At 32.0% G+C, this 66365-nt stretch overlaps 1 pseudogene; it reads left to right on the top strand.

Moving 5' to 3' along the window:
* Positions 1 to 23536: 23536 nt before the first annotated feature.
* LOC141551113 (heterogeneous nuclear ribonucleoprotein K pseudogene) lies at positions 23537 to 24267 on the top strand (annotated as a pseudogene).
* Positions 24268 to 66365: the final 42098 nt, after the last annotated feature.

Below are 66365 nucleotides of genomic sequence, written 5' to 3'. Positions count from 1 at the left end.
TAGCTTTTCTAAATTAAATTGTTTTGGGACAGCTAGATGGTATAGTAGATAGAACACTAGCCCTGGAATCAGGAGAATCTGAGTTTAAATGTGGCTTCAGACACTTCACACTGTCTAGCTGTGCAATCTTAAGCAAGTCACTTAAAGTTAACCCTATAAACCTCATAGTAAATGACTAAATAAATAAATAAATATTTTCCTCAGGGCTCAGTTTATCCAAATCAGTGGATCTTCAGTGCCTATTCAGTGCCTAAGGATTGGGTAAGAATTGAGACAAAAAGTCTATTTTGCCATTAGAAAAAATAGATTCCCTTCAATTTTGAAGGGAAGACTTTGAAAGCTTCTGTTCAGAACATGATAACAGAGCCCTTTCTATGAAACACTGCCTGTAGACATGCTACACTACCTCTATTGGTATAACTACAGATAATGAAAACATGTGACATTAATAACAAACTGCTCTACAATTTGGCTTTCCTTCATAGTTCTTGAATATAATAATGTTCTGTAGAGTCCTTTGGTAGTTTCTATACATAACCAAATAAGAAAGCAGTCCTTAGCTTCTCCTTGTTCTCTAACTTAGTTACTATTACAGATCCTAGCTCCTCATTATAACTCAGATTTGATGTATATAAGATATCACATTTAGCTGCTTTTCACATGACATATATTTTGTAAAAGAGAATTTGACACAATTGTGAAGTTTTAAAATTAAAAATTAAAAATTCTTTTTTTTTTTGTTAATAATGAAAGACTCAATTGAGCTGAAGAAAGATCTTGCATGAATCAGTCAATTTAAAATAATTCTTTTTTTTTTTTCCTGAGACAATTGAGATTAAGTGACTTGCCCAGGGTCACATAGTAAGGAAGTGTTAAGTGTCTGAGGCCAGATTTAAACTCAAGTCCTCCTGACTTCAGGGCTGATGCTATATCCACTACACCATCTAGTTGCTCCAAAATATTTTATTCTTGGTAAAATTAACACTTGCCTTCCTAAACTCAAATTCTACTTTGAGTAATCTAAAATTAGAAAAATTATAGTGAGACTAGGAAAACACTTTTATTGACAATTAGGATCTAAATAAAGTATTGAGTGTACTTCAAACCTCAAGATTTATTTTGAGTTGTAAAAGCCAATAATCTCTAAAATACAAAAACAAAATATAAAAAAAAAAATCTAATAAAAAAATGTATGTCCTTTTTGTTTTACTATGACTTCTCTTTATTACTGCCAGATTCTTTTCAATTCAACATTTATTGAGTGCCTGCTTTGTAAAGGTGCTGGGCTAGGGCACTAATGACAAAAGAAAACCATAAATAAAAAAGCATGATATAGGGGAGAATAGCACTAAACTAAGTGGGATGAAACCTAAGTTTGAATTCCAAGTCTGCTACTTTTTACCTATGTGACACCGGGAAAACCACATTCTAAATCTATGACCTTATAAACATTCTGCCATGAAGAAAACTAAGACCTACATCATGTTGTAAGTTTTGGAGGCCAGGGCCTAGTCTGATTACAATCATCCATTACAACCATCTATAGTAGGCACTTAACCAAATGCTTACTGAATGACATAAAATGATCATGGTCATAAACCCTTCACTTTCCATTATACCTGCATAGTTCTTTCATGGTTATATGTGCATTCATAGCACTATATATATATATATATATATATATATATATATATATACATATATATATATATATATATATATATATATATATATATATGTATTACACTTTTTTGCTTTGCAGCAATTCTATGAGAAGAGAAAAATATGAATTTTTATTTACCTTTTATAGCTCAGAAACTGAGGCAGAGATCTTATCTGAGTCATTTTGGATCACATATTTGGCAGTTGTCAGGTCTAGAATGTGAACTTGAATATTCTGATACCATATCTTTATGCACCACCAAATTGATTCCATATACAAATATTAAAAATCTCAAGATTAACATATTTTTTTCTTTCAAACAATGTATTGAAAGGGACCTTTTTTACAACTATATCAGTACCTTCCCATCTGATCCAATTTTGGGGTAGATAAATGTTTTTAGTTTGCTCAGCTCAGACAGTATATGGAATCTTAATAAGGTCTTCATCTATGCCATATTTAGCTCTGAGTTGACTGAGAAACTGAAGACTGTCAAATGATTCTCCCACATTCATTAAACAAGTCAACAACTTATCTTACATTTCAAGCCTAGGATCTGCTCTTCCTTCATTTTTCCCTTTTCACCTCTAGTCTTTGTGAAGGAATAGATAAAATTCATTACATTTTCTTCTCATATCTATTACAGTTCTGATACCAACATGTCGGGATTTTAATATCATCTGCATTAATGACATTTAATTTTATCTAGTGATTATTTTTCTTTAAAAAACGTCACCCACAAACTACTTTTTTATTATACAATAGCTTTTAATTTTTTTTTTTTTATATATAGGAAGTATTATTTCTCTAAATTTTTCAAATGGCTGGCAGTCTTTGAAATTTTATCTGTTTCTTCAATGTATTGTTCAATATATACATTATCTTCTTCTTTTTTTTTTTTTATAATAGTTTTTATTTACCAGATATATGCATGGATAATTTTACAACATTGACAATTACCAAAACTTTTGTTCTCATTTTTCCTCTCCTTCCCCCACCCTCCCCAGATGGCAGGTTGACCAATACATGTTAAATATATTAAAATATAAATAAAATACAATATATATGTCCAAACAGTTGTTTTGCTCTACAAAAAGAATTGGACTTTGAAATACTGTACCATTAGCCTGTGAAGGAAATAAAAATGTAGACAGACAAAGGTAGAAGGACTGGGAATTCTATGTAGTGGTTCATAGTCATCTCCCAGAGTTCTTTCATTGGGTGTAGCTGGTTTAGTTCATTACTGCTCTATTGGAGCTGATTTGGTTCATCTCATTGTTAAAGATGGCCACATCCATCAGAATTGATCATCATATAGTATTGTTGTTGAAGTATATAATGATCTCCTGGTCCTGCTCATTTCACTCAGCAGCAGTTCATGTAAGTCTCTCCAGGCCATTCTGAAATCATCCTGTTGGTCATTTCTTACAGAACAATAACATTCCATAGCATTCATATACTACAATTTATTCAGCCATTCTCCAATTGATGGGCATCCACTCAGTTTCCAGTTTTTGGCCACTACAAAGAGGGCTGCCACAAACATTCTTGTACATACAAGTCCCTTAACCTTCTTTAAGATCTCTTTAGGATAGTAGCCCAGCAGCAAGACCGCCAGGTCAAAGGGTATACACAGTTTGACAACTTTTTGAGCATAGTTCCAAATTGTGCTCCAGAATGGCTGGATGTATCATTGTCCCTGTTTTCCCACATTCCCTCCAACATTATCTTTCCCTGTCATTCTAGCCAATCTGACAGGTGTGTAGTGTTATCTCAGAGTTTTCTTAATTTGCATTCTCTGATTAATAATGACTTGGAGCATCTTTTCATATGGCTAGAAATAATTTCAATTTCGTCATCTGTGAATTGTCATATCCTTTGACCATTAATCAATTGGAGAATGGCTTTATTTCTTATAAATTAGAGTCCATTCTCTATATATTTTAGAAATGAGGCCTTTATCGGAACCTTTGACTATAAACATTATTTTCATTTTTTTTTTTAAATTTTTTATTTTATTTTATAATTATAACATTTTTTGACAGTACATATGCATGGGTAATTTTTTACAACATTATCCCTTGCACTTACTTCTATTCAGATTTTTTCCCTTCCTCCCCCAACCCCCTCCCCCAGATGGCAAGCAGTCTTATATATGTTAAATATATTACAGTATAATTTAGATACAATATATGTGTGTAGAACCTAATTTTTTGTTGCACAGGAAGAATTGGATTCAGAAGGTAAAAATAACAGTTTACATTCATTTCCCAGTGTTCCTTTTCTGGATGTAGCTGGTTCTGTCCATCATTAATCAATTGGAATTGGATTTGTTCTTCTCTATGTTGAAGAAATCCACTTCCATCAGCATACATCCTCGTACAGTATCATTGTTGAAGTGTATAATGATCTTCTGGTTCTGCTCGTTTCACTCAGCATCAGTTGATGTAAGTCTCTCCAAGCCTCTCTGTATTTCTCCTGTTGGTCATTTCTTATAGAACAATAATATTCCATAACATTCATATACCATAGTTTACCCAACCATTCTCCAATTGATGGACATCCATTCATCTTCCAGCTTCTAGCCACTATGAAAAGGGCTGCCACAAACATTTTGGCACATACAGAACCCTTTCCCTTCTCTAGTAGTTCCTTGGGGTATAAGCCCAGTAGTAGTATGGCTGGGTCAAAGGGTATGCACATTTTGATAACTTTTTGGGCATAATTCCAGATTGCTCTCCAGAATGGTTGGATTCTTTCACAACTCCACCAACAATGCATCAGTGTCCCAGTTTTCCCACAGCCCCTCCAACATTCATCGTTATTTGTTCCTGTCATCTTAGCCAATCTGACAGGTGTGTAATGATACCTCAGAGTTGTCTTAATTTGCATTTCTCTGATCAATAGTGATTTGGAACACTCTTTCATATGAGTGGAAATATAAACATTATTTTCATAAGAAATTGTTATGGGGCAGTACTTGAAACAAGGTACTAAGTCACTAGAATTGAAAGATGCAATGCTTATGTACTTACAATCCTATATTCCTGGTATAAATCCTACTTGGTCATAGTATATTATGCTGCTGATAAGTTGCTACAATCTCCATGCTAACATTTCATTTAAAATTTTTGCATCAGTGTTCATTAGGAAGATTAGTTTGTAACTTTCTTTCTCTGTGTTGGCTCTTCCTGGTTTAGGTTTAGTGCTGTATTTGTCAGTACTTCTTTACCTATTTTTCCAAATAATTTACATAGTATTAGAATTAATTGTTCTTTAAAGTATGGCAAAATTCACTTGTGAATCCATCTGGCCTTGGACGTTTTTTCTTAGGGAGTTCATGAATGGATTGTTCAATTTATTTTTATAAAATTAACTTTTTATGTATTTTATTTCCTCTTCTATTAATCTGGGCAATTAATATTTTGCAAATATTCATCCATTCTGATTAGATTGTCAGACTTGCTGTTGTAGAGTTTGGCAAAAACTCTCCTAACTAATTACTGCTCTCATTTTTTTTCATTGGTAGTAGGTTCACCCCTTTCATTTTTGATGTTGATTTTTTTCTTTCCTTTTTGTGATCAAATTAACCAAAGATATATATATATATATATATATATATATATATATATATATATATATACATATATATATATATATATATATATATATTTACTTTTTCATAAAACCAACTGTTAGTTTTATTTATTAACTCAATAGTTTTATTAATTTCTATTTTGTTTACCTCTCCTTTGAGTTTCACAATTACAGATTTGGTATTTAATTGTTTTTAATTTGTTCTTCTAGCTTTTTTAGTTGCAGGACTAATTCATTGATTTCCTCATTCTCTATTTTATTTATGTAGCTATTTAGAGATATAAAATTTTGATTTGTTATTTGGCCCACTCACTCAATAGTATTACATTATTTAATTTCCAACTGATTTTTAGTCTCTTTCCTTGGTCCTTTATTGAAATGTTTTATTGCATTGTAGTCTAAAAAGGAAGCATTTACTACTTTTTCCTTTTTGCATTCAATGGTGATGCTTTTATGCCCTAATACAGGGTCAGTTTTTGTGTAGGTGCCATGTACTGCCAAGAAAAAGGTATATTCTTTCTGTCCCTATTCAGTTTTTTCCAGAGGTCTATCACATCTAGATTTTCTAGGATCTTATTAACTTCCTTAAAAAGCTTACTTAGAAGTGTGAAAATAGCATCCTTGTGCTGACTTGATGATGGAAAAAAATTCACAAAAGAAAAAGAAAAAATACTTGTTTGCTTTTTCTTCTTTTTTATTATTAAGTAATTGGAATTTAATGCTTTGCTTAAATTCAATTCAAAACAATAAATATGTTACATTTTTAAAAGTATGTGCTTTCCTCAAGGAGCTACACTAGATTTTGGAGACATAGCAAAAATTAAACAATCCTTATCTCCAGGAATCTTACACACAACAAGTTTCCAATTTATTGACCAACATTATTTAGACTTCAAAAGAATCTTAGATGGTAAGTAGCTTTATTCTTTAATTTTGTGGTTGGGGACATTAAAATCCAGAGAGATTATGACCTTCCTGGAATTCCACAGTTAAGTGAATAGCAAAATCTACATTCAAATATTCTGAACTAAATCAAATATTCTGTTATTTTTATTCTTTTATGACTTTAATTCTTTCAATTTATTTTTGAAAAATTTCAATAGTACTTTATTTTCAAATTAGATAGTTTTCAATGTTCATTTTTTAAAAGAATTTATGTTCCTAATTGTTTTCCCTTCATCCTTTATCTTCCTTTCCCTGAGACAACAAGTAATCTCTTATAGATTAAATATGTGCAATTCTTTTAAACATATTTCCATATTTGGCATGTTATACAATTCTTTCAATTTATTAAGGATTTAAACTAAATGTATGGGATTGCCTGTCATCTAGGGGAGGAAGTAGAAGGAGGGAGGGGATAATTTGGAAAAATGAATACAAGGGATAATGTTATTTTAAAAAAATTACTCATGCATATATACTGTCAAAAAATGTATATATATACAAAAAGGATTTAAACTAGAAGAATATTGTATGAGGTGCTAGGAAAGACAAAACATTTAGATAAGATATAATCCCCATTCTAACGAAGGTATAAGACACATACACAGATAGTCATACAAAATTAGATACTCTGTGGATTAGAATTAAATAACCAAATCAAGAATGTCAGGATATATAAACATACACTAGTGATAAAGAAAGCATCATTGTTTAAACTATTAAAAAGATTCTTTCAAAAAATTAAATACATTATAAAAAAAGAGGGTTGTTGATATATTGTTGGTGGAATTGTGAATACATCCAGCTATTCTGGAGAGCAATTTGGAACTATGCTCAAAAAGTTATCAAATTGTGCACACCTTTTGATTCCAGCAGTATTACTACTGGGCTTATATCCCAAAGAGATCTTAAAGAAGAAAAAGGGACCCACATGTGCAAAAATGTTTGTGCCAGCCCTCTTTGTAGTGGCCAGAAACTGGAAATTGAATGGATGCTCATTAATTGGAGAATGGCTGAATAAATTGTAGTATATGAATGTTATGGAATGTTATAGTTCTGTAAGAAATGACCAGCAGGAAGATTTCAGGAAGGCCTGGAGAGACTTACATGAACTGCTGCTGAGTGAAATGAGCAGGACCAGGAGATCATTATATACTTCAACAGCAATACTATATAGTAATCAATTCTGATGAACATCGCTTTCTTCAACAATGAAATGAACCAAATCAGTTCTATTTGTTCAATAATGAATAGAACCAGCTACACCCAATGAAAGAACTCTGGGAAATGAGTGTGAACCATTAGATAGCATTTTTAATCCCTCTGCCTTTATCTGCTTGCAGTTTTTATTTCCTTCTCAGGTTAATTTTACCTTTTTTTTTCAAAGTCTTATTCTTCTTGTGCATCAAAATAATTGTATATATACATATATATATATATACATATATATACATATATATATATATGTATATATATGTATATATATATATATATATATACATATATATATATATATGTATATATATATATATATATGTTGATATATATGTTAGGATTACTAGGTGAGAACTCAGGTTGTCTGGATAGTGACAAGGTGAGAATTCAGGTTGGACAATTACAAGGTGAGAACTCAGGTTGACTTGATAGAAGGAGCAAGCTCATTGGCTGAAGTGGTTCTTCCCAGAAGCCCTTGCATTATCCCACGCCCATTCTCTGGGAGAATAAAAGAGAGGACACCCAGAGATAGAAGAAGACTCTGCATTGCATCAGGCTTGACGGGGCTCTCTGCAGGAAGGGAAGTCACTTCTCTGGACAAGAGTTAACAGCAACTGCCTGGAGACAATGGTTCGTTACAGGAAGAAGAATCTGTCGGAGAGATTTGAGTAGAAGACACAGCAGATCTCTTCCCAGAGAGTGATCCGGCAGCTTCTAGAGACGACAGCTCGCTACAATATTTGTTAAAGTATATGTTAAATACAATATATGTGTATATATATTGTATTTAACATATACTTTAACATATTTAACATGTATTTGTCTACCTGCCATCTAGGAGAGGGGGGAAGGAGGAGAAAAATTGGAACAGAAGGCTTTGCAAGAATCAATGCTGAAAAATACCCATGTATATGTCTTGTAAATAAAAAGCTATAATAAAAAAAGAGGGTTGTTCTTTCAGTACTTTAGTTGCACACTTATAATAATACAAAGTTATAGATTCCTACATACCATAAGAAATTAATTTAAGCATTAAAGTACAAGTTAATCTACCCCTGTGCATATCTTCATAGTATTTCTTTAAAATAGAAAACTTACTGTTATCTAAAAGTTCTGAGATAAACAGTAATCAACATGGCATTAGATTATAAAGAAAGCAAATTGGTTTTGCATTTTAAAAAAAGTAGAGGTGTTTATTGAATTTTGAAAATTGAGCTTGTTGTTTTCAAGCTTACAGGGAGACATCTCAATTATCACCCATATTCACGTTTTAATTTTTAATTGACAGCACACAAAGTCTCAATTTATTCTTCTATTTTGTAGTAGCAGTACTAAAGGGAAAATAAACCTAGCAAACTGTCAAAATGAAGACAAACTATTGTTTAAAGATCAGTCATTCCTCAGTGAAATATAGAATCATAGGAAAGAATCTTAGGGATTATTAAGTAGAAATCCATCATTTCACAGGTGAGACAACTAAAGATGAGAGTGTACATAATTTACCCAAATTTACTTAACTGTTCAGTGACAGAGTCAGACCTAGAAACTTGGTTTCCTCATGTTCAGCCCTATCCTGTTGTGGTATTTCTATGATCTGAGCTAACCTCATAATTACCTATGTCATCTGATGAGATGAGATCAGAAGAGCTCTTGTATAAAGATGAAAATAAATAAACAAACAAACAAACAAACAAAAAAAGATTTACTTAAGCAAAGTAGGGGAAGAACAAGGGAAATGATGTTTCTGGAATCTTGAATGGATTTAGCCAAGAACAAGTTTCCTTTATTTATATTGGTCCTGCTGCTAGCTAGTCTGCTACCAGTAGCCTGAGAGAAGAACTTAAGTCTTTTGCTGCCTGGATATATTTATTCTCAGAAACAACTAAATCTCCAGCTTAATTTTTAGAAATTTTTAGGAAATTTTTTTTTTTTTAGGAATTTTTAGGAAAAATTATTGATATAAATTAAAAAATAGGTGATCATTATATAATCATTGTTAACATTGATCTTAGATCAATTCTAACTGCCAATTAGACACATCAAATTTGATACCCTATTACTATACTATCTTAAATAATATCTTAAACTCAGTATGTACACAAATAAACTCACTGTCTTCTATCCAATCAAATCTTAACCCATTCTTAACCTTCTCTATTGTGGTACTGAGCATTTATATACTCCTAGGTATTCAGTTTGGAAAATAGGCATTATCTTCACCTTCTCATTTTCATCCCTCATATACAATCCGTAGTCAAATCCTGTGGATAGTCTGGCTTTTCTTATCTGCAAAATGGAACAGTGATTCTGGACTCTCTTTTTATACATCCAAAATATTTTTGTGTGTGTGTAAGGTAACATTGGAATCACAGCAATTAATTCTAAACTTAGTCTTTATATAGATTAGTTATTACCAATAGTGCTGTTATCTCTCCATTTTTCCCTACCTAATATAAAGCATTCAGATCAATAGACAATAGTTTTGGATAATGTCATTTAAAGATTTCCTTAATCTTGCTCCCACTTGCTTTTTTTAGATTTATTTTGTATTATTCTCCTTCAAGTACCCTTTATTCCAGGCAAATTCTACCCAACCTCTTCCTGCTGCCCCCAGATGTTTCCTTTATATAGTATTCAATATTCTGCATCATACTTTTGCATTGATGGCACCCTACATCTGGAACAGACTGCCAATTCATGTTTGCCTTGTACAATCTCTATTTTTTTTCAAAGTACTGCTGAGGTGTTACCTCCTACATTAGATCATTCTTTATCTCTCACTTATTTCTCTTTTTTTGCTCTTAAATTTGTTTTGAATACTAGCATGCATGGACACACACACATATATGATACATATCTTCTTTGTCATTTACTGTGCATATCTTATATGTTCCCCATAGAACATGAGCTACTCAAGGGTAAGCTACTCAGGATGGATAAACCCATTTCCTCATACAGGATCCCCCCATAAAGGAACTTTATGAGTGCTAAATTGAATTGAAATTAATTAAAATGGTTAATATTTCCCCAAATGAAATTTCAAATCAGTCACATGACCCTGTTATTTCAAAACTATCACTCCTTCCTAAATTAAATTGTATTGAAAAGTAAGCATTTATAATGTTTTTAAATGAAAATTTATTACAATGAAATTTTTTATAATTGCCCAACCAAAATATTCAATACTAATACTTCTACCCATAATCAAGGATGACTAATTAATGTGGATGATATCATAATTAACCAAATTATTTGTTGAGAAGTTAGGTGAATTTTCTTTTTGTCAACTTATTTGTCTCCCAGTGTTTCATGGGTTTCTGAAAATCTGTTTGGGGATTTATTAAGCAAAGGCTACATCAAATAATATGTTTTCAAAGACAAGCCTGGACATATAGTTTCTTTTTATTCATTTTGAAGTGTTATTTCCCCAAAATAAGTTAAGAAATGTTTAGGGTGGACCATACAGCCATTAAATAGGTGTGTATGAATATGAATATAAACAGTGTGTATTTGTGTTCTGGAACTAACAGCTTAAAACTCCCACAGAATATTAAGAGTAGAGTAGAAGGATTAGGACAGATGAATAACAACAAGAAGAATGACTGACATTTTTAGACTTTTCTAAAATTTACAAAGTACATTTCTTATCTCACTCGAATGTCATAGCAACCTTGTATGGCATAACAGAACTTGCTATTCTCACATAATGTATGTAAACTAGGTTCATAGAAATGACTTACCTGTGGTCAGACAGTGAGAGAGGTGAGACTTAAATCTGGGCTTATTCCGGTTGAAAGTTCAGTGCTCTTTCCACTGCATTTGTTGAAATGAGATAAATTCTGTTTTATACTACTGTCAGCATCCTAAGTAGTCATCTAACTATTTACATACCTTCTCTCAAATGCATCATCCAGACATAACTACTAAAATAGCCTACCTAATATACAAATCTGTGTCAATTTCCCACTCAGTAGAATTTTACCTACTGTAATTATCCAGAAGTACAAACTCCTGAGCCTACATGCCCTTTAAGGCCTTCTATAATCTTACTTGAACTGAATTTTTTTAGCTTTATTTCACCAGAGTCATATTCACACTGTAACACAGTCAGGTAGGTGGTACAGTGAATCGAGTCAGTGCAAGCCCAGTGTCAGAAATACCTGAGTTCAAAGCTGGCCTAAGATGTTTCCTAGCTATGTAAACCTTGGTTTGCCTCAGTTTTCTAATCTATAAAATTATCTGGAGAAGGTAATGTCAAAAGATCCCTCTCTATTTTTGCCAAGAAAATCCCAAAGTGTCATAAAAAGTCAGCCACAGTTGAAATGATTGAGCAACAAACAAAAATCTAATCACCTCAAACTATTGCATCTATGAAGTGTTTATCCTTCCCTCTTCCACTTCCATTTATTCACACAGACTATTCTTCAGCCCTTAAAATATAATCTCTTCACAAATCTGTCAAAATAGATTTTGTTTTTTCTCCCTTTCCAGGGCTTATTTAGGAGCAATTTCTTCCATTGAGGCATTCATGATTCCCTCAGTTTAACTTGTTCTCATGTTTACTTAAAATATTTTTATTCTCTCCTCTGTTCTTATGTCATTCTATCTCTTATCATGCCATCTCTCTTATTTACCATATATACAATACCAGAAGCAAGATTCTTTGAGAGCAAAGACTTTTCTGTTGCTATTATTGTTATTTATTTCTACCCTCATTAAATGGCACAGTGCTTGAACATTGTATTTTTAAAAATTCTGTATCAAATAGAATATAAAGGAGAACATTACTTATATTCACTTTTAAGAGTTACATTTTTTTTTCATGGCATCACTATTGAAAGTAGTATCCAGATACAAAAATTTAAATCAATTGGGTAGCTTTTTTTCAAAGGTTTTGAAATGTTTGCACATGAATCCTCATTATTCTCATTCTTAGAAAATTTCATATTCTAAAAGTGTAAGAGAAGTCTAAAAAACAAATATATGCCAAATTAATAAAAAGGTATTTTGTTACATTTGTACTAGAACACATCGGAAATTGAATTTCTACTACTGATACAGCAATCTTTCTATTATCACTCAATCTTATCCTTTTTTCTTTTCTTTTGAAAATATTTTGTATACACACACACACATTCTTGTTTATATATTTATGTAAGCACACACAATTGACACATACTCTATTCCACATCTTGAAAGGTAAAACGTAAAACATAGAACAATGCAGACTGATTTGATAATTGTTTAACTAAATTTCAGAAAAGCTTGGGATATGTTTAGAATTGTATATGGCAATCTTATTTTGAAGAGATATTTTATATTATCTAGAGAGTTCAAAGTTTCTGCTTAATAATGCAAGAATAACATTTAGACATCAAGATAAAAGAATATACAATTATCATCTATGTAAAGATGAACAGAGTAATGCTTTGCTATTATTCAAAAGAAGTGATTAATATTCAGTAAAACTGAAAATAACAGTACTTTATTTTCTAGAAATCAATTAACTTTTTCTCATTGGGTAAATATTAATTATTTAAACAGCTGATCATTTAATAAAATAAATTCCTAAAATCATTGTAATAAAATAAAATAAATAAATTCCATTATTAAATAAATTTGATAAGAGAAAATGAAAACTATAATATGGGATATTAATATTTTTTTTCTTGATTAGGCACCTGGGAAACAAACTTTATTTAAAAAATATTCAGGCAGCAACCTTGTGAACTCTGCATGGGTCAAAAGTTCTGGGAGCTCAGAAAGATAGTAGTTGCCATGCCCTAAAAATGGCACTGACTGATGGCAGAAAAACAAAACAAAACAAAACAAAACGAACAACAACAACAACAAAAAACAACAACAACAACTGAGCATCAAGACAGTTACACTGCAGACAGATAAACAAGGGAAGGGAAGGGAAGGAAATGTATCAGATGTAGTACTAAACACTTTACAATTATTATCTATTTAAACATAATAAACAGTGTCCCCTATATAGTACCTTATTAACACTGTTCTCTAAATTTGAACCTTCTCTTCCTCTGGATTTGTGTATATTTGTAGGAAAGTTTGCCCAAGGCTTTTGACATTCAAACAACATGGTCAGCACATCAGAGTTACACTCTGTTATAGAGTTTGAATGCTTGGCAGTTCAGCTTGAGAAAGGACCAAAATATCGAGCATTTTGCCAAGTGATCTTCAGAGACTTCTAAGATAATTCAGATGGAAGGGAGTAAGTTTCCTAACATGGCACAAGCATGCTGTCCAGGCATATAATAACACAGTCAACACATTAGGATTGTAAACCTTCATCGTAGTAGACAATTTAACATCACTTCTCTCCTACACTTTCCTTTAGAGCCTCCAAAATACTGTGGAATTGCTGACAATGGGTCTGTGAATTTGTTTAATTCCTTTATTTTAAATACATTTATGTAGACTAAGTAATTAGTTCTCAAAAGTGACATGTTGTTAAAAGATACAAAAAGTAGAGTCATGAATCAAACCCAAGTTAATCACTATCCTTTATTTTAAGCCATGCTCTCTTATAAAATAAATCACATAAGCTTTCTTTACAGAGAATTCATGTAAGCATATACTTCCATGGAGGTCAGAAGTGATACAGGACACTCTTAAATCTCTCTGAAGAGCTTTGGAATCAATTGTGAGACATGGGAGACATTGGCACAGAATTGTCCAGCATGGCATGCTTTCATGAAAGGAGGTTCTGTGCTCTATGAAAATAGCAGAATTACAGTATTTTTTTATTATTTATATATCATAGTGTTTTAATTTTTCCCAAATATGTTGTAACAACATTTTTAACATTCATTTTAACAATATTTTGAGTTCCGCTTGTTTCTCCCTTCTTCCCTCTTCTGAAGAAAACAATCTAATCTAGTTTTACATGATGCATCATGTAAAATATATTTCCATATAAGTCACAGTTGTAAAAGAAGAAATAGATCAAATATACACAGCAACAACAAGACTATATGGCATTCAATTCTGATGGACTTGGCTCTCTTCAACAATGAGATGATTCATATCATTCCCAATTGTTCGGTGATGAAGAAAGCCATATACACCCAGAGAGAGGACTGTGGGAATTGAGTGTGGATCACAACATGCTTTCTTTTGATATTTGCTTGAATTTTGTTTTCTTTCTCAGGTTTATTTTTGTTTTTGCTTTCTGGAGGGGTTATTTTGCAGATCCAATTTTTCTTGTGCAGCAAAATAACTGTATAAATATGTATACATATATTGGATTTAACATATGTTTTAACATATTTAACACATATTGGACTACCTGCCATCTAGGGTGGGTTGGGGGAAAGGAGAGAAAAAAAATTAGAACAGAAAGTTTTGCAAGAGTCAATTACCTATGTATATGTTTTGTAAATTAAAAAAAAAAAAACTTTAATAAAAATAAAAAAGAAGAAATACATTAAAATCAAAACTAACACATGAGAAAAAATAACATAAGTGAAAAAAATTGACTTGATCTACATTCAGAGTCCATCAGTTCTTTATCCAGGTGAAGATAAATATTTTCATCATAAGTTCTTCAGATCTGTCCTGGATAATTTTATTGCTGAGAATTGTTATGCCATTTACTTAAACATTGTATAAAATTGTTGTTACCATGTACTCAGTACATTTCACTTTACATCAGATCATAGAAGTCTTTCAGGCTTTCTGAAATCATCCTATTTATCATTTCCCAAAGCATGATTGCATCCCATAGCAAATATTTATTTAGCCATATACCAGCTGATTGAAATCCTCTCAATGTCCAGTTCTATTTCCCCCAAAAGAAACTGGTATATTTCTTTTAACATATATGCTCTTTTCCTCTTCATTATTTTAATTATATAGTATTTATTTTATTTTGTTTCTTAGGCCCTTTTGGGATACAGACCCAGCAGTGGTATTGATAAGTTTTATTGCTATTTGGGAATAGTTCTACATTGCACTGCAAAATGGTTGTCAGTTCACAACTCCCCCAGAAGTGCATTAATATCTCATTTTTCTAGGATCCCCTACAATATTTGTCACTTTTCTTTTCTTTCTATTAGCCAACATAACAAATATGTGGTAGTACTTCAGAATTTTTTTCAATTTGGATTTCTCCCATCAATAGTGAATTAGTGTAATATTCTTCTCTAAAATATAATGTTCTCTGGGAGCAGGTTTCTTGGAGGGCTTCTGGAGGCAGCCTTCCTTTCAGTTCAATAATTCCCCCAAATGCAGCCAGGAGTTAAAGTCCAAATCCTTTATTGTCTCTTTCCAAGTCTTGTCTCCTTCCTTGGGCCCAGTTAGCTTTCTTAAAGGTCTATCTCTTTCCTTAGTTCCAAGAGCTCCTGCTGCTAGTTCTTTACCTCTGTCAGCTTCAGCCTCACCTAGCACAAAGATGGAAGATGGAATGAATTTGTCTCAGCCTCAGAAAGCTTCTAGTGCGCCTGTCCTCTCTGGCTCTGAAAGTTTCTCCTTATATGTTCCACACTGAGTATACACCAGTCATTATATCACTAGGAAACCATTATTTGTTGTAGGATTAAATCAATACTAAACTAGATTTAACCACTGTCTCCTCAATTCCAATTACTTAGCACCTTGTTTCAAGTTCTGGCCCATAACAAATTAGGCCATATTTTTTTTTTTTCTTATGGCTATGATTAATTCATCTGAAAATTGTTCTTTTAATCATTTATAAATTGGGGAATGACTCATTTTTATAAATTTGAATCAGTTGTATTTAAGTTTGAGAATTGAGGCCTTTGTTAGAGAAAATTGCTTCCTTTTTTTCCTGAATTACATAGTCCACCCTATTTTCTCTATCCCCTCTCCTTTCAACTTGTCCCTCCTCAAAAGTGTTTTACTTCTGACTACCCCTCCTCCAATCAGACTCTGTTCTATCAACCCCTTGCTATACCTTTCTTCTTCTACTATCCTATAAGACAAGATAGATTTCTGTATGCAATTGAGTGTGCATATTATTTTCTCTTTTAACCAATTCTGATGAGAGTAAAACTTATTCACTTCTTTCATTTAATTTTCCTCCCTTCTTCTTCACTGCAATTTTTTTCCTTGTCTTTTTTATGTGAGATAACTTACCCCATTCTACATATCCCTTTCTCTTACTCCAAGTACATTCCCCTTTATCCACTTAATTTTACTTTTTTAGGAATCATCATTTCATATTTAACTAATTGTTGCGCCCTCTGTTCATGTATATTCCTTTTTAAAAGTCATAATAATGAAAAAGTTCATATAAGTTACAAGTATCATCTTCCCATGTAGAAATGTCAATAGTTTAACCTTCTTAAGTACCTTATGATTTTCTTTCCTATTTACCTCTTTATGCTTCTCTAGAATCTTGTATTTGAAAGTCAAATTTGCTATTCAGCTCTTGTCTTTTCATCAAGAATGGTTGAAAATTCTCTATTTCATTGAATATTCATTCTTCCCCGCCAAAGGAGTATACTTAATTTTCTGGGTAGTTGATTCTTGCTTGTAATTATTATTTCTTTACCTTCTGAGATACCCTATGCCAAACACTCCCATGTTTAATGAAGCTGCTGCTAAATTTTTCATTATCCTATTAGTGACTACACAGTACTTGAATTGTTTCTTTCTGGTTTTTTGCAATGTTTTCTCCTTAACTTGTGAGTTCTGAAATTTGGCTAATATATTTTTGGAACATTTTGGGATCTCTTTCAGGAGGTGATCAATGGATTCTTTCAATTTCTATTTTACCATTTTTCTTGACAATTTCTTGAAAGAAAGATGACTCATTTTTTGATCATGATTTTCAGGTAGTCCAATAATTTTTAAATTATTTTTCTTGGATCTATTTTCCAAGTCAGTTTTTTTTTCCCATGGAGATATTTTATATTGTCTTCAATTTTTTCATTCTTTTGGTTTTGTTTTATTGTTTCTTGATTTATTATAAAGTCATTAGCTTCCATTTACTCAATTCTAATTTTTAAAGAATTGTTTTCCTCAATGAGCTTCTCCTATTTTATTGTCCAATTCAACTTTTAAAGGAATTTTCTGTAGCAGATTTCTTTCAATTTGGCCATTTCTGCTTTTTAAAGCATTCTCCTTATCACTGGCTTTTTGTATTTTTCTTACCATTTTTACTAGTCTGTTTTTTAAGATGTTATTTGCTTGAATATTATTGATGTATTCTTTACAAAATTGTTTTTTGTTCCCTTTTAATAGCATTTTATTTATCCAAATACATTGAAAGAGAATTTTCAACATTGACCTTTTCAAAACATTTGTGTTTCAAAATTTTCTCGCTCTCTTCCCCTTCCCCTTTCCCGAAGACAGGAAGCAATCTGATATAGTTAAATATGTGAGGTTATTCTAAACATATTTCCTTTTTCATCATGCTGCACAAGAAAAATCAGGTCAAAAGAGGGGCAAAATATGAGAACGAAGGAAAAAAATAAACAAGCATACAAGTAACTACAACAAAAGGTGAAAATTCTATGCTTCAATGCATATTCAGTCTCCATAGTTCTCTCTCTGAATGTAGATGATGCTTTCCATCACATATTAACTTGCTTTTTCCTGATTTTCTTCCATCACTTTCATTTCTTTTCCCAATTTTTCCTCTATCTCTCTTACTTGATTTTCAAAATCTTTTTTTTTTTTTTTCATTTTTTCCATGTCTTGAGTTCACTTCAATTCATATTGAGACTATTTCTAGACTTGGGATGTGCGAGCTTAATCTTTGTTATGTTCATCTGATTATAGTTTTCTTGGTCAGAACATTGTTGTTGTTTGCTCATTTTCCTTTACTTTTTACTCTTTTTTAAAGTAGGGCTCAGTTTCTAAGGTGGAGAATACACTGCTCCAGGGCTTTTGAGCAGCTGTTTTCAGAAACACTTCTATAGATCTGTAAGTTTTCAATTCTTACAAAATGTTATCATCTGAGGATAAGTGTGTTTTTCTCTTGACCTCTTGACTCATAGACCTGGTCTATGAGTGACTATAAACATTTTTTTCTGCCCTGAAACTGTAAGGAAGATCCCTGATCTATTGTGGTCACAAACTCTGATGTATTAATGCTTTTTTTCACCCTAAAATTACCATCCAGGTCTTCCACCCAGATTAGAACATGGAAAAATTAATAGAGTCCTTCCTCAGTGCTAGCAAAGAAACCCTTTGTAATCAACTTTGTGATCAGTTATCCAACTCCCTTATCATCTGTGGATTGAGAGTTTAGGAATTCAGCTGGTAATCTTATTGATTGGCTCCCAAGATATGTTTTTGGTTTGATGAGGCTTAGGGCTGGTCTGCACTCCACTCATACACTGGTATGACAGACCTATCCTGCAGACCTTCTAAATTGCTTTTGATGTCCATGGACTAAGAAGTCACAAAACTGCCATTGCTTCCTCTGATTCAGTCACCCTGAAGGCTGTTCCTAGCTCTGGGGTCTGGGGTATGCAAGTATAGCCTGTACTGATTGTGCTGCATTCTCACTCAGGTATAACAGACCTTTTTTGATGACCTGCTAAGTTGTACTGACTGAGCTAGAAAATTTTTTCACTCCATCTTTTTGTGAGTTCTGACATACTACCATTTCTTTAGAGTCATTTTAAAAGTAATTGGAGGGATTTGCTGTGTTTAGGTGAGTTCCTGCCTTTACTCAGCCATCTTGTGGCTGCCAGTATTTCTAGTTCAAAGGAAATTTGAAATGCAAAAATCTAGAGACTTCTCCAATTCAAAGGTTTATATGAACTATTTGTGCACAATCTGTACCGCTTTCTGGATTCATATTGTTCTGATCAGTCATAATCAATACTTGATTGCAACATAGCCATATCATTCTGGTCCTCTTCAAGAATGAAGAACAACAACCAATCATATTTAAATGACTTATTTGAATCATATAGTATTGAAATTAAATGTAAAAAGCCTAAGAGTAAATGCCATAAATTGTTTTTTTTTTTTTTTTTTCTGATTACATTTAAGTGTCAGTCTTCTAAGAGACTGTAACAATTGTTATAAATGCAGTCATACATACACTTATAAGTGTTTATTTTAGTCTGCATTCGGGAGAATTTTTTTTTAATGTTAGTAATTCTTTTGTGTGTAGAAAGTACCTGTCCCTGTAACTGATTTTAATTATTAATTGAATCTTTTTCTCCCTTCCCCCATATAGGGAAAAACTTAGAAATTAATATAAACTTAAATTTTAAGTAATTTGCCCTGTGTCATTTGGGCTGGAATTTAATAGACCTAAGAGCATGATAAAAGGAAGTCTAACTCTTCTCTGATTAGCATTTATATTCCTCTAGAACTTACTTGTTTCAGACTGCATGATTAGGATCTTGAGCAAAAAAAAAAAAAAAAAAAAAAAAAACTCTTTAGGGAGAACAAATGGGTTCAATGCTATAACCCTTATAGGCCAGTAATTGTCCCTTCAGTGTTGAACAAGTATGGAAGAATTTTATTTACTTGTCAATGGAGGATAAAGCTTGTCACAGAAAACATATCAGGAGAGTCAGAAATAAGACTACTGGAGTTCAGAAGACCAGTGTTGAAATATTTTCATAGGCATTATTGACCTTAGGCAAATCATGATATCTCTTGGCTTCATTATCCTCATCTATCAGTCAGGCAATAAATGGCTGTTTAAGAAGGAAGACACACACACACACACACACACACACACACACACACAGAGAGAGAGAGAGAGAGAGAGAGAGAGAGAGAGAGAGAGAGAGAGAGAGGGAGAGAGAGACGACAGAGACAGAAAGAAAGAAAGAAAGAAAGAAAGAAAGAAAGAAAGAAAGAAAGAAAGAAAGAAAGAAAGAAAGAAACAAACAAAGAAACAAAGAAGAAAGAAAGAAAGAAAGAAAGAAAGAAAGGAAGGAAGAAAGAAAGAAAGAAAGAAAGAAAGAAAGAAAGAAAGAAAGAAAGAAAGAAAGAAAGAAAGAAAGAAAGAAAGAAAGAAAGAAAGAAAGAAAGAAAAAGAGATTCTACTTTTAAGGGTTCACAATCTAATGGGGAACACAATAAGCAAACAAATAGGTACAAACAAGCCACAGGCAGAAAAAAGAAAGAAAATCATTGAAAGAGGGAAAGTACTACAAGCAAAAGGGATTGTGAAACACTTCTATAAGAGATGATTTTAGTTATACTGAAGGCAGCCAGAGAAGCTAGAAGGTATAGATGAAGAAAGAAAGCATTTCCATGCATCAGGGTCAGCCAGAGAAAAATCAAGATGGAGATTCTTGTTTAAGGAAGAGTCTAGAAACCACTGTCACTGGATCTGCAGCAGTGGAAGTAGAGTGCCAAGATAAGTGAGGAAAGTGATGCTGCCTTCCATATTATGGGAAAGTTTGTAGGAAATATGGTGGAGAGGGGTGAGAGAGGAGAAGAAATGAGTCCCACTTTGAACATGTTAAAATTAGGATGTCTACTAAAGAAGCAGAGGAAGATGACTAAAATGCAATTGGAGGTGCAAGATGAGAGGTCATCATAGAAGTACAGAAATATAAATATACTTGAAAATATTCATCATAGCAATGGTAATTAAATCCATGGGATTGATGATATCAACAAACAAGTATAAGTATAAGGGAAGCAAAAACGAGGGCCCAAGACAGAACCCTATAGGATAAGGATAGTCTCAATGTCTGACCATGGGGAGGATGCAGCAAAGGAGCCTGAGAAGAGATGGTCTGAGAAGTAGGAGAGTTAAGAAAGAGTGGTGTCCCAAAATCCTAAAGTGGAGAGTATCAAGGAAGAGGGTAATAAACCATGTCAAAGACAAAGAGAGATCAAGAATAAAGATTGAAAAATGGCTATTGGATTTGATGATTAAGAGATAATTGGTAACTTTGAAAGGTGCCATTTTGCTCGAATGATGAGATCAGAAGCCACTTTGTAAGAAGTCCAGCGGTGATGAAGAACTGAAGTAGTTACCTTTGAAAAATGTTCTATAAAGAACTCCACTTCAGCTCTTCCTCACTTAACTTCTTACAATTTGGCTTAAACACAAATGGTAGAAGAGATATAGAATATCAGAGAAGGAAGGATGAAATAAGGATTTTTTTTTTAGAATGGGAGAGTTATGGTTATATTTGTAGAGCAGTAGAGAAAGACCAAATAGATAGGGAGAGAGTGAAGATATGTGAAAGAGGTGAATGACAGAGGGAACAATCTGTTGAAAGAGATGAGATAGAATGGGATTGCTTGTGAAGGTAGAGGGATGGTCTTGTTAAGTATTAATGCCACCTATGCATGAGATGGGATGAAGGAGGAAATAGTGAGAAAAGGCATCTGAATGATAGAAGTTGAGGAAGAAAGGAAAATAAGGACCTCAATGGTTTCTATAAAATATGAGACAAGATTCTTAGCTGAGAGAGCAATAGGAGGAGCAATCTTGAGAAGTTTGAGAAGTTAGAAAAAAAGCTTATAAGAGTTGCTATAGAAAATGGGGAAAGAGTTGATAAGGGAGCTGTAGAAGGATGCCAGTTCTAGTAAGAACTCATTTGACATAAATTTGCAAATGACCCAGTCAGAATATATTCAACATTTTCTCCTCCTTTGTTCACAATTTTATAGAAGTGAAAGCAGTTAATGGGGATAATCACTGGAAACAGGGTTGACAGAGTTCAAGCAATGATATGATAAGGGAGCCTTTGCAGACTTAAATGTGCTGCATAAAAGCTAGTTATTATTAAGAAATTAGTGGAAACATTTCCTTCCAATCATGATTTTGAAGTATGTGTACTCTGTGGATACAAAGCAGAAAAATCTGATTGACTGCTTTCAGGAGCATGACTTTATTTTTTAAATTTGCAAAAGTGAATTCACAAACATTTTTGATTGAATCAAAATCCTAGGTGGTTAACAGACTAAATTTTAGTTGGAATTGAAGGATATTGAAGCTAAATAGCTTTTCAATTTAAATTGTAATGTGACTAGATAACACTCTCTTAAATTTTTAAATGTCATACTTTAATGGAAAGTCATCATGGTTTGTCTCTAATCCTCAGGAAATTAGACAGGCAACCTTGATTAAATACACTTGTGGTTTTCTAGCCCAGCTATTAGTTTTATAGCCAAATACTTGAAAAATAAACCCTCTACCACTGAGATATAATATACATCTGCCCTAAATGAACATGGTAAGTTATATGTTCATGAAGCTTTCCAAATGAATTGCTTGAATTTTTACTTCCTTATATTTAAAAGTGAATCCAGTGAAAAAATAGTCTTTTGCAATTGCATTATTTTATGATTTTGAAATCCCTTTGTGATGCAAAGTAATCTCTCAATCAACCCTCTAAACATAAAGTGTCAGTAGCTTCAAATGCTAAGGAATTTTTTTCTTTACTAGAGAGTAAAGCTAATCCTTTTGAAGAAGGCTCTTAATACAAGAGGAGAAACACAGGCAGTTGAGTTTTTGGTTCCATAAATGCTCCAGTGACTTCCAATTGAGGTCATTTCTCAGCATCGCAAAAATATTGTACCTTTATAAAACTGTAGTATTTCAGATTTGTAAGGGACCTTTGAGGATATTTAGCCCAATCTGTACCTGAACAGGAATTCCCTCTCTATATATTAAATACGAGACTTTTCCTTGAAGACTTCAAGTCGGGAAGAAATCTGTATCTCCTGAGATATTTTATTTCACTTTTGGAAATCTCTAAATATTCTGAAATATTTTCTTGCTTAGAACTTTATATAACTTGCACATATTGCTCCTACTTTTGCCAGCTCTGAGGAAATGGGATTTTTCATGTTATTGCACTATGGAGGGGTAAAATAATATTCACTTCTCTAGGCCCCTACTTCTTCAAGAGATCTTCACATAAAAATATGTCTTAGAAATGGTTAATAAAGGGTAGATGAAGAATACATTATGAATTTAGATGTCTTGTTAAGTATTAATTTAGATAATGAATATAATAAAGTAAATCAGGATTTGTAGTATTTGCCCATTTCTAGGGTATAAGTTTTCACATTAAAATTTTTCAAATTGGGAGGGTAGTGGGGGTCTGCACTTGCTCTCTGTTTAGCTTGGACTACTGGGGCAGCTACTTAGAAGAGAAGATGGCCTCATGGCATTGTTTACCCATTTAATTTGAGCAATCTGAAAAAACCTTCCTCAGTACTGAAACTAAAGGTGAATCTGGTAAACACCTTGCTGAAGATATAAAGGAGGAGCAGGCCTTTATAAGATCTAGAAACACTTAAGAGATGGCTGAACTGCATGCTTTTCTTCAAAGCAAGAATGCTGGAGCAGTGATTGGAAAAGGAGGCAAAAAGATCAAAGCACTTCAGACAGACACAATTCCAGTGTTTCAGTCTCAGAGAACAGTGGCCCTGAGTGCATATTGAGTATCAGTGTAGATATTGAAACAAGGAATTCTGAAGAAAATCACCCATACCTTGGAAGAGGGCCTGAAGTTGCCATCACCCACTGCAACTATGCAGCTCCTGATCAAATCTGATGCTGTGGAATGTTTAAATTATCAACACTGTAAAGGACGTGATTTTGACTGCTAGTTGAGACTGTTGATTCGTCAGAGTCTGGAAGGAAGAATTATTGGGGATCAAAGGTGCTAAAATCAAACTATCACGCAGAAAACTATGAAGCTTTTCAAGGAATGCTGTCCTCATTCCAGTGATAGAGTTATTCTTATCAGTGAGAAGCTTGATAGATTGTGGAGTGCATAAAGAGCATACTGGATCTTATATCTGAGCCTCCCATCAAAGGACGTGCACAATCCTAGGATCCCAATTTCTATGATAAAACCTGTGACTATGGTGGTTCCACAGTGATGTTGATGATTGAAGAGAACACCCTATAAGATTTTCCATTATTCTTATGCAGGGGGCTGTGGCTCATACAATGTTCTTGGTGGACCCATTATTATAATACAAGTAACTATTCCCAAAAATTCGGCTGGATCTATTATTGGCAAAAGTGGTCAGCGGATCAAAAAAGTACTTCATAAATCTGGAGCATCATTCAAAATGGGAAGGATAGAGTTATCACCATTATTGGAACACAGGACCAGATACAGAATGCACAGCATTTACTACAAAACAGTGTGAAGCAATATGCAGATGTTGAAGGATTCTAATGCAATTTTTTTTCCTTTTATATAGTGTGAGGCAGTGTTCTGGAAAGTTTTTCTAAAACTAGTGAAGAACTGAAGGAGTCCTGCATCTTTTTTTTTTTTTTTTTTTTTAATCTGCTTCTGTTTAAAAAGTCAACATTCCTCTGCTTCATAGGTGTATTGCATTTGATGTGTAGTGAAATCTTTGCTGTTCACCAGATGTAATGTTTTAGTTTCTTACAAACAGGGTGTGGGAGAGAAGGGCAAGCAAAACTAACATTGAAATTTTGACAGCATCAGAGAGAGTAAATTTTATTTTTGTTCATTGTTGTTGGTAAATAATAATTAATAATAATAATAACAATAACAATAACAATAATAATGATAATGATAATTTTCCCCTCCTGTAACTATTGTGAACATCTTGCTTTGTGGTCACTGTAATTTCTTTTGGGGGGTGGGACAGGGGAGAAAGGGTATCAATAGTCCATGTGTCCCTGGCATCCATTCAGAGGAGTGTACAAAATGTGTACACTTTTGTAAGAAATATTTTATTTTTAAAATAAAGTTAATGAACCTAAAAAAAAAAAAAAAAGCAAGAAAAATTTCAAATTGACTTTCACCCTGTATCCAGCATACCATGACTTGTATGATACAAGACAGAAATCTTTCACAATCTTTTTCACATTTTCTACAGCTTTTCTACAACTTTCCAAAAATATGGTTTGAAAATGAACTCCTTCCATCCCTTGTTAAACATTTCTAAGACATACTTGTACATGAAAATCAGTTAAAGAGGATGAAAGTATGTAACCTGGAGAAGTCAAGGCTAAGTAGAAGATAATGTTGTTCAGTCATTTCAATTGTGTCTGACTCTTTACAATTCTATTGGTTGTTTGGATTATTTTGTTTTTGTTTTTTTTTTTTTTTTTTTTTTGACAAAGATACTATAGTGATTTGCTATTTCCTTCCCAGTTCATTTTTCAAATGAGGAAAGTAAGGCAAACAGGGCTAAATAACTTGCTCAGGGTCACAAAATTAGAAAATGTTTGAGGTTAGATTTGAACTCAGGAAAATGACTCTTGGCCTAATACTATCCTTTGTGTCATGCAGCTTTTACTTTGCCTGTTTTCAAGTAGTTGAAGATCTATAGCATTAATGCAATGGAAGTTTAATTTTTTATCAAAAAGAGAAAAAAATGAAAAGTATAGATAACTGGGTCAATATATGTTCAACTAAATAATGCAAATATAGTTAATATATAAAATTAACATCATAAACCCCTGTGACAGCAACAATGGATGCTCTTATATTTTTAAAGAGAAGAAAACCTTGACATCCTAGAGGCTAAACTTTTTTTCTGGAGATACTACAACCTGAAGAATGGAAAGTATTACAGAAAAAAAAAAAGATTCAGAGAACTTCTTTTATATAAGGTATACTTTTATCTTGTAAAGAAATGTAACAAAGAGAAATATTGAGAATGTATTTTTTTCAGAATTGAGCAGTCAGCATCACCAGTCACATAAGAATGTGAATTCTTTCTGCTGATACACTAAAATAATTGTTTATATCTTTATTTTGTTTGCTATGGAATTATTAAATTATATAGACAGGTTTCTTCATTTTTACTGAATAGGAGAATAGGAAGCCTGATATTTATGTCCATAAGGAGAGTCATAGAGAATGAGAGAAGGAGAGACTGGGAGCAGGGGGAGAGAGAAAGAAAGACAGAGACAGAGACAGAGATAGAGAGAGAGAAAGGAGAGACAGACGGAAATACACAGAGAGGAGCTTGGGGAATATATAAATATACATATATCAACATACATATGTGTGTATATATGAATATAAATTTATATGAATTAATTTAATCTAGTCTTTGCCCTAGATTCTAAAATGAGAAAATGAATAAAAGCAAAGGGAGGTATTATCATCTTACCTATACTTTATATATGGTGATCAACCTCAATATCCAGCTACACTTTTTTTTCTGATTATCAAGTTAAATTCTTTTTTATCAATTACATATACACATGCATGTATGTATGTATGTATCTATGTATATGTGTGTGATTAAATTACATGTAAATAATTCTTAATTTTTTAAAAATAATTTTAAGTTTCAAATGTATTTCCTCTTTCCTTCCCTGCCCCCCTCCTTGGGAAAATAAGCAATTTGATTTAGATGATCCATGGGTAGTCATGGAAAATATTTTTATATTAGTCATTGCCACCACAAGAGCTACTATAAACATTTTTGCACACATAAGCCTTTTTCCTTTTTCTTTCATTTCTTTGTGATATAGACTCACTGGTACTTTTGGGTCAAAGGGTATGGACAGATTTACAACTCTCTGGCATGGTTATAAATTAATCTTTAGAATAGTTGGATTAGTTTGCAACTCTACCAAAGTGCATTCGTGTCTCTATATTACCATATACTCTACAACCATTGTCACTTTTCATTTCTGTCATATTAGCTAATCTGATAGGTGTAAGGAAGTATCTCAAAATTGTTTGAATTTGCATTTCTCTAATCAAGAATGGTTTAAACCATTTTATATAATTATAAATAGCAATTATTTCTTCTGAAAACTATTTGGCTTTTTTGATCATTTGTCCTTTGGTGATTTACTCATAATCTTATAAATTTGACTCAGTTCTTTCATATACTTGAGAAATAAGGTCTTTAAAATTGTTCCCCAAATTTGCTTTATTTTTTACTTTTCTTCTAATCCTCACTATATTCAATTTTGTTTGTAGAAAACCCTTTTAATTCAGTGTAATAAAATTATTTATTTTACTTTCAATAATGCTAGTTCTTGTTTAGTCATAAATTTTTCCTTTATCTTTAGATCTGACTAGTAATATATTCCATGCTTTTATACTTTATTTATAATATCACCTTTTTTGTCTGAACCATGGGCTCATTTTGACCTTATTATGTTGCACAATGTAAGATATTTATCTGTATGTAGTTTCTACTAATCCGCTTTCCAGTTTTCCCAACAATGTCTATTCACCAATAGGTTACTATGATTATTTACTACTATGTATTTTATTTTATGTCTAATCTATGCCATTGGTCTACCATTCTATTTCTTTGCCATTACCAGATTATTTAAATGATTATCATTTGATAATACAGCTTACAATCTGTTAATGCTAGCCAATATTCCTTTACTTAATATATATATATATATATATATATATATATATATATATATATATATATATATATATATATATATATATTCCCTTGATATTCTTGATCTGTTTTGTTTTCCTTTTTTCTTTTTTTTTTGGTTAAATTTTTCATTTTTTCTAACTGACTTTTTCATAGTTTCACTGGTATGGAAATGAAAAGTAAAATTAGGTAGGCAATTAATATTTTTTAGTTATTTAGATCTGACGTTTTTGTGTCAAAAGTTTTCCTATTATATCTAGGTTTGTCTTGGTGGGTAGGCTCCAAAGTATTTTGCATTGTCTGCAATTATTTTAAATAGGATTTCTTTTTCTATGTCTTACTGCTAGACTTTATTGGTAATATATATTTAAAGGCTGGTGATCTATGTATGTTTATTTTATATTCTGTAACATTGCTGAAGTTATTAATTATTTCCTTAACTTTTAGTTGAATCTATAGTATTCTCTAAGAATACAAACATATCTTCTGCAATGATAGTTTTGTTTTCTAATTGCTTATTCTAAATTTTCATTTCATTTTCTTCTCTTATTGCTATCATTAACATTTCTAGAATACTCTGAATAATAGTGATGACAATAGACATCATTGCTCCACTCTTGATCTTATTAAAAAGGCTTCTAGCTTATTCCCATTACAGATAATGCTTGATAATGGTTTAGGTAGATATTAATTATCATTGTAAGAAAAGATCCATTTATTCTTATGTTTTCTAATGTTTTTGATAGGAAAAAGTTACATCAAAAAATCTCTACTTCTATTTGGATAATCACAAGATTTCTGTTGTTTTTTATTAACATGGTCAGGTAAGTTGATAGTTTTCTAAATATTGAACCAGTTCTGCATTCCAAGTATAAATTCCAACTAGTCATTGTATATAATCTTTGCAATATATTTCCAAAATATACTTACTTTTATCAATATCCACTAGATAAATTGATCTAAAATTTCTCTACCCCTCTCTTTTAGGTACATTTCTTTTTAGGTAACAGTACCATATTTTAATCTGGAAGAGAATGTGGAAGGACCCCTTTCCCTACCTTTCATATAGTGTTGCATATATAGTTTACATATTACTAAAATCAGTTGTTCTTTAAAAGGCTGGAATTAATTACTTGTCAATCCATATGCTCTTGGGATGGAGGGTGGAGGGGAGTTCAATTCTTAGTTCAAACATGAATCTAATTATTTTATGCCAAACTACTTTTCTCCATCTACATTTTGCTACATGGGGGTGAGGGTGATACCTCTATTATCTTCTACATTAAGAAATTAAATGAGGAAAAAGAATGCCAATGTGATTACTGCTTTGGATCCTTCCAAGCAAAATGCCTTGACAACCATATGTTCCTGCTTACACAAAAGAGAAAGTCCCATCTCAGTTATTAATATTGAAAATTCTCTGAGTGAGTTAAGCCATTAATTACAGTGACAACATTTATTCTCCCTGTGGCTGATATATGATTAAACATAACATATGTTACCCTGCTCTAAACAAAAGGAATCAAAACAAAAGCAGAATCTTTGGAAGTCAAAATGGAATTTTTCTTTATGCTTGAAAGAAAACATGAGTAGGAACCCTTCATTTTCTCCATTCTCTAAACTTTTACCTAACAATTCACTTAAAAGTATCTGTTAGGTTTTCAAAAAGAAATTGATTCTAAGATAAAAGTCTTTCTGATAGTAAAGTGCAAATGAGGCTTAGATTTTAGTTGACATGATTTTGATATCATATGTCAAAGCTGACCATTAGTGCTTTGGGGAATGAAAAAAAAAATATATAATGGATTTCAATTCATCAATAGAGACATCATCACTGGAATGAGATGCAGGATTTTTTTTTTTTTTTAGGTTAACTCAACTGAAGAAAATGCAGACATCAAACAAGTAATTTAGTTGAAAATGTTTTACTTTGCCTAAGATTTGCCAGAACTTCCTTTTAAATATGTTTTCCTTAAACACTTTTTCTAACTTATGTTTTTTTTTTTTTTTTTTTTCACAGCATTAGTAAAGATAATAATGATAAATTATAATGGAGCTCAGCCTTAAAGATTAAGGTAGGTTTTCAATAAAATTGAAGAAACTGTGCAGACTCTTAAAAAATATTATCACCTCTCAAATACTTGTAAAGGCATTAAGTATCCATAATTTCATACTAAAATTTCATTGTTCTTAAAGTGACAGAAAACAAAATCAATATACTACAAATAGAAACTCCAAAATATTTTTAAGAATTTGATACATAAACTACTGAAATAAAAATATCATTGCACATAAAACATTTGCCCACAATTTTTCAAAAATAATTCTGACCAACAGAAATAGAATTACTATATATATATGTATACATATATGTGTGTGTGTATTTCAATATTTTAAAAAATTTTCATTAAAGCTTTTTTTATTTACAAAACATATGAATGGGTAATTTTTCGATAATGACCCTTACAAAACTTTTTGTTCCAAATTTTTCCCTCCTTCCTCCTCCTCCCCTAGATGGCAGGTAGTCCAATACATGTTAAATATGTTAAAATATATTTTAAATCCAATATATGTATACATATTAATACTTTTCTTGCTGCACAAGAAAAATCAGATCTAGAGAAAAAATAAACCCGAGAAGGAAAACAAAATGCAAGCAAACATCAACAGAAAGCACGAAAATGCTATGTTGTGGTCCACACTCTGTTCCTACAGGCCTCTCTATGAGTGCAGATGGCTTTCTTCATCACTGAACAATTGGAACTGGTTTGAATCATCTCATTGTTGAAGAGAGCCACATCCATCAGAATTGATCTTCATATAATCTTGTTGTTACCATGTACAATGATCTCCTGCTTTTGCTCATTTTACTTAGCATTAATTCATGTAAGTCTCTCCAGGATCTTTGAAATCATCCTTTTTTGGTTGTTTCTTACAGAACAATAATTGAATAATAATATCTTTAATAAATGACACCATATTGAATATGTGTAACCTCCAAACTATGTAGAACTAAAAATTGCCAAAATATAGAGACTTAGCAGAAGAAATCAAAATCTGTGCAAACAAAAATAAATATTTTTTATCCTCATCATATTGGAGTAGTCCTAAACATGGTTTCTGAGAACTTATACAAGATGAGGTTGCATCCCAGAACTTTCATTCAATAACAAATGTGTGTTATCTGTCTCCGTAATAATTCACTGAATATTAAACAGAAAAGAATAAGAGTAGTTTATCTTATTATGATTCCTGCTTCAACTCAAATAAATATAATTAAGATAAAAAATCTTATCTGGTAACATTTATATAGAACTTTAATGTTTGCAAGCTGTTTTGTAAAGTTTCATTTTCTCTGTGGTAAAAGTTCTAATAAATTGGATCATAATCTCTATTCCATTACCTTAATATGAGAAGATCATTTCATTCTAATAATTTTAACCAGGAATTTCAATCATTGGTAGGATTCTTCAGCACCCTATGAATTTCATAAGCCAAGAATAATAATTTTCTGATGAAGTATAAAGAGTCCCAAAGCCACATCTAATTATGTGTGTTGACAATTTTCATAGCAAGTAGGCAAAGATAATAAATTAATTGGGAGTAATGTCACGCAAAGAAAGATGATGTGAAGAGATAGGAACATTTAACTTAGAGAAGAAAAGATCTAGAATGAAAGGGTAGAAGACAAATTCTTTCTTCAAATATTTGAACAACTATTATATAGTATAGTGTTTATATGTTTTCTAATTGACTCTTGGAAATGTCAGATATTTCCAAAAATAAGGGAAAATTTCCTAAATGAAATTACCTAAAAGTTGAAAGGGTTTTCTTGGGATATATAGTAAGTTCTTTAGGTCTTCAAATAAGGATTATACATCTTGTTAGGGATATTCTGTAGACAATTCTTGCAATCAGAGCAGTTTTCAAGATATATGTTAGGGTAAATCCCTTGCAGTATTTTCCAAATTTTGATATTCTGTTATTCTATGAACTTATTACAAACCAGTGAATCCTACAAGGACATACCTGTCTTTTCTGCATCACTACCATTCATATAGTAACAACATCTCATATTTATATAATGTTCCAAGCCTTACAATTGTTTTTTTAATAACAAACCTTGAGATAGGCATGCAAATATAATTGTCCCTATTTTATAGAACAAGAAAATGAGGCACCAAGAGATGAGTTAATTTATCCAGAATCAAGTACAGTTGCAACTAAGAAAGCTTAGCACAAGTCAAAAACAGATTTCCAGATGTCAAATACTTTACACCCTCTATAATATCATGCTTCCCTTTCAATTGTTCTTGATACCCATATCTACCACATTATATTTTCCTCATGATCTGAAGATACAATTTATCAGAGAAGAGGATTAGATGATGTTATTGGAGAAACTTAAATTTGCATTAGGATAGATATACATCATGAAGCCTATCTGAAGGGCAAACAAAAGGTGAAATCCCTTCAAGACAAATATGTATTTTATTGAAGGATTTATGGAAACAATTAGAATGTAAGATATATTTCTGCTCCTGTGACTTTAAAGGTGAAACAGAGAGAGGGATGTAGAGGGATACAATAGCCCTTTCTGACTTGCTCCCATGTTGTCTAATCTATATTTGGTTAGCTCTATATGATCATTAGTCTACAGGGCATTTTATTAGGGCTTATTTCAGTCATAGAATTATAAGTAGAGATAAAATATAATGAAATTCCAGACTCTGGAAAACCTCATTCTAGGGTCCTAGAGATCACACTGGTTTCCTTGTTCACCTATATAGCTATGACTAGGAGAATCATTGAAGAAAATAAAGCATTTTTAAATCACTTATGAATTAACTATATATATATATATATATATATATATATATATATATATATATATATATATATATAGTCTCCCTTTAAAACATAGTTCCAAGAATGTTCAGAAATAAATGGTTGCAGTTTAGCATAATAGGTTTCCTTTATACAATTTGGTTTCTTTTGTTCCTTATTTTATTCATTTCAAAGCATTCTGTTATCCAGTACTAGGTTTTACCATATTACCAAAGGAATCCATCACACACACACACACACACACACACACACACACACACACACACACACACACACACACACACCTTTTTACACTTAACAATCACTGATTTAAATATAGAATGATTGCATAGTTGGCAAGAATGAAGGAAAGCAGTCAATATAACTCAAAATCAAGTATTTGCTTTTTCTTTTACAGGAGACACAGGAAATAGTAAAGATTTGGAACATGCATATGATGAAAGTAAATTAAAAATTAAAAAGAAACTTTATATGCAGGTATTAAAAATGCTAACTTGGAAAATACACTAAACTTGGATGCAGGAGACATAGGTTCTAATCTTAGCTCTGTTTCTTTCTTTTTTCTGTTTCTTTCTTTTTTCTGTATTCTCTCTCTCTTTCTCTCTCCCTCCTTATCTTGTCTAAGCTGAAGTACAATATAGTCACACTTCCATACTAATCAACAGAGAAGTTGAATTTTTCTCTATTTTCCTTCCCTAGTCCAGTTTGATTCCTCCTTAGACAATCTAGTGCCCTTCTCCCAGGAGCTTATCTATTAGCATATTACTTATTGCCAACACCTAATCTATTTTATTTTCAACTTATTGAAGTTCAGGATAGTACATGATTCCACTAGCATCAACTTCTCTAAAAACATGATAAGCAGTATCTCCTTCATATTGGCCTTAATCTGATCTTCCTAAATCTCTGTTTCCTTCTCTACAAAATAGAAGTAATAATATACTACTTAACTCACATTGGTATTATGAATAAAATGCATTATAAAAACTTATTTTTCACATATATGTGTTTGTATATGCATATATGTGTGTATACACCATATATATATATATGGTGTATACACACATATATATATATATATATATATATATATATATATATATAGAGAGAGAGAGAGAGAGAGAGAGAGAGAGAGAGAGAGAGAGAGAGAGAGAGAGAGAGAGAGAGAAAGGGAGGGAGAGAGAGAGAAAGGGAGAGAGACAGACAGAGAGAGAGAGAGAGAGAGAGAGAGAGAGAGAGAGAGAGAGAGAGAGAGAGAGAGAGAGAGAGAGAGTTTTTTTTTCCTTTTCTTGGTTGGGTCACTGTATATATATATATACTTTGGGAATTTGCCATGTAGAATTTCTAAGTATAACAGAATGCTCTCAAAGTACACAATCCAAATTTAGGGCAAAAAGCTGGATAGACTGTATGGGCCTTGGCAGAGAAGAATGTGTATGAGGAAAATGGCCTCAAGAGATAAAACAGCTGAGGTATTATAGTATTGAAAATGATATCATGTCCTATTCTTTTGCTAGTTTTTAGGTACTTAAAATGAAAATACTGGGAAATTCAGTAGCAGCTAACTAGAAAGAACTTGACATCTCTCACCTTGCTGTGTTAGGAGAAAGAGACAATTTTTGCCAAGTATTTGCTTAAAAAATACTTTAGAGATTCCCCCAAGAATATTTCTCCAAAGAACTCTTTTATCTATTGACCTCTGAAGAGGCACTTGGGGCACTAGTTTAACTTGAAACAAGAAGGATATGTTTATAGACTAGGGAATAACTTGGATAGAACTTGGGAAGAGATGACATGATTACACAAACAGTAATAAAGCTTGCCATTTCTTGTTTGTTAAAACTGGTATATTGTAACTAAATTTCAAAGAACACAGAATGTTTACAAAAAAGAAAAGAAAAGAAAAATAATTCTAATATTCCAGAGAAATAGGATGAAGTAATGATGGAATGGGGTAAATATAGAGAATAAATATAATGGAACATAAAAATAAAGTTGATAACAAAATTCTATAAAAATTCTGAAAATCCCTCCCCTTATTACCCTAAAGAGAGTGGACAGATGGAAAGGTGGAAGTAGTTCCCTAGGGATTCTTCTAACATCTGAAAGTACTTAATGGATTATGTAATCAATGAATAAGAGTTTCACATCTTAATCTGATGAATCTCAGGACTACCCCCCATTTACCACCTTTTCCAAGGTATTTATCGCTTAAGGGAAATTTAATTTCCCTATCCTTTTCAGATCCACACTATAATGAAGAATACCACAGTTGTAGTCTAACATATAGTGTTTTTTCCCCCCTTTATTAAAGCTTTTTCTTTTTCAAAATATATGCGTGGACAGTTAGTCAACATTAGCATTTGCAATTATCTTGTATTCCAATTTTCTCCCCCCTTCCCCAATTCCTTCCCATATATGGCAAGTAGTAAGATACATGTTGAACATGATATAAATATATGTTAAATCCAATATGTACATACATATTTATGCAATTATCTTCCTACACAAGAAAAATCAAATCAATTCAGAAAAAAAAAATGAGAAGCAAAATAAAATGGAAGCAAACAACAAAAAGAGTGGAAATGCTGTGTTGTGAACCAAATTCAGTTCCCACAGTCCTTTCACTGGGTATAGAAGCCTCTCTTCATCACTGAAAAATTGGAACTGATTTGAATCATCTCAATGTTGAAGATCATATAATATTGTTGTTGAAGTGTATAATGATCTCCTGGTTCTGTTCATTTCACTCAGCATCAGTTTATGTAAGTCTCTCCAGGCCTCTCTGAAATCATCCTGCTGGTCATTTCTTACAGAACAATAAATATTCCATAGTATTCATATACTATTACTTATTCAGCCATTCTTCAACTGATGGGCATCCACTGTTTCCAGTTTCTTGCTACTACAAAGAGGGCTGGCACAAACAAGAGGGATTGGGTACAGATGTCAAATTTCAAATATTTAACAAATCAAAATCATTGACTTTTATAATATTTGATAAATCTAATTATTTTCTAATCATATGTTTATAATATTGTTCTAAAGTCTATCTTAAGAAAAAATAAAAACATTAATTTTAAAAGAAAATAGCAGCTCCTATTTTTATTTATTAGACTTTTAAAAACTTCAGTGTTTCTAATCTCTATTTTGATTATCAGCATTTCTTTTTTAGTGTTTATTTGAGATGTTTTAATTCATTGACTTTGCTTTGTTTCATTTTGAATTTTTTAGTTGCATACCCAATTCATTGATCTGTTTTCTCTCTGTTTTATTTATCTAAACATTTAGAGGTACAATTTTTCCTTAAGTATTGCTTTAGCTGCATCTCCAAAATTTTGATATGTTGCCTCATTTGTTATTCTCTTTTTATTAAATTAGTGATTATATATGATTTATAGTGTTTATATGATTTTTTTTGTCCTACTCATTCTTTAGGATTTTATTATATGGTTTCCATTTAATTTTTAATTTATGCTTCTAAGACACATTATTCAATGTTATTGTTTTGTTGCAATATGTTCTGAAAAGGATACATTTCATGTTTCCACATTTTTTTTCCATTTGTGAGAATTTTATACTTTAATTTATGGTCAATTTTTGTGGAAAGGAAATGACAGTTAAAATAGATATACTACATTCAATTTCTATTTAATATTCTCCAGAAATACATCATATTTACCTTTTCTAAAACTGTATTTGTATACTTAACATATTCCTTATTTTTTGTTAGACTTATTTAGTTTAGAGGGGTAATTTGGGCTTCTTCATAAAACAATTTTATTATTTATTTATTCCTATGAATTATTTAACTTTCCTTTTAGGAATTTGTCTCCTATGTCATTTGATGTATATTTGTACAGTGTTGATATTAATTAATTTTTCCATGTTATCTTTTAGAAAGATGTATTTTCTCTGTTTGACTATGTTAATAGTGTCTATTTTTATTTTTTATGTCTGAGATCATGATCTATACTCCTGCTCTTTAAACTTCTGCTCCAGCCCTTATTTGGATTTGTTTTATTCAATTTTAGATATTGTTAACATATTTGTAGAATTTTATTTCTAATACATTCTTTGTCCCTCTTAAGTTTGATGGATGAATTTTCTTTCACTATATAAGCTTTTCTTTGCATACCCCATATATATAAATTAGCTTTCCCCATTTTTTCTCACCTTTTTTCTTCTCTCCCAGTTCATTCTGCTTTCTTATCTTTCCATTCTTTTAAAATCATCACAATAAAACAGTGGAAATCAAGATCTCTATTTCTTACACATACAGTAAAAAAACAAAAACAGAATGACATTTAAATAATAATATAAAAATAATGAAAATATTTTAAAGTTATATTTTTAAAATATAAAAATGTAGAGTGTAATCTTATTTACCTCTTCTGGTTTCTCTTTCATAATGATCTTTTTATGCTTCACTTGAAGAAATATTAAAAATTTCTCTTGTGTCTTATGATTGAATATCAAATTTTCTATTCAGCCTTGTTCTTTTCATCAGGATTGATTAAAAAATTTCTGTTTCATTAAGTGAAGTTTTGTTTTCTCCATTAGGATTGTATTCAGGTTTTGTTTTGTTTTGTTTTGTTTTGTTTTGTTTTTTATTACTTATTCTTGGTTGTAGTTCTATATTCTTTGTCTTAAGAAATATCATACCAATTCCTATATTATGGCTGCTAAATTTATTATGAATCCTGACTGTGACTCCACAGTGTTTGAATTCTTTCTTTCTATGTGTATTGTTATTTTTTCATTATTTTCTTGAAATTTGAGTGCTTAACATTCCTGTAAGTTTGAGATTTCATTTAGGAATTGACCAATGGTTGCTTTTGATTTCTCCTTTTCCCTCTATCTGATTTTATTAGTTTCTCAAAGTTTATCACTCTATTTAATTAGAAAAATTTTACATTTTTGTCTTATTCTATCCCATCCCTTATTTTGCAGATATAATCCCTGAATTATACTGAAAGAATGAGATTCTTCAAAGACCTAATCATACATAAATATATATCCATTAGCAAAATGCAAGAAACCATTTATTTAGTTCCTTAAGACTTATAATTGATTAAAACCTTTGATTAAATTAATATTTTTCTACTTTTATCCAATTATTATAATTCAGATGTTTTAGTATTAACCAATTTATGAATAGATTTACTATTGCAACAGTAAAAACTTTTACAATTCATATTCCCTGATTATAGTAATTTTCTATGAAAGGACACAGGAGGGACATAGTCCCCATGATATCAAGACTGTCCCTTCAGTAGTACATACTGATCTGTATAGCTCAGGGGAAAAAAAAGAAAACTGCCTTAGCTTTGTTTGATTACAAGCACAAATCATATTTCCAGTCCATCATGTAACAGAATTCACCATTATTCATAGGGTATTGAAAGCAGAGCTCATAATTAACCAGGTGGGAAAAGTTATTGTTCAGAAAGAAAATACTATGGTGAAGCTACACCAAGAAGATCCTATCTTCACCTACCCAAAGTCATCTTTGCAACTTTCCTGGTCACAAGAATCTATGGCAATTCTCAGGCTGCACTTCTTTTCAGTAGCATATGATGATTCCCTTGATTGGTAGATCATTAGTTTAATAATAATCCCAATTATAATATATATATATATATATTATAATTGGGATTATTATTAATATATATATATATATATATATATATATATATATATATATATATATATATATATATTAAAAACTCAAAATAAAATTAAATTGTAGCAAAATTTTACTAATAACAGTTAAGGATTAGTTTATATTATCATTTCCCTCATATTGGAACAGCAGTTAATAATGAGCATATTTAATTATATTTCATTTACCCTTCATTTTCAAATTGAGAATAGCCACATTCTGAAGTTTTACACATAGAGTAAAAATCTGAGAATTGACTTCATCCCTTTCTATCCTCTCAGAAAAAAATTCTGACCATTAAGTGTTCAGATTAATATCCATATCACCTATTAACAGTTTAAGGCAAAATGAAATATTTCAATATGAAGTTTGTTGTTATTAAACCAGTTTAAAGATTTAACTTCAATACTTATGTATTAACAAAAACAATTTTATATATTTTTGTAAGTAAAGGTCAAATACTCAAATAATTAAAATTAATTCTTTACTATAATAAACTAATAATTTTCCCTTGGAAATTGGTTTTCATTTCTCTTTAATACTTTACATACTTTAATACTTCAAAATTTTGCAGCAGAACTGAGATCTTATGATTTTATCCAAATAAAAAGTCCCAAGGAATTCATAGAAAAGAATAACTTAAAAAGTCTGTGCTACCTTTGCCCAAACAATTTCATTGTTACTATCATTATTCACTTTAAAGCAAATTCATAATCTAACAACATCTGTATTGAAAGAGAATTTTTTTCCATCAATATTTCTAAAATACTGGTTACTCAAATTTCACAACATAAAAAATAGAAACACAATAATAAATATGTATCATTGCTGAGTGAAATGAGCAGGACCAGGAGATCTTTGTATACTTCAACAACAATACTGTATGATGATCAATTCTGATGGCCATGGCCCTCTCCAACAATGAGAAGAACCAAATCAGTTCCAATAGAGCAGTAATGAACTGAACCAGCTACACCCAGCGAAAGAACTCTGGGAGATGACTATGAACCACTACATAGAATTTCCAATTCCACTAATTTTGTCGGCCTGCATTTTGGATTTCCTTCACAGGCTAAATGTACATTATTTCAAAGTCTGATTCTTTTTGTTCAGCAAAACAACTGTTTGGTCATGTATACATATATTGTATTTAATTTATACTCTAACATATTTAACATGTATTGGTCGACCTGCCATCTGGCAGGGGAAGGAGGGGAAAAATTGGAACAAATGGTTTGGCAATTGTCAATATTGTAAAATTACCCATGCAAATATCTGGTAAATAAAAACTATTAATAAAAAATAAATAAATCATGTATTTAAAACATGAGTCAAACTTTTAATCAGTCATATGACATTAATTAAATCAAATACCTTTCTAAATTTTCTTACATAGAAAATTACTTATTAGATAACTCTGTATCAATTGCCTTCAAAAGTGCACATAGAAAACATATTTGCTAACATTTTGAAGTGTTTCCTTTAAAATTAAGAGATCTTCACAACAACTCTGGGAGGTGGGTACTATTATTATCTTCAGTATAGAAAATTGAGGTAAACAGGGGTAACATAATAACTTCCTACAATTAATACATTAATACATTAACACATTTAACTCAGCTTTTCCTGATTTTATGTTGCTTTAATGCAAATAGGAAAAAAATTGACATTAAGTTCTAATTTAGAACTTATTTTCATTATCTCTTTTTCAAAGACTCCTTTGGTACTTTCACTGTTCCACAAAACTTTCTGGTTCCTTTAACATCATCCAATAGACCAAATAAAACCCCCAGTTTTCTTAATCTAATGTAATCTAACTACTTTAAAAGGGCAGATAAAATATATACCTTTCCTCTAGGCTTTCACTTGAGAGAAAGATGAAGTGAGAGAAAGAGGGAAAGAAAAAGGAAGAAAGGAGAGAGGGTGGAGTGAAAGAGATAGGAAAGACAAAGAGAGGGAAGGAGAGAGGGAGAAAGATAGGGAAAGACAAAGACAGGAAAGGAGCAGAAAGATACTTTTTTGAAGGGGGGATGGAGAGAGAAAGGGAGGGAGAAATTCTGAGACAAAAAGAAAAAGAGACAGAGAAACAAGACAAACAAAAACACAGAGCAAAGGCAGAGACAGAGACAAAGACAGAATTTTTAGCCTTTGAAAGTTCCATAGAAAAAATTCATCTTTATACCCTTTTTATATTGATTTATCAGGAAAGAATTATTTACTGGCAAAATGTTCCTTCCTTATCTTCCATTGAAAAACTAATCAAAAAGTTTTTGAGTGTTAAATCTCTACTTAATACTATCAATATTTGGAAGAGCCATTTTGAAATATCACCTTTCTAAGCTGCTTACAAATATGGGTTTCTTAAGAATGCTATAGCCCCATTTTTCAGCCAAATATGGGACCCAGCGCGATTTTTATTAATTATATCTATCCTTACATAAGTTAGGAACTCTATCTTTAGACAACCACTTTTAAATGGAAAGTTTTCCTAAATCTCTGACTAAAAAAATATTCCAATGATTGTTTTCTGCCAGTTTGTTGGGATTAGCTCCTATAATGGACCAAGGTAATTTGCTTCAAAAGGGAGGCTTTTCTCCTAACTCCAGGCAAAATGAAGAATTCCCATTGTTCCTCTATTAAGGCTCTCTTAGAGCTCTATTTTTAACCATTTCCTTATAAAGAATAAGTTTGTTTGTTTGTTTGTTTTTTCTGGTGTTAAGTTTTACATCAGTTTACTAGAGACAGCACCCATGGTACATTTTTTAGGAACTATTCAACTCTAAGGAGATATCCATATGTATGTAATTCAGAAGGATGCGAAGGACTCAAAATGAGCATTTCTTCAGTAAGAAAGTCCCTTGGTTGAAATCTTACTGAAGTGTCTAGTAGGTTTCTATGGTTAAATTGTCCACCATATGGATCCTCTCCTTGCTAGACTTTCCATAATATATAACTGAGAAATAAATTCTGAGACTCATCCAGACAAATTTATTTAGCACATCATGTAACTGCAAAACAAATTGAGTACAAGGTTCTAGGTTATTGCAAATACTTAGAACCTCAGTTTCCAAACATTTAATACATACTTTAAAAAGTGAAAAGGAGGATACCACAGTCAACTTATGCTTCATTGATGGAGAGGACTGGCAGACAGTGAAGTGGGGAGGATGGTAATCCTGGGACTTTCCTGAAATCAGATGATTAACAAGAAATTGGAACATTATTTCACAAAATAGTGGATAAGGGCAAAATGGAATTGTTATTTTTTTAATATAATACATCTTGAATTCAGAGACACATCTAAATTTTGGAACCTATTCTTTGCTCTTTACGCAGCTAGGGCCTCTCTCACTCATAATGATTCTTTTCCACACTGAAATTATGAACTGGAACTACCATAATGGGCTACAGAGCTTCTTGATAGCAAATATTCTAGTTCGTGCCTGGTTTAGGAATCCCCTGACATTTCTCTGGTGTTTCTAATCCCTTTTTAGATCCATCCCTGGTCAGTAGAATGCTGTTCTAGTAGCATTGCACTATTGGTAGCATCCCCTTCCCTCCCTTTCCTGGTCAGTGTCTTTGGACCTCTCTGTCTTCCTAAGATACCCTGAGCTAGAAAAATAACTTTGTGATTTTTCTCCCTCAGTTTTTTCTGATTAGAATTCTGTCTGGTTTATTTTCTAGGTTGTTGTGGCAAAGCTGCTGTGGATGAGCTGAGCAAGAATGCTGACTTTCTCTCTGTCATCTTGGTTCTTCCCCAACAGGACCTTTCTTTTTTTGTGAATTATCTCTTCTTAGCATCTCTTTGAACTAATTTTAGTCATTATTTTTATTTCCCTTCTAAAAAAAAGTTGTTTTGTTTTGTTTTTTTTTTTTTTTGTTCCTCCCTCCTCTCTTATACTCTGGATCATCCATTTTCTCTTTCTGTCTACTCTAGATCCTCATTTTCTGAGTCATGGCTATTGTGCTATTAAAATCCTGCTCTATTTTTAATATTCCTTATAGAATCAAAACACCTGAGGTACCTATTCTAGACTAACCTATATGACTATCTGCCTTGTATAGCTTGCCTTTGTATCATGTCTCAATTCCAGAAAAATGCTAATTCCTATAGATGATAATGGAGGATACACCCCTTTGGCAATCAATATTTTCCCCTACCCCCCAATCAATCTCTGATTATGCAACACACCCCTGACCTATACTGGATTCTGGTTGCTTTCCTTCTGCCCTTGTCTTATGGGCAAGTCAAGTATTCTCTTCAAGAACTAAATCCCTACAGACAGAATAAAGTACAAGGCACTATCTCCCTTTATGTAATGTTTCTCTTCACTCCAAGGAAGATATGGAAATAAACGAACATTCTTTTTTTCTGATGGCTTTATACAATAAATAATTTTCAGTCAAAATGTCTGAAATATATAGATTATACAAAATCACAGTGTGTTAATTGTTGATCAAGTGAAAAAAACAAAAAGAAAGAAAATGCTTGGGACTAGGTGAAACAAAATGCATTCTTGAAAACTCTCCCCCAATACAGTGACTGTCATGAATACAATGTGCTTACACCACATTGACTAATACAACCAAAGATATATTTGTGTTCAAAAATTCTCTGAGCACTGATATAAATTGTGTCAAAAACCAGCAAGATATCTGCTTATAACAGTTGTTTAGCATTTTCATGGAGGTTGTCTGATTCAAACTTCTAGAAGAAAAATATTCCTTATATATTAAGATTCTCTAGTTACTTTTGTTTACTGATTACATGATTATTTCATAGACTCCAGGAAAAATAATCAAAATGAATCTAAAAAAGTCAATTGAAGATATGCAAAACACTTTCATTACAAAAATGAGTGAGATACTTATGCAGTGAGAAATTCTGAGCCAGAATTCATACACAGGATTCTAATGATGTCAAGTGTCAATCTCTCTGAATGCATCATGCTAACTTCTCTGGAACTTCTAGATTTTCTTCAAGTAGATTCATGCTCACTCAAAATATGTTGACATGGCTATTCTCACTAGCAAAGGAAAAGCAGGTAACAAACACATATTGAGAAGATTATAACACAAATTGAATGGGAAATGCATTGAGTTAATATATGATTAAGTATATCGCAATAGCTCACACTGAATGAAGCCAAGATTTTGGAGAAAACACAGGGACTTGTCTGAGTTATTTCCAAAATCTCTTTAAAGAACTTTAAATAACGTCTGCCAAAACAAATTCTATAGTGGAAGAACCAACAAAAGAATGGAGTGGTATCTTGAAAAATCTGAAAAGATCCACTTTCCTAGTGTTACCTCTGAAAATAATTGCACAAAGACCCTGTAGTTTGGGATAATGGTCTCCACTTAAGCATAGAATTAAATGTCAAGAAACAAGCTGGAAAAAAAAAAGAACCGATATCTGAAAAGATACTGACTGTAGAAAGTTATTATGGTAACATGAAGTGTAGTTCATGATATGGTAACAAGGAAGATTAAAATACAAATACAGAGGAAGACAACAAAGTCAAAAAAAAAAAAGAAACTTTTTTTCAAATTCTCAAAGAAATACATGAATTGGTCTCAAGCCATGGAATATCTCAAAAAGGATTTTAAGGTGCAAGTAAAAGAAGTAGAGTAATTGGGGAGAGAAATAAGTGTGATGTGAGAAAGATCTTGGTGAAAAAGAGAATAGGTGAATTGGTAAAAGAGGAACAAAAATCCAATAAAAAGAAGATTGCCTTGAAAAGTAGAATTGGTGAAATGGAAAAAAAAAGCACAAAAATTCAATGAAGAAAATAATTCTGTTGAGTCTATTCTCAATCATCTTGACCTATATCTTGTCATTGGATAGTGATGACTGGAAGAGAGAGTGAAACTGGTGAATATGCACAACTTTTCTTCATTTAAATCTAATCTACTTGCAAGTCATGACATCACCGTGCTGATATTTGGTCCTCTTCAAGAAGGAAAAAGCCACAACAACCAGGTAAAAGAAGAAGGCCTTATAAGTACATAATCTAAGTCAGAAGGAACCTCAGAGTACAATCAACTAGTGATAATTATTCCTACTTCTCAGTAAAGGAGCAATAAGAATGATGAATCCTCTGTAAGAAAGGTGTGTTTTGCTTCAGTGTTTCATTTTGTTAAAAGAGGGAACAACATAAAATGTAGAGGAGATAATTTAAGAATGATTGGACTATCTGAAAGTCATGATTAAAAAAAAAAAAAAAAAAAAAAAGAGCTTTCTGGAACCAGAAGGTAAACACGAAATTGAAAGAATTAACCAATGACTTCCTGAAAAAGATCCACAAATAAAACTCCCAGAATAGTATAGCCACATTTCAGAGCTCTAAAGTCAAGAAGAAATTATTGCAAGTAACTAAAAAAATTCAAATATATTGGAATCATAGTAAGGATACCACAAAATTTAAGTTTCTATATTAAAGGATTAAAGGGCTTAGAATATGGTATCCCAGAAGGAAAAGGAGCTAGAATTACAATAAAAATCACATACCCAGCAAAACTAAATGTAATTCAGGGAGTGGGAGTGGCTATTGAAAGAAATAGAGGACTTTCAAGCATTTCTGAACAAGCTGTATATAAATGTGATGTAATACTATCATTCTGAAAGAAATAATGAGCAGTATGCTCTCAGAAAAACCAGGAAAGACTTACATGAACTTATACTGATAAAATAGTCAGAACTAGGAAAATACTGTAACAGAAACGTTGTGTTGATGATCAATTGTAAATAACTTAAGATGCTCTCAGTAATACAATGATCTAAGACATTTTTGAAGGGCATATTATGAAAAATTCTATCCATCTGTAGAGAAAGTACTACACATATGAAAAATTTGTAATTGAAATGACCAAGTCTGGCCATAGAGAAGAGATGAGGAAGTATATTTTTATTCTTTCTTTACAAAGGTGTTGGACAATTAATCTGGAATAGTTCACGTGCCATGAGGGGGAAATGATGTGTTGGTTAATTTTACTGAACTGTTATTTTCCTTTTCTTTTGTAATAATCTTTGTTACAAGGAATACCTTGATGGATAGAGTCAATGGAGAGATGTATTTGAATATGAAGGTGAAACAGAAACAAGAAATACAATTTTTTTAAACAATCATCTTTTAAAAATCATTTTCTACAAAAGCTATGTTACCTTTAATGAAAAACCTAATTCAATAGACTTTAATTTTAAAAGTATTTACTATCACCTCAAATGAAACTGGGTTCATTATAAATTTCATATTGTTTAATGTGTGATATTGTATCATATAATAGCATGTTATGTTATATTATATTATATCATGCCATATTATAATGATAGGATTCCAATATGGAATCACTTAGTAAAAAAGTACAATTCTCTGTTTATGGATATGAGTTTATGGCTGATAGGACCACTTAATCTTTTATCTCTGTGTCAGGCAGGTAAGGCTTACAACTTTTTGATTGAATAAACTTTTGATTCATTGTAAAGGCCTTGAAAAATTCTTCCATGACTTCCTTAGAAAGATAACACTGGATCCTCTCACTAGTTCTGATCTCATAAAAGAAATTCTTCATAACTGAGCTTTACTCAAGTCTGGTATCCATAACATACCTTAAGAACTTTCTCTCCACATTAAGAACATATTCTCTCCACATGTAGAAAAATTGAATACTAATGCATAATTGTTAGAGTTGTAAAGAATTGAACCAATCCTTATGGGGAGCAATTTAGAACTAGGCCCAAAAGTCTACCAAATTGTTCATAAATTTGATCTATCAATATCACTAAACTTAGTTCTATATCCCAAAAAGATCTTAGAATAGGGAAATGTACAAAAATATTTATAGCCGTTCTCTCTGAGGTGAAAAAGAATTGGAATGTGAGGGAATGCCTATCAATTAGGGAATGACTGAATAAATTATTATAGGAATGTAATGAAATACTACTGTTCTATAAGAAATGAACTGGCAGACTTCAGAAAAATCTGGGAAAATGTTCATGAATGACTTTAGAGTGAAGTGAGCAGAACCAGAAAATTATTTACAATAACAGCAACATTTTGCAGATGATCAACTTTGATAGTAATGTAATGATCTAAGATAATTCTAAAAAACTCATGATGGAAAATGCTACCCACATCAGAGAAAGAACTATGGAGTCTGAATTCAGATTGAAGCATACTGTCTTCATTCCCCCACCCTTTTTGTGTATTTTTTTTCCTTTCATTCTGATTCTTCTTTTCACAACAAAAGATTGTGGAATTATGTTTAGTATAATGTGGAATATGTTTACTATAAGTGTACATGTATTACCTGTGTCAGATTGATTTCCATCTTGGGGAAGGGTGAAAGAAAATGTAAAAGTAAATGTCAAAAACAAATAAATACATTAAAAAAAAAGTTTTGTCCTTTAACTGTCTGATTACTGTTCTCAACCAAGCCTATTTTTAGGGGATATAATATTGTATATAATGTAATATTAGAAGCCCAACTATGAGCATGCTTCTTCACTGACAAATCTCCCTGTTTTTCATGCTAGGTGAGTTTCTTGCAAACATGGAAATAAACCCTTGTCTGGTAATATTGTCTTATACTATGTATATGTTTTATTTTCCTACTTGCTGAATGTTATAATAATAATGCTCATGATTGTACCATATTCCTGAGTAAGCTTTCCAAAACTTCTTGAACCCAAGTTCCTGTTTTAACATGAACCATGAGGGAAAATTAAGCAAAAACAAAATTCCAAATGATGGGAAATTACTTCCCTTTTTGAGATGGGCTTTTGTAAATATAAACAGACTACATTATATTATCAATGGCAACTTGCAGGGGATATGTGTTATGAAGAGGATATGAGTGAATAGATAAAGAGTGGGTCAATCATATTTTTCAAAAAAAGATTAACTGATGGATAACAACTCTTGTAATACAAGAAAAGAAGAAAGTAAAAGAAAGAGGAGATACATTTGTAAAAATTGAAAAAATAATTAAATTTTAAACATAGAATTCCTCTAAATGTTAAGTAGATTTCTTTATGGAGCACTTATGAAAGAGACATGGATCGAAAATCATAGACAAATTTTGATGGATATCAGATCAGGGGAACATGAGTACCCAAGGGAATAACAGATTCACCAAATATCCAATTCTTCAACAAGTAATAAATAGATTTTAACCAAATTTGGTATTATGCCAAGTCTACCTTACATTTTGTTCAATGTTTTAAATATCTATTTTTATTATTATTCTTAGATGAATATTAATATACTCAGTTTTGGAAGTCAACCTTGGAGCCGAACTGTTCCAAATTGTGGGTGAGTATGAACTCACCTAACCCACTATATCTAGCTGGCTCCAGAATATGATTCATAGACTATCCACCTACCCTCCAGGAAACCAGTGCCTACCCAGGCATCTTGCCACCTACCATGACACCATATGCATACTCTGCCAGATTGCAGTGCAGGGGAGTTCAGACAAGAAGTGATTGTCACACAGAGATAGCTTTAAGAAGTTTTATTGCTATTCACAAGAGGAGAAAACAGCTGCTAGCAAGGACAGTGTCAGTGTGTGGTCCGTCTACCTAGAGGTGACAGACCATTGTCTATGTATGGGGAGAGCCCCTAAGGCTCAAACTTATATAGTGTTTGTGAAGAAAAAAGCCAATATGAGATAAATGGGAGACTGCCTTGTTATTTATAGAATCAATAAAGTTAGAATATATTCTAAATTGCCTAAAAGGCAAGGGATAAGGAATAAATATCAGGGAGTTGAAGAATTTAACCCTTGTTACGCCACTCCTGTAATAGATTGAAAAGAATTAATTACTAATCTCTGGGTTTATCAGCTTTGACATACTTTGACATCTTGGAGGTTTGGAACTGTACTTATGAAACCAGTTTTCACTGGTTCACACAGCTCTGCCTTTTTCTCTAGAAACATTAATCAAATGAATAGCATCCTTTCTATAAAGAAGGTTGTGACAATCAATTGTTCCATGACTCTATTCAAAATCTATTTAGCTCGCTTGTCCATTTATATTAAAGTAAAGAACAATATCCTATACTTAGTAACTAGCACCTTGCTCAAGATATAGTTGTTGGTATTGTGTGTATGATTGTTGAGTGACAGTTAGACGACAAACAATCATATTTGAATTCTGTGCCAGTCTATTTTTCACAAGCCCTCTCTATGCATTTGTTGCCTACATTAAAAACATCAATAATGAAATCCTAGATCCTATGTATTATCCTCTAGATTAGTCCATATAACACAATGTTTCACCAGTTTCCATTGTTAACAATTTCAAAATCTATTTTTCAGGGGAATCCTCCATGAAAGCAGTACCAAGAAGAGTATAGAGCTGTTCCATCTTTTGTTTGACATTTATGAAAAGTCATAGGATGTTCTAAAGTGTTCTAAATTATAGTATCATCAATAAAATTCTTTCCTTTATTTTTGGTGTTTGCTTACTAGCATGTGATATTAATGTACCTTTGCAGAGAGCAAGATGCCATAGCCATGCTACTTTTTTTTGTATGTGGCAAAAGGAGGAATTGACTTGAATGTTTTCCCCCAAAGAATGTTGGTGTAAATGATGCTAATCTGTCATGGAGGACCCATTAGTAAAGTGAAGATGTAGCACTCTGATGACCTTAGAATTATATTCATCATTAATATACTCATCTTCCAATAAGTTAAACTTCATTTTTCTTCAAAATATGCTCTCCAATTTAAGGAGGCAGAAGCAGCTCAATTTCTATTTTTTGATCTGCTTGACTATTGTTAAATCACTGAATATAACTTGAATTACTACTAAGTTTCTGAAAGAAAAAGTCATTTTCCTAGAATAGAGCCCATGCACTAATTATTTTCATATTCACAAATGGAGTCTCAATGTCTGTATTATTGATACCATCTTGAACTGCATTCATACAAGTCCCTCCACAGCACATATTGCCTAATGGCTATAGCTGACCATACTGTAGTCAGACAAGGAACCTGTATTAATGGGAGTCTTCCTAGGGCACCAAACGCTTTCAATGGCACCCCTGCAGTGATGGCATTCCTGAAAATAGCCTGTCAAATGTAAGACAACAGAGTTGAGAAAACTTTATGGCAAATTTAACTGAGAAATAACTGTTTTCTACATCAAAAGAATTGCCTGATAAATGTTTTGTAGAATTTTAAAGTCAATCTAAGATAAGTTTCACTGAGCTGACTGCAAATGACAGTCCCCAAATGTTTTGCTGAGTTTTTTTTCCCCTTGTCATTGCCAGCTCAGAGCATTAAGGATATCTAACGCTAAAACTATGACTCCGATGAGATGTGAAAATAATTATATGTTCTGCCTGAACTGCTAGGCAGAGAAACTCTCTGTCTCCACTTCTGCAAAGCACGTCAATTTCAAGTTTGCATGTTTTCTGTTTCTAATGCCCACCCTGTTTTGAGAAGCAATGATTTGAAAACAAAAGCATTTTCCCTACAGCTGAGGATCCTGGAAATTGTAGACAGATGATATATTTCCCCCGAGGACTTTCTTTCAGCAATAAAACACTAAACTTAAACTGAATAACTATTTCATTTTTTCCAAGATATTGGTAGAGCAAACAGATGAGAAATATGTTAATGAGTTTTCCCTACTTATTATACGATTATATCTAAATCAGAATATTTTAAATTGATATAAGTACTTCTTGTTTTATAGAAAATAAATGTAACAACAGTGATTATATTTCTATTTGTAAGGATTTTTATCGTTATTTTTCCCTTGACATTATAATAAGGAAGATAGGTTCCTCATCAAAAAGAAATAGCAACAGAATGAACTGAAAACCTTTTAAAAGCTATAGAGTGTAATGGCTGATCAGACTACTAGGAATTATTTGATTTTTCCAACTTGCATTATGCTTTTAAATACTTTGCCACTCTCTACTCTTCATTCTTATAATTACCCTGAACCTTGAATTCCTAAAATAGAAGCTTTCTTCCAGGCTTAGTTCAGGTATTACCTATGATAACAAACTTTGTCTGACCTCTTTTTGTTCATGTTCCCTTCCACTTCAGAACCTTGTATACACCTATAAATGTTTTCTTATTATATTCCATAATGGGTATGATGATGTTGCTCTCTGGCATTTATATAATACTTTAAGGATTGTAAAGTGCTTTGTCTACATTATTTCATTCGATTCCTATAATATCTTTTTGCAGAGGTGATAATCCTATTTTTAAAATGACAATTTTAAGAGATTTGGAATTCAAGTGACTTGCTAAAGGTCATATACTGAATATGTGTTTACAGTGAAATTCAAACACAGATCTTCCTTTGTTTTTCATCATGCCATTTTTCACAAATCAGTAAATTTAGAATTCAATGTTTAAAGAAAATAAGAGCTATGTTTTTTTTTTAGTGCTGCTATATATTTCTATTTATATTTGACCTGCCAAAAAGAATATATTTAATTATGTATTATGAAGGAACCCAGAGTTGAAGTTTATTAGGCTTCATGCCTCACTTAAAGTGTTTCTATGAGATTTCTTATAACTATACAAATATGATTTGGAAAAATCTTTAATATTTGATTCACTATCAAGAAAATTTAGCATTTTAAAAATATTTTATATAAAGGAAAGGGTGGACACATAGCCAAGAAGGTAGAGAGTAGACCAATATCTGTCTGAGCTCTTCTTGTTTTCCCTCCAGTCAACACTAGATCAAGCCTCTGAATGGGTTTTGTAGGGACAGTTCCGCAAATATTTGGAGTGTAACAAATTTCCCACAGAAGGTATTTGGAAGAACTTTAGGAAAGGTCTGTCTCATTTGGGCAGGGGGAGAGGTGGCCTAGTGCAGATGTAGTGCAGGAATCCAGGACAGAGAGGCCTTCTCACTCTGGGAGAATCTACTGAGAGGCTCTTAGGCAAAACATAGCAGTGTTGGCTACTCTGTCATGGGTCAGAAGCCTAACTGTGAGATTCCCCACACAACTATAGAAGGCACATAATGAGCCCCTGAACCCCAGAATAAGAAGTGAGACTTGGCCATGCCTACCAAGCAGGGGAAGAAAGACTTGTAGAAAAAAGCTTGAGGCAACCTACCCTTTGCTCCAAGAGCAGACCTCAACCTTTAAAAATCATCAAAAAAAGCAAAAAAAAAAAAAAAAAAAAAAAAAAAAGATCTCTGACCAAAGGTAGCTATTATGGAGACAGGGAAGAACAGAACTCAAATCTAAGAATCAATTATACAGCAAATTTAAGCATTATCTTTCAGGGGAAAAGATAGACAGTTATTAAAATAGGGGAATTTCATTTACTTTTGATAAAAAGAGTAGAGCTTACCAGCAAATTTAATCTTCAAATACAGAAGTCAAGGGAAGTATAAGAAGTTAAAAAGGGAATAAAATTATGTTTTTAAAGGTTAAAAAGTTTGTTTCCCAATATGGGAATATGATATGTTTAACTCTTGAGAATTGTATCTTTGTTAGGGGTATACTTAGAAGGTGTAGGCATATTATCATTATTGTGATGACATAAAAAAGAAACTAGGGTTGGTAAGAGATTGTACTTGAAGAAGAGCAAAGGGGAGTTATAAATAAGGTGAATTACATCACATGAAGAGGCAAAACGACCTATTACAAATGAGGGAAAGAAGCAAGAGGGATGAGTATTGTGTGAACCTTAATCTCATTGGATTTCACTCAGTGAGGGAATATGAGCCATACTTAGTTTTATTTAAAAAAAAAAACAAAAAACTTATCTTACCACATAGGGAAGTAGAAGAGGAAAGAAGAAAGAAAAGAGGCAGGCTAATAGAAGAGACCCCAGAAGTAGAAGGGCAAAGAGATAAGAAAGGGAAGTAGGGGTTATAAAAGAGGAGTACTGATGGAGGTAGAATCAGAAGCAAAACACTGGAGAAGAGGAAAGGAAAGAGAATAGTACAACTTGAAGAAAATAAAATGGTTGGAAATACAGTTATTAATTAAAATGCAAATGTGAATGGGCTGAACCGTCGTCCCATAAAACTGAAGCAGATAGCAGCCTAGATTAAAAGCCAGAGTCCTATAATTTGTTGTTTACAAAAAACATATTTAAACCAGAATGTTGACAAGAAATATTCAAACTAAAGGTAAAAGGCTGCAGTAGAATCTTTTATGTTTCATGTGAAGTAAAAAACAAACCAAACAAACAAAAAAAAAAAAAAAAAAAAAAAAACAGGTGTAGCCATCCTGATTTCAGATAAGCAAAAGCAAAAAATAGATCTAATTAAAAGAGATAAGGAAGGAAACAACATTTTGCTAAAGAGTACAATAGATAATAAATTAATATTAATACAAAACTAGAAGAAAAGTTAAAGAGAGCTGCAAGAAGAAATAGATAGCACAAAGAAAGAAAAAATAAATTTATGTCATTCCTATGTATGTAACATTTAAAATTTTCTGATTACCTAGCTCTCCATACTTCCTATATGATTCAGAGATTTTTTTGTCATTTTCTAAAAATGTCACACTCATTTTTATCATACTACATCTATAAATCTCTTTAAAATGACATTTATGTTTACATAGTCAATTTATTAGCATTTTTACTTTGCAATAAAGTTCCTTTTAGTTGTTTTTCTATGATTATCCATGATTTCTCATTTATACTGCCTTTTTGTTTAGAACAAAATGAAAGATACAAGTCAGACAACTATTGTGCCCCCCAATTTCCTCTTATCTATAACATGAACCATTCTTTTATCCCACTGATCAATTTTTATTATTGAGAATCAGTTCCAGGATAGAACACCTCCTTAATCAATTTCTCTACCTCCTAAAGTATGATAACTTTCAGACAAATATAAAAGTGACTATGTACTCTGCTATTGTCAGAGGACCAAGGATTTCTGGAAAATTGAAGTCTTCCATCATTACTATATCATACTTCTGTGACAACCTTTTCTGCTCTCTATTCATTAAATTCCAGTGATCATAAGGGGTTTTTCATGTGTTTATTTTAAGTTATGATCCAGAAATATGAATCTCATCCTCAATTTTTGTCTTTGCCAAATATTCACTTCCATGTTATATTTAATTCAATTCTTTTTATGAAGTATAATCTTTCAAACTTATCTTCCTTTAGATCCTTGACACACTGATTTAGAATTATAAGGAAGTTCAGAGATCATCTAACCTAACATTTTAATTTTTACAAATGAAGAAACCAAGGTCCATAGGACTTAGGTAATTTGCTCAAGGCCCCACAGGTTGATAGCTAGCATAGCAGGATACATTTTGAATGTACCTTCTTTCTATGCACTTATGCTAGGACAGCTAGTTTGTATAGTGCATACAATGAATGCCTGGTCTGGAGTCATGGAGAAGTGTGTTCAAATTTGACTCCAGACACTTACTAGTTCTGTGACCCTAGGCAAGTCACAATTTTGGTTTCCTCATTTATAAAATGGGGGCAATAAAAGTACATATTTACAAGGGTGTTGTGAAGATGAAATAAAATAATAGTAATTGTAAAGCACATAACACAATGAACAAACAACACACTCATATATAATATACAAATATTATGCACACATACATATATACATATATAAGTGTTACATAAATGTTAGCTATTATTATTGCTAATTTAGTCAGGATTATCTTAATACAAACTATACTTGCTTTGCTGGCTGACTTTGTTATTGTTATTATTTGTGTTCGGAAATATTGTCAGACCTATTATTTATCTACTGATATCCTCAAATCTGAAAACAACCTCCTTCACAAAGTCTTAATCCCTCTAGTCAGTTAACAACCTTCTTTGAATTTAATTTATTCTGTATTTCTCTAATGAACTTCTCAAGCACTATTCTATATGATATTCATCTGTGTTTATGTCCTTTCTCAAAATGCAGTTTAATTTTCATGCAAATAGAAATCACATCTTCTCTAATATGGTACCTCCCGTGGTGCCTCTAAGAATGTTAAAATAGTGGGTACTTAATAAATGCTCATTGAATTGAATTAAATCATACACCACTATCAAATGAATTCTCTTTTGTGTCATGAATATTACTAATATTTTGTTTCATTACATTTCAAGCTCTTTGGAGACAAGGACAATGTCTAACTTTTGTCTTACATACCATGAATTTTGTGATATACTATATTGGGCAATTAATTTATGTTTTATTTTAAAATACCTTCATCTTTTACTCAGAGATGTGTTATACACATATTGATTGAGTTTACCAAGCATTTTTTTTTTGCTAATGCTTTCTCCCAATGAATGACTGAGCTTTTGCTCATCAAATACTAATGAAATACTGTTTGATGCTGCTTTATATATATATATATGTATCTTTTTAAAATTGACTCATTTCTCAAAATGAAAATCCTTTTTTTATAAACTGAGGAAATTTCAAAGTGTGATATATACAATCTTTATTTTTCTCGTTTGGATTCAAATTAGTAACTGCTTATTTTAACCTATAATTCTGTAATGTGGAACCCAATGAAATAAGACTGGTGCTAAAAGAAATCCATATTTATTTAAGGTCACTAAAGATACCGGTTAGCAAGATAGTATATTCAGTCTGCCAAAGTGTCATGGTAGAACTTAACAGTCAATTTCTCCATCTCTTATGCTTTATTAAAATATTGACTGTCATCCAGAATCAACTATTGACAAAATACTTGAAGGATTATAGAGTTAAGGTTTATAAAACTCTTTGAAAGGCATTACCATATATGTTTATTCTTAAACAGGATTCTAGTCATGCTTGAATGGCTGATACCTAGACATTAAATACCACTGGAAGTAGGTAGTTAGTCTTAAAGACATACAATATCACATGAAAGCATAAGACACCAAGAACAAAACAATGTCTCTGGGAAATTGAAACTGGGACTAACCTCTAAAACCAAATCTTGGATTGTAATTTCAATCACCCACCTCTAGTGCCACTTCATTTATGATGGATTTTTTGGTCTCTGACTGATAGAAATTATTTCACCATTATCTGATTTCATAGTATTTTATTTTCCTCTTATTTACTTGTCTTTTTCCAATTTACATATATATATATATATATATATATATATATATATATATATATATATATATATATATATATATATATATGTCTCCCATGACTAGAAACATTATAAGGCAAGAAATCTTGTTTTATTTATCTTTGCATTTCCTCAATGCTACTATTTCTTGTAATAGGTTATTAATATATAGACTATATATCAGAATAAACAAATCTCATCTTTAAATTTGGAAAATAGCCAAAATATAATAATAGCTCTCTACATAATAGTAACCTATTCTTCCACTCAACATTTCATATGCTTTTAAATACCAAAACACTATTTGATTCTACTTGTACAATATGTTTCACATACATCTATTTCTTTCTCTTCCCATGGCATTCATGGACTCTCACCAATACTTGAATAATTGTAAATTTTATGTATAATAATTGATAATAAATTTTAGTGATTATAATCTTTGAGAACACTTAAATGCTCATTAAGTTGAATTATTGAAAAACATATTGCTCATCCATAGAGTGCAAAAGCTACATATTACTTATGAAAAATTGTTCCTAGAGATGTAAAATGATTTCCAAAGCCATACCAATTAAATGTCCCAGATGAGGATTCTAATGCAGGTCCTCTTGACTCCTATCTTATTTTTTGAATTGTTAGACATTCTTTCAATTTAAACTCAAATGTTGTCTTTTCCAGGGAGATTTATGTGTTACTAATTGTCTACTCCCAACAGAATCTCACATAACAATTTAAAAATAACAACAAACTTCTTTAATGTATTTCTTATGCATTACTTGGAATTATACTTATAAATTAATTTATCATGTTCTCAATACTTTCCCTTATGGCAAAGATAAAAATATATTTCCATTATTACTTAGACCAGCATAAAGCACACAGTGAGAGAATACTTGATGAAAGTATCTAAAGTATCATAGCATGGTAACTCCTAGTGTGAGAATTTCCTTCTCCATTTCAGATCCCAACCTTTTCCTTCTTTTATAGAAAATCCCAAGAGAGTTGTCTGGGAACATAATAGTTAAATGCCCTGCCCAAGATCCTACCAGCATTATGTGACTTTTAATAGAAATATATTCATAGATTTGCAGGATTTTAGTATTGTAAAGTAACTTGGAAGATAGTTAAATCCAAAACTAACCATAATTGGAGCTTGATCTATGAACTGATTTTTCAAATATTATGAAAAATATTTGGATATAAATAATAATATTAGAACAATTTTGCACTAAGATTTTTAGATACCATGTATAATTATATTCCTTTATAAGCATATGTATTGTATTATATGCATTTAAAATATAATTCAGAGATGTGAATAACAGGTGTAACTAGAGTGATAAAAGAATATAAAATACAATAAAGAATAAGTGAGCTACATTATCTCAATGAGCATCTAGATTTCAGTTGAAACTACCAATGAAAGGTTAATTATATACTTTCAGAAAAGTATTTTCTACTTTTTGGTAGCACCATTTGCAAGGGAGTTCTCCTTAATATCCAGTCTAAATATGACTCTGCTTTTTCACTCATTGCTCCTAGGTTAATCCTCTAAGAATAAGTAAATAGCCAAATCCTATTCATGGCCATCTTTCAGAAATTATAAAATAGATATTATGGCTATGTCCATATCAATTTTAAATCTTACATCCAGGCCAAGCTTCATCATTATTTCAACCAGTCTTTTGATGGCATGATATCCAGGAACTTCACCATGTCAGTCACCCTTATCTACTTATTCTCGAAATTGTTTTCCCTAAAATATTGTGGCTAATTAGCTTCTGTTATAACACTTCCATTTTTTAACCAGTGGAGAACTCAAGGATTCTTTTTATTATTATTATTATGACTTTTTTTATTGACAGTACATGTGCATGGGTAATTTTTATAACATTATCCCTTGCACTTACTTCTGTTCCAATTTTCCCCTTCCCTCCTTCTAAACTACTCCCCTAGATGGCAAGTAGTCTTATACATGTTAAATATGTTATAGTATATCCTAGATACAATATATGTGTGCAGAACTGAAAAATTCTCTTGTTGCACAGGAAGAATTGGATTCAGAAGGTAAAAAAAAAATGCAAACAATTTACACTCATTTTCCAGTGTTCCTTTCCTGGGTGCAGCTCATTCTGTCCAGCATTGATCAATTGGAACTGAATTAGATCTTTTCTTTGTCAAATATATCAATTTCCATCAGAATACATCCTCATATTGTTCTTGAAATGTATAATGATCTCCTGGTTCTGTTCATTCCACTCAGCATCAGTTCATGTAAGTTTCTCCAAGCCCTCTGTATTCATCCTGCTGGTCATTTCTTAAAGAACAATAATATTCCATAACAATCATATACCACAATTTACCCAACCATTCTCCAATCGATGAGCATTCATTAATTTTCCAGTTTCTAGCCACTACAAAAAGGGATGCTACAAAAATTTTGGCACATATAGGCCCCTTTCCCTTCTTTGGTATTTCTTTGGGATATAAACCCAGTAGTAGCACTGCTGGATCAAAAGATATACACAGTTTAATAATTTTGGGGACATAATTCCAGATTGCTCTCCAGAATGGTTGGATTTGTTCACTACTCCACCAACAATGCATCAGTATGCTAGTTTTCCCACATCCCCTCCAACATTCATCATTGTTTGTTCCTGTCATGTTAACCAATCTGACAGGTGTGTAATGATATCTCATTTGTCTTAATTTGCATTTCTCTGATCAATAGTGTTTTGGAACACTCTTTCATATGAATGGAAATAGTTTCAATTTCATCATCTGAAAATTGTCTGTTCATATCCTTTGACCATTTATCAATTGGAGAATGGCTTGATTTCTTATTAAATAGAGTTAATTCTCTATATATTTTGGAAATGAGGCCTTTATCAGAACCTTTAACTATAAAAATGTTTTCCTAGTTTGTTGCTTCCCTTCTAATCTTGTTTGAATTAGTTTTGTTTGTACAAAACCTTTTTAATCTGATGTAATCAAAATTTTCTATTTTGTGATCAATGCTGATCTCTAGTTCTTCTTTGATCACAAATTCCTTCCTCCTCCACAAGTCTGAGAGGTAAACTATACTATGTTCCTCTAATTTATTTATAATCTGGTTCTTTATGCCTAAATCATGGACTCATTTTAATCTTATCTAAGTCAAGGATTCTTAATAGTGTAAATTTTTGGTTTACAAATAGTGAAGCAATCTGATATTTTTCCAAGTTTAGTATACAGAAGAAAAAAGCCAGAAGAAATGGAAAACATGCCTCTTGAATGTACCCAGGCCTTATATATTCTCTATTCATTCTGGAAGCCAGTGATGCAAGAGGTACAAGCATAAGACTTATGCCTATACTTTCAGTATCCTTCAACTTCATCATTTTTACTTAAATGAGAATAAGAGATTATATACAAAAAAGTGAAAAGCTATGCTGAGCCAGTTAGATCTTTTCATTATTCCTAAATATTAAGTGATATCTGTACGTTGTAAATATTGTACAAATTATGAAGGGAATTACCAAAAGAGAATAATATAATATAGGGAAATTTGATACTAAGTTTTTCACACCCAAGTCTTAGATCAAATGGAGCTGTATAGTAACTGAATTGTATTGCCATCTGGTCACTGTCCAAAAGTCTATAGGAAATAATTGGTGGTTTCAACTCTATGCTTAAGAGACTATTATCCCCATAATGGGATAAATTAGATGCTATCACCAGATTTAGTACTCTTGTCAAATGCTTTAGCAGGAAGTTCAAGGTTCAAAAAACATAGAACAAAACTCTGATCTCAGTCTGAGTGTTCATCTCTTTGGCAATCAGAAGAGAGAATTTTTGGGCCCTAGGGGCAACACTGCTATTCTTCCTGTATTTACTCTGAAGAGCTGGTGAGAGTTAAACAGTTATGCCCTTGCAAAAAGGGGAAATGTGAGATAGAAAAGGCCCAAAACAGCTTGGTATAAGTTGCTGTGTGGATTTGAAATTAATCAGACTGTTTAAACAATTTATATCCCCACCTACTACCTATACCCCCCAAAAAGGAAGAAAAAAACTCCAAAGTATTTTAAAGTAGAATTTAGAATCACTTCAAAATGATATTTTGATACGTATAGAAACCTTTCCATGAAAATGTGTGCTTATTGCAAATCAACTTTTTCTGTAATTTTAAAATTAGGCATATTTTTAAGTTTAACCTGAATTACTAATAGTTTCCTTTATCAGTTTCTTAAATTTCAGTTATCAGCAAAACAAGAAATCAATCTCTAATTTGTAAAGATGTGGATTTCCAAAGAATAAATCTTCACTCTAAAATTTAACAATCAACTCTTGCCAGCAATGTATAGTGCCCCAGAATACTATATTTATGCCTACCTATTCTGTGAAGATTTTAGAGGTATCTGTCAATGAATTCAAAATAGAGGTGAAGAAGAATACCCAATGGTCTGAGATTCTTCTTCATGATCTCTTGCCATTACATGTGGGCTGTCTATCAGCTATCTTTTATTCTCAGTTAGTGGCCAGCTCATTTTTTTTTTAATTCTTTTTTCTCCTCAACTATCCTATAGTGCTTTTTGCTAACATGTCTTGTACAACTTGTCCTAAAAGGCTCCTACTTTGCCATCCTGTGCATTTTACGCCACTGTGCATATTGACTAAAACAAAACAAAACAAAGCAACCAGAAGCAAACAACTGACATTCATTTGAAATGAATGTGGTTATTTTGTTTAAATTGAAGACAAACAATGAGCTGGTAACTTTCCAATTTCAGGTGTTTCACCTTGATAACACAAGCTCTCTAAAATGAAAGCTTCATCAGCTTCCCTGTCCAAGTATTTCTTTAGAATAATTCTCCTTCCTTTTCTATAGAGGTTGACATGATATTGGGCATGCAATCATATATCCATTTGAAACCATAATTAAATCTCCTATCATTGCTTCTCAGAGAACCCAACCTATTGTCCTTATCGCTTGACAGAAAAAATAATACAAATTGACAGTGGGAACCTCTTACATCCCAAATAATGATATGAAGGGAAATTGCTCCTGAAGCAGGTTGATTTCTTTACCATGTATTTAAAATGGAGGTTTTATCATGTGTAACAATGACACCCATCGGTGATGGGGAGCAAATTGATTTGGCTACCCTCACTTAAACAATTGAATAAAAATTGTAAGCCTTATGCATTTTTCTTGCTCATGAGTGAAGACATTAATTCCTTTTTTTAAAAAATCATCTTTCAGTAGATGTTTGTTTGAAAGCATTTTAGCGTTTCTGAAGGCCAGTTGGATGAAATCAGTGCCAGGATTAAGATTCATTCCTCTATCAGCTATTCATTCATTTCAGGGATTTCACTAGGCCAGATTTTATGAAGTGATCCAGAGGAAAGAACTGGAGCTGGTGAGTTGAATGTGAGATCATTTTTCTCCCTGATTGGGAGGGACATTGTGTTTGCTTCTTGTGCACCATCCTTTCAAGCATGGAAATAATCAATGCCTAAAGCCATTTCCATTTTCACTTTCTCTAACTACAGTATGCATTTATTTCAGAGATGAAATATTCTACAACTTGAAATGCTCTACTCAGTGGACCAATAAGCAGCCACAACAGGGGAATCACTGGAAGCTCTGTAATTTTATGTAGCAGTATGTATAGCTATGACGGTAGCTGAATAAGTATCTTCTGCATCAGTGACTGGTATGACATGAATGGTCCAAGTAAAATTTAATGTATTTTCTTAATTTCCTTAGCTTTCAGTCTTAATCAGAAAAACAAGTAAAATGCATGCATGTTATTTTGAATTGATTTTTATTTTTATCTCAAGCACTAAAAAACATCTTCATATTTGAAAGAGTACAAAAAGAGGATTTTACATGAAACCTCAAATTTCCATTCCATAATCCTTGAATTTATAGATAGATAGATTTTGATATAGGTAGATAGATAGATTCCATATCCTACTTTCCAAACTGTCTTGCTTGTCTGTCTTTTCTTCTGAATTTTTCTATCCTTTTCATTTAAAAATTGTTTCAATGGTTACATCCACTATCACTTTGCAAACCCTCATTGCCCCTTTATTCCCCAAAAGAAAACCTTACTTCTATCAAAAATATATAAAGGAAAAGAGAAAACAATTTTGTTACATTTATACCAAGAAATGAACCTATTATTCATATTTTTCAATGCTTTGAATTAATATTTAAAGGCCATTTTTATTTCCTTAACTTTTTTTTTTGAGGCCTCAATCCTTGATAGTGTATAATGCCAGTGGAGCATACGATGTTCACAGGTTACTTATGCTGTTCATCATTTATTTCTCCATTATTCTTGCTAAAGGATGGACTGACCCATTTTTCTAGTCATATTTTTTTTCTCTGACAACATTATTTTTACTCCTTTATTGTACAGTTACTCATTTGTAAAATCTTGCAGCCCAATTATGCTTAGAACATGCATCTATATTTCCCTTTCATTAATCTTTAAATTTAGGTACATTTTTTGTTTATTTGGGGACCATGGAATTGCATAATATAGCTATATGACTTTACTTAAAGAATATAGGTGTTAGAAAAATTTGGGTCTTTGTTTCAAGGTTATGGTTATTAAAATAGTTGTATATTTTTCAAAGGTAAATACCATTATATCAGAGGTAAATGCCATTAGACCAGAGGTATAATATACAGAGTGTTTGATTTGAAGTTAGAAAGACCTGGGTTCAAAACTTACTAGTAAGAAATTCACTATTTATATAGTCCTGGTAATCATTTAACCTCTCTGTGCCTCAGTCTTCCTACCTATAGAAAAAGGGTGTTGTAATCAAACATCTTTGAAGTCTTTTCCAGTTCTAAATCTATCAAGCTATGATTAATTGTTTTTCTCTTCTTATTCAAATGAAATGCCAGTTCATCTACTATTAGGAGTGCCTGCCCTAATTTGTAAAATGTGATTTTATCAGATGAATTATAACCTTCACTGGGCTCTTAAGTGGAAAGTTAAATCATAAAGAAATATATAAATATCAGCTATTATTATTATTTAGTATTTTGCCTATGAAGTAGAAACCAACAACCTTTAGTGTGTAAGATCCACATTTTGTTATTGCCATTACTTTCTAGCTCCATCTTACAAGCAATAAATCCCTTGTTAAATTTTAAGGCCCTGTTGCAAGGAATGTGGAAAAACTGGGATATGAATGATTGTGAATTGGTCCAACCATTCTGGGAAAAAATAATTTTTAACTATGGCATAAAACTATGTATATCCATTGATGCAGCAATACTACTATTATATCTGTATTCGAAAAGAAAGGAAAAGAAAAAAAAGATCTATATTATAAAAATATTTATAGGAACTGTTTTTGTAACAAAATATAGAGAATTGTGGGGATGTTTATCAATTGGAGAATAGATGAACAAGTTGTGGTTTGTGTTTGCAATTAAGTACTACTGTGCTATAAAAATGAGAAGTAGGATGCCTTCAGAAAAACATGGGAAGACTTATATCAACTTACAAATTGAAGCAAGCAGAACCAAGAGATTATTGTATACAGAAACAGCAATACATTAATAATGAGTGACTATGAAAGACATAGCTACTCTGATCAATAAAATGCTCTAAGACAATTCAGAAAGAGTCATGATCATAATTGCTATTCACCTCCAGAAAGAACTAATGAATTCTGAGGGTTAAATGAAATACAATTTTATCACTTTATTTATTTATTTATTTTTTGTTTGTTTTTCACATGGATAATATGGAAATATTTTGCAGGATTTTACATGTATAAGTGGTGTCATACTGCTTTGTCATCTTAGTGAGTTAGATAAGGGTTGAAGGGAGAAAGAAATTTGTTACTCAACTTAAAAAATATATTAAGTTAAAATAGATATATTTCTAAATCCTGTAAGCTCTGTGAGGGCTGAGACTGTCTTTAGCCCTTTTTTGAATCTGTAGCTCTTAGTACAGAGCCCAGTAATTAGTAGGCACTTCATAAATGTTTATTACATGCGTGAGTTAGTGAATAAAAGCATTCCCCCCACTTATTCTATGCTGAATCTAGAATCATCTACTTTACATCCACCATACACATTCTTAATTTTCCCATTTCAGCACTCTTGAACATGTTTTTCCTTTGCCTACAATGCTAACAGTATTCTTATTAACATATCAAATCTTTATCGGTACTCAAAATAGAAAATCAACTTTTTCTTCCTTATACTTTATGTACCACTTTTTTATTATGCTTTTATGCAATTGTCTGAAACAAGGAATATTTTTATTAGGGTTAATTATCGAATGATATTATTTATAGCAGACTAATTTGTATAAAGGAAAGTGACCAGTCTTTAACAGTTTCTCACATCTCCTCCAATACTTAGGACAGTTTTGAGCATAAACAGTAGTAGGGATTTTGCAAATATTTGTTGAATTGAAATATTATTAACAAATTCTTTCTTATTTGAAATGTAATATTCTACATAAATGTTATTGCAATACTTTGTTTTCTAGGTTCTCAGGAGCTAAGGAATACACATATAAAGCAGATATAAATTTTTATCCATGTAAGTATGTAGACTATGGAGGCCTAGAAAGGCCTTTATTTTACAGGTAAGAAGACAAGCTTGGATAGGTTAAATAGGTTGCCCAAGGTCACATAGCAAGTAATGAAATTGGGCCATATGCAAGATGGCAAAGTAGAAGAAGGAATTCTCCTGATCTGTCCCAATTTGCCCTCTAATATTCCTCAAATAAAACTCTTGAGTGGTAGAATCAAGAAAATGTTTGGATTAAATAATTTCCCAACCCAAAACAATTTAGGAGTTTGGCAGGAAAGATTTGTCAAATCCTGGGGGTGTATGCGCCCAAAATAAAGTCCAGACCGTTAGTCTGCCAATACACCAGTAGACTTTGGAGGGGACTGCATTAGCAGCTGTAATAGCTTTAGTCCTCAAGCCACAGGAGATAAAAGCATCAGACAAAAGGACAGAAAGAAATTACAGGAGACCATTGGTTGAGGATCCTGTTGGACTGCCCAGGCTAAGTTTTAGATCTGGGCAAAGATAATCAGTAGTGCTTAATACCACAGGGGAACAAGAGTAATATTCAGTTATAGGGTATAGAAGAATACTTGTGTTCACTAACAAGGGAGTAGGGGATTTGGTCTAGTTCTACCTCTTTTGGCAATCTTGTTTTCTTCTGAGTTTGTGTCTTTTTCTTCACTGTCATCAAATTAGATTTTTATATTAAGACTCTTTCTTGGGTATTTGCGAATTTTTATAGACTTTTCTTTTATTTTTCATAATGTTAAAATTGGCCTGTACACCTGGGATGGTGATTGCACTATTCTAGGTTTTTGGTTTTTCATCTTGCTGTAGTTAGAGTAGTTCTTCAGTTCTTTAAATTTTCAATACTTCTAACAGGGTATCTAAGGGAAAATGTAGTTATTTTTCTTCTTGCCTGTGCTCAGGTCTTTATCAGTGAGGGGATAAATGATCCAAATGCTCAAATTCCAAATGCTAGTGCTACTCTTGGCCCATGAATATGATCAGTTCCCTTTTCTCCTGTAATGCTAAGAATTAGTGATCCTTTCTGTCTTGGAAGCTTCAAAGAGAAAGGAAAAAAAAAATTGTCCACAAGCCCAAAAAGAAAATTTTAAATGACTCAAAAATATTTAAAAACTAAACAAAAAAGGTAGAGGAAATAATAAGGGAAATGAGAATTATGCAAAAACAAAATATAAAAAGATAGTCAATAGTTTTCTTTAAAAAAAAAGGCATTAAAGGGGGAAGAGCCTAGATGATGGAGAGTAGACATTTCTTTATCTGAGCTCCTCTTAGTTTTCCTAAGATCAATACCAGATCAAGCTTCTCAAATGGTTTTGGAGTGACAGTACCTATAAATGTTTGGAATGTAACAATTTTCCAGCAGAAAATACTTTGAAACAACTTGAGAAAAGGTCTGTTTCAAACAGTCTAAGAGCGGGGGAGAGGTGGTTATGTTCAGACTCAACCCAGAGTGCCAGGTCTTAGCCCCCTCTGTGTGCCAGGGAATCTACTGGGAGGCTCTTAAGCAAAATAAAGCTGCATTGGCTACTCTGTCCTGGTTACAAATCAGTGGAACAGCAGATTATTTGTGAGAAATTCATCACAGATATAAAAGGCAAATAGTGAACCTCTGAACCCCCAAAAACTGTGGGACTTGGCCACACCTATCCAGTACTAGTAATCAGTCAGCAGCACCAGCTGCAAGGCAAACTAAAATGGCTGTCTCCTGTGGAGGAAAGTTGGGACAATCTCTCCTTTGCCCTAAGAACTAACCTCAATATTTTAAAAAAATGACCAAAAAAGTAAAAATAACTCTTATCATAGATAACTTTTGTGGAAAAAAGAGAACAGACCTCAAACCCTAAGGATCCTAAAAGCAAATCATTACCATATGAAGCCCCAAAGTGTGATATGAGTTGGTCCCAATTTCATAAGACTTTTAGAAGAATTCAAAAAGAATCTTAAAAAAAAGAATTAGAAGAAAAATGGGGAAAGGGAATGAGAACTTTGCAAGAGAGTTTAGAAAAGGAAAAACAGAAATGATCTGAAGAAAATTCTTTAAAAATAAATTTGATAAAATGAAAAAACTATATAACTTCATAAAAAAAAAATATATATATATTTAAAAAAAACAATTCAGTGATAAACAGAACTTGGGAAATGGAAAAAAAAGCAATGGGGGGCAGCTAGGTGGCACAGTGGATAGAGCAACAACCCTAAATTCAGGAGGACCCAAGTTCAAATCTGTTCTCAGACACTTAAAACTTCCTAGCTGTGTGACCCTGGGCAAGTCACTTAACCCCAGTCTCAGGGGAAAAGGAAAAAAAAAAAAAAAAACAATGAACAAAAGACCTCAATTAAAAATTGAATTGACCAAATGCAAAAATAGATTTTAAAAAACTGAAGAAAATAACTCACTAAAAATTAGAATTGAACAAATGGAAGTGAATGACTCAACAAGACTTCAGCAATTCATCAAACAAAACAAATAAAAAAAAAAACTGAAAAAATAGAAGAAAACGTAAATGTAAAATACCTCATTGGAAA

The sequence above is a fragment of the Sminthopsis crassicaudata genome, chromosome 1 (assembly GCF_048593235.1).
Source record: "Sminthopsis crassicaudata isolate SCR6 chromosome 1, ASM4859323v1, whole genome shotgun sequence".
In the NCBI taxonomy this organism is placed as follows: Eukaryota; Metazoa; Chordata; class Mammalia; order Dasyuromorphia; family Dasyuridae; genus Sminthopsis; species Sminthopsis crassicaudata.
This window is presented reverse-complemented; position numbering and strand designations above follow the sequence as displayed.